At 32.0% G+C, this 65,315-nt stretch overlaps 2 protein-coding genes across 2 annotated transcripts; both read left to right on the top strand.

Moving 5' to 3' along the window:
* The first annotated feature begins 5,668 nt into the window (after positions 1–5,668).
* LOC131856436 (secreted RxLR effector protein 78-like) lies at positions 5,669–6,088 on the top strand. Its single transcript, XM_059208232.1, has one exon. It carries the CDS (start codon positions 5,669–5,671, stop codon positions 6,086–6,088), a length of 420 nt encoding a protein of 139 aa, XP_059064215.1.
* Positions 6,089–38,493: 32,405 nt separating this feature from the next.
* On the top strand, positions 38,494–55,381 carry LOC131064494 (LOB domain-containing protein 1). The gene is made up of 2 exons (XM_057998647.2): positions 38,494–38,714; positions 54,889–55,381. The coding sequence occupies exons 1-2, from the start codon at positions 38,553–38,555 to the stop codon at positions 55,213–55,215; spliced, it is 489 nt and encodes a 162-aa protein (XP_057854630.1). The 5' UTR covers positions 38,494–38,552; the 3' UTR covers positions 55,216–55,381.
* Positions 55,382–65,315: the final 9,934 nt, after the last annotated feature.

The raw sequence follows: 65,315 nt of genomic DNA, 5'->3' as shown, positions 1-65,315 counted from the left end.
GATGTTGTCGTAAATCTAAGGTACTTTGAAGATTATACCAACAAGAAAAAGCCATCTGTTGAACGCAGGTTCCCTCAGAACTTAACTACTAAACACACAATAATCTATATATAGTCTTTAAGATGAAAATCGATTAATATAAAGAAAAAAAATTAAATTAAAGTTGTATGATGTTTCATATTGTATGATATGAAATAAAAAATTGATGAAAAAATTCATCATACAATGGAATTCACAAATTATCAAGTTATATTACCAAAAAAATAGGTCAATGGAACCAAAAAAAAATATCACATGCAAGCCAACAAATTAATATGCGCCTTCACCTAGAAAAGTGGAACAGTGGCTGTTTAAAATATCAAATAAGATGCCGCTGTTATGCATCTGCAAATCTAGGAAGCCATACAATGTGAATCTAAAAACCAGGTAATTTCTATTGCTAATTTAAAAGCTGTTTGAACAATAATAAAAATGAGAACATGGATAGAAATTACTTGAAGCAGCTTGATGATATTTCTGGCTCCAAATACTTTCTGCACGATTGTGAATTTGAGAGGATCATCGGGAGGAAAATGTGGAGCGAAAATGCATTCTTCAGAGCATTTCTTGCGTTGCACTCTACAGGCCCCGCAGGATACATTTATTCTTCTTGCCATGTCTGGTGCTAATGGAACCCTACCATAACTATTTTATAATGCAGGCTAATCAGCCATTCAGACACATTTTAAATTCCTGATTAGAAAAAAGTTGTGTACTAGAATTTGAAAAAAGTTATGGGCTAATCAAAACATTTTCAAACTTCTGGACGGAAAAGCAGTTGTTAGGCATGCAAGATTCATTTTTCCAATTCAAACAAATGAAGTACGGGTTTATGTGGGAATATGAGACGGAAAAGGAATAAGAAAATAAGAGAAAACTATTGATATCAGTTGAGGGGGATGAGGCGATCGATTCCGTACTTGAGAAAATAATGCATCGCCTGCTATTGGTGTCAACATCATTATTATTTGATCCACACTCATTATTCGTTTGTTGTTAAAAGTATTTTTCATTTGTACATATTTGACCATATTTAGTAACTATTAATGTGTATTCACTACTTTGGAATCTTGGATAGATGCATCCGCATGTGAACATATCGTCATCTAGGCCGTCATCTAGTTTCCGTTTATACGGCTAAATAAACTAAAGTGTTTTTAAGGTTTAAATTTTATAATAATGAGATGTTGCTGCTATGCGATCATCCACACCACTTCTGAAAACAGATTTTATATCAATACAAAAGCTTATTACTAGCATTTCGATGGTTCTCTTTTATGTCCTTACGGCTTCTTTATGTTTATATGTGTCTAGATGTAATAGTTTGGAATTATGTTTTTCAGCTGTTTGGTATTCTACAGCTATATAGGGGAAAGGAACCAGTAGTTGAGCATGTACCAATTGTTGTGAGGGTTGTTGATATCTTTTGTTCCAAAAATTGAACAAATAAAACCTATTGTTTGAAACAAAAAATATCAATTTTTGTTAGGAAATGTACCAACAGTTGTTAGGAAATGTACCAATAGTTGTTAAAAAATGTACTATTATTGTAAAAAGTAACCAATCAGGTGATGCCATATCAGATGCACAACTATTAGGGCCTGAAACCTTAGTTATAAGCAGGGGACTTGCCACAACTCATTCATAATATTTTAATATTGTAATAATTGTATTTGAATTTGACAAATTTAAAAATTGATAAGTCAATTGACATAATATATAGACAATTGATGTTATATTGAATTGTAATACTCTAAATTTCACTCTTTCAACCCTTACTAATTTAGAATTTGTGTTATTATTGATTTTTTATATTTTATTTTTTTAGGTTTAATGGTTGAGTTTTAAAATATCATACTTCAATAAAATTATTTTTTACTTATTGAATTTTTATTCTTTTATATTATTTCTTTTGTATTTCATTTAATAAGACTTCACTTACATAATTTGAAAAAAAAAAAAAAACAATTGAATTAACATTTACAATTGATGATTTTTATAAAACATAGTTTAATAAATATAATTAGAGGTAAGTGGAAGTGAAAGTAAATTATTTTTTATGATTTTAATAAAAAAAAATTATTTTTCATTATAATAAACATGTAAAATTTATTCAATAATTAAAATAAATTTAAATTTTATTATTGAAAAAAATTATATTATTAATGATTTTAATTTTTATGTTTTATTTTATTTAAGATCAATTATTCAATTTTTGATAAGGGCGGTAAAAAGTTCTCTGCTCTGCGTTTTCGACGTTTCTCTGCATCAACCGTTTTTCATTCTGTGCGTTACGTGGCAACAAGGTGGTAGGCGACGGTGGGAAGACGACGGCAGTTTCCCACGAATGCCCATCGGATGGCATTAATGGCTCTCTGCCCACCCCTCCAAAACCTGATAATACCTCCATTAACAGACCAAAAACATTCGCAGAGGCAGTGTCGAAGGCTGGAGTGGCGGTTGATGCTAGTGCTAAGTTTATATCCTTGACACCTGATGGAGCGCCCAACTCCGGTAAGGGCCCTAGGGTTTCTAATAACCCATTCTCTATTATGCCTAATCCAGAAATGTTAGTTGAAATATTGAACGAAAAGAATAGGCTTAGAAATTGTGCAATTTTCTTCTCTGCTGTGGAGTTAGATAAATGTCCTCCTCGCAAATTCCTCGATGACTGGCTTCACAATTACTAGAGTTTGAAACTAGGTTTTCACATGTCGTTTTGTAGACAAATTCAGCGAGGTCTGTATGTAATCTTTTTTGTTTCACAGGAATCACAGGCCGAAGTTCTAAAAAAACAATATTGGAATGTTGGTTCCACCTCCTTCCGCACTCTGGCATGGTCACCTGAAGCCATTCATGAAGAAATCATCGCCCTCTCCGCCCTTAGGTGGGTCTTGGTTAAACATATCCCCCCCTTCCTATGGAGATTTATTCTGCAGCTCTTGGAACCCCTGGGTAGAGTCATCCGAATGGATGATACTGTGAGGTTGGTTCCCCATCTTGATGCCCGCATCCTCATAGCTATTAAACCGGGAATTGATATACCAGAAGCCCTAAATGTGAATATAGTTGACGAAAGGATAACATGCCCTATTGAAATACTTGGTGGGTTGAATGCCTGCTTTCTATGCCGAAGAGAAGGTCACAGACGTAAAGACTGTCCAATTATTAAAAAGAAATCGGTTACTACCTCTGATAAAACCACTAGTGATAACACCCCACAAGCTCCTCCTGTCCATACTGCTTCCGATTCTCAAACACCTCGGCCAGACACCCAAAATGCTCAAAATAACCTCCATTTCACACCCCTTTTCGTAGCCTCTGCCCCTCCACAGATCCCCAATTGTTCTGATACTCTGTCATTGCATAACACTGAAATAGCTGCGGGTAACTCGGATGGATTCCTAACCATTACCAAGAAAAGGAGAAGAAAAGTTAACAAAAACAAAGATGTTTCATCCCTGCAAGCTCCCCCCTGTTTAAACAGCCCCGTCTCTGTTTTCCCTCAAAAGTGCGATCCTACTGATAAAACTTGCACTAATTCTAAGACATCTGACTCACGTAAAGCTCTTAAAGAATTAGAAGATGATTGTATTATTGAAGTTATACCTGCATGTAATCCCACTATGGTCTCTTGTAGCATCAAGCAGGCCATGGAAGAAGACAAGCAGACACTGTTTGAGTCGGATTATGAGTACGATGGTATGGATGATCTTCCCATCTCGAAAAAAAGGGGAAGACCTGTGGGGTCAAAAAATAAAAACTCTGGTAATAAAAAGAAAGAGGATTCCTCCCCAAATAATGTGACTCCCATCCAGGGAGCGGCTATACAGGACCTTCCCCTGAACATTGTTTCTCAATGAATTGCGTTTCATGGAATATAAGGGGCCTAGAGTCCCCGGATAGGAAATTTGTTATAAAAAAATACATTGACTCCCAAATTAGCCTGGACTTCTTGATGCTCCAAGAGATCAAAGCGGTGGATTTCACCCTTTATAATAATCTGGCCTATATTTGGAAGGATGCTGTTAAATTTCACACTCTTCACACTAGAGGAAAAGGAGGAGTTGCTCTTCTTGTTCATCCTAAATGGAGTTCTTGCATTATTGATCATGGAGTATCACCATGCAATTGTGCTGTCTGGGTTACTATTAAGTATAATAATAACAGTTTTGGTATATGCTCTGCTTATGCTTCAAATGACTGGAAAGAAAGGATAACCCTTTAGGGCTGGATTGATAACCTTCCCGACTTACCTTGGATTGTGGGGGGGGATTTTAATATGATCGAATCACAGGCTGATAAGGAAGGAGGACTCCCTTTTACCTGGAAGGAAGGAGAAAAACTTCATTGGGATAGAATGAAAATTAACAAACTTCTATATGATCCCCTTGCTGGAAATAAGGACCTCTCTCTTGGAATTTGGCACACATGGTGCAATTTCCAGCAAGGGGCTAACAGAATCTATTCGAGGTTAGATAGGTTTTATGCCAACAAGAATCTTTTCTCTGTCCTCCCAGATAAATGGGGTAACACTGTTCTTGCCACATCTACCATTCTTTCTGATCACCACCCCATAAAAACCAGATTTATTTTTAACAACTCCCCGACTCACTATAAGGCTTCTGATTCTAAATTCATATTAAATACTAGTCTACTGGAAGATGAGGATGTCTTAGCTGCTGTTCATATCATTAGTCTGATTAATAAACGTCATTTTCCTCACCTTAATAATATTGAAAAATGGGACCTAAATGTTACTACTTGGCAAAATTTCCTTAAAACCATTGGCCAGAAAAGAGCCAAAGACTATAGACGCATTGAGAAGACCCTCTCTGCTAATCTTCAAGTTGCTGAATCTCACATTCAAGCCAACCCCTCTGACTATAATCTTATTGCCCAGGTCATTTATGCTAAGAATGCTCTTAGCCGACATCTTCAGGCCAAAGCCCGTGGTGCAAAAATTAGATCTCGAGTTAATTGGCTGCAGTTCGGTGACAGGGGTTCCAAATTCTTCTTCAATCTTTTGAAGCATAAACAGACTAATGAATCTATTGATAGAATTGTCATTGATAATCAGGACATCACCAACCCTGATTTGATAAAGGAAGCCTTTGCAAATTACTACCAGAATCTCTTTACTTCTGAGGATTCTGTGGAAGCTAATAACATTAGAAACCAATTTCTCTCCATTATTCCTAAAAAGATCACTGAACATGATGCTGTTATCCTTTCTGCTGAGATCACCTTGGGAGAAATCGAGAAGGCAATCCTCTCCCTCCAAAAAGACAAGGCCCCCGGGCCCGATGGCTTGCTTGCTGAATTCTATAAAACCAACATTGGATGGATCTGTCATGAACTTCTTAAAGTTTATCCTGATGCATTAGAAAGAGGTTCCTTAGGAAGAAACATCAATAGGGGTATCATCAAACTTATCCCCAAAGAGGTAGATAAAGCTCTTATTAAAAATTGGAGACCGATTACTCTTCTTAATGTGTCCTATAAAATCTTAGCCAAAATCCTTGCACTTAGGCTTCAGGATATTCTCCCTAAGATTATTAGTTCAACATAGACTGGATTCATTAAGGGAAGATACATTTTAGAAAATTTTATAACTAGTTGGGAGGCTATGAATTGGGCAAAGCTCTCCCAGCAAAATTGTGCCATGTTACTGTTAGACTTCGAGAAGGCCTACGATCGTGTAGAATGGAATTTCATCTCCATGACTCTCGAAGATTTTGGTTTTCCCACCAGATTTTGTAATCTTGTTAAAATGATGATGAATGATGTCTTTGCCCATATTGATATCAACGGATCCTTGTCTGATGCTTTCCTGCTTGGGAGATCCATCAAACAGGGTTGCCCTTTAGCCCCTGCCCTCTTCGTGATCTCCTCCGAAGCTTTCCACTATATTCTCAGAGATCACTCTATGTCCCCTGCTATTAGAGGTATCCGGCTCCCTAATAATGAGGAGCTCATCACCAGTCAGTTTGCTGATGACACCACTATTTTCTTTGAGGCCCGTGACAGTAATTTTGAAGCTCTCTAATGCAAACTTAAAACATTCTGTAGTATATCCGGAGAAAAGATCTCCTACTCAAAATCTGTTTGCCTTGGGTGGGATGAGACCCCTCCTGACTGGAGCATTAGGTTCCATTATCAATGGGGAGGTCCCCATTTGGTTGTTCGGTATCTTGGTATTCCTTTTTCTATTGACCCCTCTCTTAAGGCCATGTGGAATTGGATCAAGGACAAAATTAACATCAAACTCAATAAATGGCATAACCGGTCCCTTTCTCTTGCTGGCAGAGTACAGGTTTGCCAAAAGATTCTCTCATCTTATAACATATATTACTCTTCGGCCTGGATGTTTAACAACTACCAGATCTTAGAGATCCAAAAGGCTATTAGGAACTTCTTATGGTCCAATGGCAGAGGATTGAAAAAACTTCATGCTGTTAAGTGGCAATGGTGCCATACGGACAGCTTACTTGGGGGGTTGGGCTTGAAAGATCTTAGAACTCAGGGGGTTGCTCTTGCCGCCAAGTGGATCTTCCACTCTATGGAGGGGGATTCCCCATGGAAAATCCTCATTAGAAACAACATTGAATTGGGTTTCCCTAAACATGCTAAAACTTGGAAAGGCCTGCCCCTCTCTGATCTTATCATGGGGAACTTTCCCATTAAGGTCCATGGCTCTGCTGTCTTTTGCTCCATTTGGAAAGCTTGGGAACAAGTTAGAAAGTTTGTGTATAACAAGGACTTCCATGATAGTCAAACTCTGTATGGTGAAAGATCTATATGGTGGAATTTGCAACTCTCTGGTAAGCCCTTAGCCCTCTCACAAGGTTGCTCTGCTAAAATTTGGAATAAAAAAGGGATTTCCCAATTGATTGACTTATTTGAGCATAATCAACTTATACCCTGGAATGATCTTAAAATTAAATTCAACATTCCTGACTCACAAAAAAAAACCTACAATATGATTGTCAAAGCCACCAAAGATCTCCCTGTGACTTGCGATGTGGATTCCAATAGAGTCCTTCAGTGCAAGTGGCCTGGTGGTAGCATCTTTAGCAAACTTAAGGCAAAAAACATATATAATGTTATTAATCACAACGAATCCATTATTGATCATATTAATGCTCTCTGGTATACCTCCCTTGATAGCTGCTCCTGGAAGAAACTCCTTAATCACCTTTGGAAAGGACCCATTGAACCAAAAATCAAATATTTTACATGGCTGTTGTTGCTGAACAGACTCCCTGTCAGAAACTTGGAAGCTAAAACTGATTACTGCAACATCTGTAAGATGCCTGAAACCAGTAGGCATATTTTTTTCGATTGTACTTTTGCAAGAAGGATCTGGCAAATGTTTGATATATCTTATCCACTTGATTACACTATTATGAATATTGTAACTGGTCATATTTATGGGATTAAAAAGGATACTAATCTTTTTTGGTATATTTTATCTTCTAACATCCTTTGGCAGCTCTGGAAGTGCAGGAACGAGGAAAGGTATCAGGACAACCCCCGGTCCCTTACTGAGTTTTTCTGTAAACTCACATATTTTAAAATCCTTTTGCAGGTCCGTATCATGATGCTGATTGATAAGGACAAGCTTAGGAGATTCCTGAAGACCGGTCACGCCACTTTTGTCATATATGAGATGTAGCATGGTTACGAGTGGAGGAGGAACATGGAGGACATTAAAGCTTTTGAGAAGACCCTAAACAAAATGAACCAAGAAGTCAGAAAGACCAAGAATACCAAAGAAGAGGTGATGGCTATGCTAAGACAAATACAGGAAAGGAAGAAGGTTGTCTGGATTGAAGGGGAAAAGGGGTGGACACCCTGGGTTGATGCCATTGATGGCATCCTACTATAAGCTGTATTATTTTTGTTGCTGGCCCCTTTTTTGTCATGTATATTCTGGTTACTATCTCTTGATTTCTTGCCGGGAGGCCATGCCTCATACTCTCTTTTTGCTGCCTCTATGAGGCCCGGACTCATTTTTGTATAACTGTAACTTTTTGAAATCCTTATTATTAATACAAAAAAATTATTCAATTTTAAATTATCATACTTTCATCAAATTAATTTTACTTATTATACCCAAAAAAACCCATTCTTATGTATCTCATTTAAATTTAATTATTAAAAATAAAAAATAATTCTTTTATTGATTTTTTATTACTTTTCATTATCAAATATTTCTTAACATTGGAAAAAAAAAAATTCACTTGATTTTGATTGGTTTCTATTAAAAGGCTATTAAAAAGTTTATTCACTAATTAATTGTTTTTAAAAAATGCAACCTCACCTATAGTTCCAGCAGGAAGGAACTAATAAATTGCAAATAAGGTGCCTAACAATTTTATGGAGTTAATGAAGATTAAAGCTATTAGGGTTGGTTGTGGTCTTAACATTTGATTCGTATTAAAAATAAGCTATGATTTGTATAGTTGAAGTTGAGTTGATTCCTAGTTATTAGGGTTTATTAGGGTTGATATTGGCTTAAATTTTGATTCCTATCAAGCACAACTACCATCAATGTAGTTGAAGTTTAGTTGATTCTTGAAAACATATATTTGTTAAAGATTGATGAAGAATTTTTTTGTTATTAAAGGGCATATACAAATGGATTGATGAAGAATTTTTTTTATTGATAGATAGTTAATCTTCTAATTTATGATATGTTTTTTTTAAATTATTTAAAGTTTTGTAAATATCTTTGAGTTTATATAACAGATTACAATATAAAGGAAGATACATCTAAATCAACTGTCATCTTCTAATTAAACTGCCGACATAAGATTGTGTTGGCCGAGCAGAACATATTCACCAATCTACAGGCAAGTGGTCTACTAACTGCTTTGGTGAGTCTTTGGTTCAGAGGAATATAGGTATTCATCCACAACATACTCCCTTCCCTTTCCAGGGTTGCCCTGAAGCATCCTGAGAGATGTTTTTCTGACAGCAGCTTCCAAAGATGATATCTTAGTCCATATTTCTTATCACATGGCATTAAATGATTTCTTTTTGGTTCAGAGGAATATAGGTATCTCATCACGTGTCAAGGTTTAGATTTTGAGTTTTTAGTTATCTGTATTGAGGATCGTAAATAGATGCCATTATTCCATTCCTTGCCCTCCGTGAGCTTGTATTTGTTTCTTCTACCAACCTATTATACGAGAAGAGATGTGAAGATCCATCTTCCATTAGAGATAGAAATTAAGTTTTTCTTGTTAACATTGAGTTTATTTGAGAGTGCTGTATTGGTGCTCGAGTCTGTATAATCATTAATTTCAATCTCCTTTCATAGTATACAATTGAGATTTCTAAACTGCGTTTATACTTATGAGGTGTTGCTTAAGAGGATTCTTTTCAACTATGTTAGTGAGTTATACTACTTGACTGGATTTTCCCTCTTAAGTGGATTTCATGGGTTCTATTAATATTAAAGTTTTCTCTATTTTTGGTGGAAGTAAGTTTACAGATTAGAAGTTTGTAGGAAGAAATGTTTTTTTAGGAGATAAATTGTTACTTTAAAAAAGTGGTGGAGCTGCATTGTAATATTAAAGATATATTTTTTTAATTTGACAATACAATAAAATTATTAAAAAAGGTTAGTAGAAGAATATAAGGATGTGTCTAACATATTAAAAAAATTGTTAAATCTAGAATTGGTTGATTTTGCAAATACAACTGGTTATTTGTATTAAGTTTCTTTGAAAAAAATTAGATTAGTAGTAGAAATTAATTAAATGAAACAAAGTTCAAAGTATGAGTTAAGTTTTAAAAAATGATTCTAGTAATGATTTCATTAAATAGTTAGAAGCACTATTGATATTTGTTTCAGAAGAATATAGAGTCTTATGAAATAATCTATAAATCCAAATAATTTATCTATAATTATATTGCTATCATAGATATATAGTTAAATGAGAACAAAATTTATGAATGAAAAAGTACTTAAGTAATTATTGTTACCATAAAATTCATCTAAAGGACTATGGAAGGGTCTTCCTTCATGGAGGTGAGCCAAGGATGGTGATCAGAGTAAAGGACACATCCAAGCATTTGGGTCCAACCTAGACATGAAGCATTATGAAACCAATAGTGGGACAAATGAAATGATTGCAAATTAATTAGGAATTCAAGTTTGTCATAATTGTCTTCATTAAATTCATATATGTTAAAGCAACCTTTGTAAAAAATATTTACCATGCATACCAGATCATTGAGTACGACACATGTAGATTTGTCATTAATTCTAGTAGCAATGTACTCCTTTGTTGCAAACCATTGAGATAGTGAAGTTTGTGAGAGTGAACTAGAATAGCAATGGTAAGAAAATTAAATCTGAAATTATGTAATAGATATAGATTGAGAAATAGAAATAATAAGGTAGACCTCGAATGAGAACACAAAGAAGAACCTAGTATTGAAATCTAGAGAAAACTATACTATAATCATTGGACACTTGCATTTGAAGATGAAAAAGGCCAAGGAGATGGTCTGAGATGGAATTAGAAAGATCTAGACACTTATCTCCTAAAAAAATCTAGGTTAAACTAGCAAGACAGGAGAAATGGGTGCCCTAGTCTGAGAGTTTTCATTTGATCAAAGTTTGGAAATATCTATCACTATTTGTTCAACTAATCTACAAATTTATTTCTATCGGATCTACAATTGTAGACACACACAATATGGAAAAAGGATTGTGATATATAAGAGCTTGCCTAAGTCAAACCTAGTGCTAGTGTTCCCATTTCCACAAAAATTATGTGATAGGATGTGTGTCCTTGCAAGGACAAAGGCTAAACAAATGATGACTGCTCAAATGATAAAATATTACCTTAGGTATGAAACTCTCCCATGGAATCTCGCACAAGGGTTCTTGTGATGCTCATGAAGTCGTACAACATGTTAGTGCATGCTCACAATGTTGAAATGGCATTACATACTTGATCATAATTACTATAGTAGAATTGAATGCTTGAATACTTTGCTCCTTGAATTTTCTTAATTCATTATATAACTGCTTGCTCAAGAGTATAAGTTTCTTATTTAGATATCAAGTGAAATAACTTTTCAAGATAGGCTAACAAACCAAGGTTGATTTCTGCAAATTGTAAGGTCGACTTTCATTTCTTAGAAGTTGAGTACATTTTATCGAGATAGGGTTGCTCAACACCCTAATCCTATAAAAATGTGTTATCAAAAGCCTAGTAATAGGTGACTAAACCTAGTTTTCTAAAATAATCTTGAAAATAGGTACATACGAGCATGAAATAGGAATGCACAACAAAACTCGTTCTAAATCTAGTGTGAAATTGTATTTTGTGATAAAAATAGAGAAATGTAATTATATCATCATCAAATTTAATATGAAAATTTCATACTGGATTATTTAAATTATTTATTTATAATATTTTTAAATAATTTATAAATCTGATTCTTATATCTCCATACAAGACAATGTCTATCAAGAACCCTCAATACATATAGGATCATGATTATATTTTTTAACTATTTATTATTAGTTACATTTCTAAATTATTTATAAATTAATATTTTTAATATTAAATAAATACTTATTTTTATGCCTAAAGGCATAACCTACAATGGCACCAAATAGAGGCCACCAGCTTTGTCCATGTTGCCATATCAGTGGTAATGGTGATGATGATAATAATAAGGGAAATGCTCCATCAATTCTTACTAGAACAACTTCTATGCCTTTCAATCCCTTTTTACTAGCTACCCTCTTTGTCTCTTCATTCTCATTTTTCTCTGCATTTTTTTTTGATCAATTAACAAATGAATATGGAGATGATATATCGCTTCTAAGTTTTTATCTTTTATATGGTTTGACTATGTTAATGCTATTGTACCTCAGATTATCTAGATTTTCATAGAGCTTTTTGTCTTGCCATTTATCAAATAAGGGCACTTTTTCAAGTTTTGTATTAAGGGTTTGCATATTAATAATAAAATTTGTTTTCAAAATTATTTGCTTTGCTCAAGTGTTCTTATCAATGGCTATAGAAGTGATCTGATGTTAGGATCTATGACTATTGCATGTGTATGATTAAATATTACAACAATTAAATTGATGGTCTTAAAAACATAATTGAAATGCTTAAATGTTCATAACAATAATAAAGCGATGAATTAACAAAGAGAGAAAGAAGAGAGAAGACAAGAACATGAGTTTATAACGGAGTTCACCAATATTGCTATGTCTCTGGGGCCCTCTCCAATAGAGTGATTGATCCTTGATTATGCTCCAACAACAGTTACAAGGTCTTCAACTTGGACAAGTTACAAGTCTCTTGATTATAATGAGTACAAATTCATTCTCCTTCAAATGCAATAGCAAGACATTAGCCTTCCAACTTGCATAGAGGTGAACACTCAAAATCCATACAAACTTCTCTCACAAATTACCACTAACTCAAACTCCTAAGCTACCCCCTTATATACACATTTTTTGCCAAATTTGGTTCATAACCATATGATTTTTGAAAATCTACCCTATCTCCCATTTACAACAATAAATATTTAAAATCCCCCTTAAACAACATTAAAATCTTATAAAAATAATTGTAGCCCGTTTAAAATATACCGTGATAATATTTTTGGGTTTATATTTTGATTTTATGTTTTATTTTGGAGGGGCTCGGGACAAGCTTGAGCCCTCCAATCTCAGCCTTATCCTAGCAAGATTCTTTAAATAACATTTTTGCTACTTATATGTTGAATATATCACATGACGTAATGGTTTAGAGCCATATGGGGGAGCTATGAGGTCGGGGATTCAATTCCCACAGATCTCCTCTTAGCAATTATTGTTATTTGTTAAAACAACCTACCTCCAAAATGAGTTAGCGGAGATCTCGTGGTAGAATGGTGGAGAGTAAAGCTTGTACATGGGGGGTCACCGGTTCGTCTCCCCCAACAAACACGTTTTTTTGTTGCTGATATATATCGGACTATTATGGAGCATATCCTCCTGGATCAATCCTCCCCACTGGAGAGCTTTTGGACCACCAAAAGCTTGATTACTTGGAAACTAAGTGAGGATACAACTCTCTCACTCTTTCAACCTCCATCCATTATGCTTCTCCAGGATGCATCCCTTTACGTCCAACCTTAAGGTACTAAATAGTACCTCTTTATCAAGATCTAACATTTCTGTCAAGAATGACATCCTCTGGAAGCTCTGATATATACTCAGGTGAAAGGTCATCAACAGAAGGAACCTGAACATCAACCTCTTAATCCAATATCATTGGAGGCTCGTACAACTTCATATTTTCTACATTTACAACTGAGTAAATTTGCATATATTGAGGAAGAATAAGGCGAAAGACATTGGTAACGATATTTTCCAATATCTTATAGGGGCCATATCTGATAGGCTTAAGCTTCTTACCTTCACCTTGCATCCTTTCCTTGCTGATATGTAACCAAACACAGTCGCCAACCTAAAAATGATGACCTATGCGATGCTTTTCATGTCAAGCCTTGTATTTGGCTTGGCTCTTCTCCAACTAAGCTTCTACTTCCCAATGAGCTACTTGGAGCCTTCTCTACCTCATGACGTCCATCTTCAACATCATCTTTTCCAAAGACAAAGTCCATTGGTGTTCTTGGCACATACCCAAAACACTTCTGAAAAGGAGATCTTTTTGTAGAAGAGTGTTTTCCATGATTGTAAGCATGTTGCACATAGTGTAGACTCTCGTCCTATAGCTTGGGATGTTTGTTGCAGTAGCCTTGAAGCAAGTGTACAACTATTCTATTTACCACTTTTGTTTGTCCATTGGTCTGAGGATGGAAAGTTGTACTTTTCTTTAGATTTGTGTCCATGAGATCCCACAATGTGGACCAAAATTCTCCTAGGAATCAAGAATCTCAATCTGATACAATGTAAGTAGGGATCCCAAAATGGACCCATACATATTGGAAGTACAAATGAGTTGTGAGTTCAGCTATGATCTATTTCTTACAAGGCATTAGAACACACATTTTTCTAAATCTATCAACTACTACAAATAGATAGTCATGTCCCTTTTTAGATATGGGAAGTCCTCCAATAAAATCCATCAAAACACTTTCCCAAGGTCGAGATAGGACAAGAAGAGGTGTGTACAACCCCAACTTCCTATTACTAGGTTTATTGGTTGCACACACTATACATCCTTTGATATATTTAGTTACAATTTCCTCCATGTGAGGCCAATAACAATATTTATACAACTGAGTCATTGTTTTGCTAATACCAAAGTGTCCAACAATCAATTATGTGTGAGCTTCTTTAACTACTTGTGCCTACAATTAGAGCTGTATAAATATCCTTAAAGTTTTCATCCATCACATATTGTTCCTGAAAACTTTCATGAACCATGCAACTTCCCTAAAGGATAACCAAAGCATTCATGATAGGAGGCCTAGAAAGCATATCTTCTACCTTATTATGAACACCCTTCTTTTACTTAATTACTAAGTGAAATTGTTGAAGGAATCCCATCCACCTAAAGTGCGTACTTTGCTGCAATTGTGATTGTGAATGTAGATATTGTAGTGGTTGGTGATCAGTGTGGATGATTGTTTCTTTGCCCATTAGATAGTACTTCCATTTTTTAACTCTCTGAACTAGTGCAATAAAGCTCCTTATCATAAGTAGGATAGTTAGTTATTGCAAATGTGAAAGTTTCAGAGTGATAACATACTGGCTTACCTTCTTCCATTAGAACTGCTCCCATGGAAAACCCACTTGCATCAGTTTCAATCTTAAATGCTTTCTGTAAATATGGTATAGTCAGAATAGGTGTGGTGCTCAACTTCTCCTTCAAAGTGTTGAAGTTCTTCTACTGAGGTCCTTCCTAGAAATTTGTCTTTGTACTTATCAATGCATGCAATGACGATGCTATATAGGAGAAGTTCGAAATAAACATTCTCCAATACTGAACAACAACTAAGAAACATATGACTTTAGTTACTGCTCTTGGCTTAGGACATTTTACAATTATTTCAACCTTCTCAGGGTCAACTTTCAACTGACCATTTCCTATGACATAGCCTAAGTACACTAGAGATGTCTTTGCAAACTCGCATTTTGACATCTTTACATAGATTTTTTCTTTTCTCAAAACATCAAAACTTTCTTTACATGACTTACATGATCATCCCAAGACTTACTGAATAGAAGGATATCATCTAGATAGACTATTACAAATCCTTTCATTCTGAAATACATCATTCATTACATGCATGAAAGTTGCTAGTGCATTGCACAACCCAAAAGGCATTACCAACCATTCGTATAGTCCTTGCTTAGTCTTGAATGTAGTTTTCCAAATGTCATTTTATGCAATCTTAATCTGATGATAAGCACTTCGTAAATCCAACATAGTAAAATAATTTGCATGCTTTAGCTGATCAAGTAAATCATCAATACGAGGAAGAGGATACGTATTCTTTACCATGATCTTATTTAGGGATCGGTAGTAGATACACATCATCCAGGACCTATCCTTCTTTGGCACTAGGACAATTGGCAAGCCACATGGAGAAGTTCTTGGTCGAATTAATCCTTTCTCAACTAGCTCTTGAACTTGTTTCTTGATCTCCTCATTCTGTAGATCAAATAAGCAATACATGTCGATATTAGGAAGAGGCACATCCTACTGCAAATGTATCTCATGTTGGATCTCTCTCTTGGGGGGCAATCCCTTTGGTTCCTGAAAAAGGTCATCATATGTAGATACAATTTTGACAAATTCGTCCTTATGTTCTGGTTTACACCCCTTAAATGCCTTGAGTTTATCATCATCCTTGGATTTTACAAGAATAAGTACAAAGGTTTTACTTAGATTTACTAATATTTTCATTTCACCAACATTTACTAATGCAAGATTAGTTGTAACTTTATGCAATCTAACTATGTACTCTTTACCATCTTTGAACAAATGATACTTATTCTCCCCCCTATAAAAGATTGCTTGTCTATCAAAAATATATGGACTTCCTAACACAAGCGCACAAATATCTAGAGGTACAACATCTACTTCTACTTCATCAATGAAATTAGCAGTAATGGCAAAATGTAATTTGCACTGTTTTGTCACCTACAATTGTGAATCATTACATACCCATCCAAGTGGATAGGGCTTAGGATGATGAGTAGTAGTTAGATTCAATTTATTTATAACCTCTTTAGAAATTAAGTTGACTTGTGAGCTAGTATCAAATAGAGTATCAATCTTACTGTTTTTAGTTATCACACGAATGTGAAAAACTTCATTCCTTTGTTTATCCATATTAGGAAGAGAATTTTCTTTACTTGTACTTGCATTAGAAACAATTGCATCTGATGAGAGAGTTTTACCTTTCATTGTACCTTGGATCCCAGTAGCAACTATTGGAGTTTCATCTCAAGAATCAGATCCAAGATCTTGATGGCTCACCGAAGTAGTCTTCTTCGGACCTTTGTTACCTCCGTATCACTTTGGCCTTACTTCTGGATGTAACTTCCTACATTTGGCATCTTCATGGCCCTCTTTCTTACAATGAGAGTACGTAGGCTTAACATCCCCTTTCTTTTCTGTAGCTGTCTTCTTCCCTTTACCTTTATCCTTTGATTTTCCCTCTAGTGGTTTCTTGGATGATTTATTAGCAAATTTTTCACTAAAACTGTTTGCATTAGAAACAATTGCATCTGATGAGAGAGTTTTACCTTTCATTGCACCTTGGATCCCAGTAGAAACTATTGAAGTTTCATCTCCATAATTAGATCCAAGATCTTGTTGGATCACCATAGTAGTCTTCTTAGGACCTTTGTAACCTTTGTATCGCTTCGGCCTTAGTTTCGGATGTAACTTCCAACATTTATCATCTTCATGCCCTTCTTTCTTACAATGAGAGTACTTAGGCTTAACATCTTCTTTCTTTACTATAGTCATCTTCTTCCCTTTACCTTTGTCCTTTGATTTTCCCTCTAGTGGTTTCTTGGATGATTTCTTAGCAAATTTTTCACTAAAATACTTACCCCTAGAATCAATATGAGTAGCTTGGACACATACCTGATCAAGATTACTAGGATTCAACATGAGGATAGTGTGTCAGAGGTTGGAATGTAAACCACCTATATATTTAAGCAAGGTATCTTGGGTATACAAAGGTACATTCAATGTTATTGCCCGTTTTCTAAACTCATGGGTGTACTCTTGCACTGATTGGCCTTTTACTTGCCTAAAGGTTTTCCAACTCATAGTTAGTTGTTGCATGTGTCCTAAAGGATATAATTTCTCTTTTAGTGCAGCAACAAACTCCATCCTAACTCTACCATGATGGGCAAGCTCGTCTTGGGTCCTAGTCTCCCACCAAGTGAGAGCAGTACCTCCTAAATGGAGAGTAGCCAACTATATCCTAGAGGCATCTTCTAGCAGGCCTTGTATCCTATAGTAAACCTCTACTTGTTTATCTAGACATCAAGTTTTTCAGCACTTAGTTCTCCATTATATTTAGGCAATTCAAATTTTACATCAAGTTTGATTACAAGCTTATGTGTGGCCTTAAAAGGATTAACATAAGATGGAGAAGAAGGGGGAGAAGGAGGATTTTTTAGTGGGGAATCACCACCTCCTAATCTTTTGCCTTTATCCTTTGGTTTCGATGTGCCTACTTTCTCCCGTATCTATCATTCTTTTCTTTCCTGGAAAAGAACTTCAACCATCGACTTCATATCAAGAAATATCTTTTGTAAGGCTTCCCCATCGAGCTTGGTTTGGCCTTCTTCACCTGCCATCTTTGAACATGTGAAAATCCTTATTTTTCCAATCTATGGGTTGTATTTTGTGAGTGTGCCTTCACCTCATTGGCTCTTGGCTCTCGTTATCATTCACCTTTTCAAACACTACTCACAACAAGCTTTGATACCACTTGAACTGATGTTAGGATCTATGACTGTTGCCCTTGTATGATTAACTATTACAATGATTAGATTGAAGGTCTTAAAAACGTAATTGAAATGCTTAAATGATCATAACAATAATAGAGAGATGAATTAACAAAGAGAGAAAGAAGAGAGAAGACAAGAACACAAGTTGATAATGGAGTTCACCAATATGGCTACGTCTTCGGGCCCCTCTCCAACAGAGTGAGCGATCCTTGATTATGCTCCAACAATAGTTACAAGTCTCTTGATTACAATGAGTACAAAGTCCTTCTCCTTCAAATGCAATAGCAAGACATTAGCCTTCGAACTTGCATAGAGATGAACACTCAAAATCCATAAAAACTTCTCACAAATTATGACTAACTCAAACTCCTAAGCTACCCCGTTTTATACACAATTTTTGCCAAATTTAGTTCATAACCAAATGATTTTTGAAAATCTACCCTATCTCCCATTTACAACAATAAATTTTCAAAATCCCCCTTAAACAACATTAAAATCTTTTAAAAATAATTTTAGCCGGTTTAATTTTGGAGGGGCTCGGGCCTCACTCAAGCTATTCTAGATCCAAAACAGACCTTTTGTACAGCATGTTAGTGACAAGTTAGTCAATTGCAACCGTTAATTCCAAAATTGACGGCGTAAAATGCGCGACTACTCCGTACTGTCTTTTTGAAACCAGAATAGACGCGTCCATCGGCCCGAGCTCTCCAATCTCGGCCTTATCCTATCTTAAATAAAATGTTTGCTACTTATATGTCGAATATATCACGTGACGTAATGGTTTAGAGCCATCTGCGAGAGCTAGGAAGCCGGGTGTTCGCTCCCTACAGATCTCCTCTTAGCTGTTTTTTTGTTTTTTTTGTAAAAACCATCTGCCTCGAAAATGAGTCAGCGGAGATCTCGAGGTAGAATGGTGGAGAGTAAACCTTGTACATTTTTTTGTTGCCAGTATATATTGAACGATTACGGAGCATATCCTCCTGGATCAAGAAGGTAAACTATTGGTGCTGGCATTTACAGTATTGAGTTATTGGTATTTGAACTCTATTTTGGACATGACAGAAGCCACAATGATGGAGATAACAATGTAGGAAATGATAATGGTAGCTATGCAAGGAATTTTTTTTTTATAAATGTACTACTCGGCTTGCAGCCAACAATGCCTCTTTCCGATTTTATTTTAGATTTATGAAGATTTATGCAGCCTTGCACAGCCCACAGTATTTTCATATTAGTTTGCAATGAATTTTTAACATCCAATTATGAATCTCTTTACAGCCTAATAGCAATGGACATTATTGACATAGTAATCTGCAACGAACTTTTATACTTAATTATCTATAAATTTTATTGATATTTTGATAGATTTTATCGAATCAAACTATAATATAGTATATTATGTTTTATTTCTTCTACATATATATCTAATATGAAAATTATTAATGAAGTTTTAATTAAGTCATAATGTTCTTATTTTTTATATTTTGATCATTCTAAATCTCATTGTAGAATAAATCTATTCTAAAATTAATTGTTAATTCAATTATTTATTAAAAAAGTAGAATTTATTTTAATTTTAGAAATTAATAGAGTAGAAATGTATATTTAGAAAACATAGAAAGATTCTATTTATATTTAGATTTTAGTTTTAAATTTATTCTAAAATAGAAATGTATATCTAGAAAATATAGAAGGAATCTATTTATATCTAGATTTTAGATTTAAATTTATTTTAAAATTGATTTGTTTAAAAATTCAAAAAAAATAGAATATAGCTTGATTTTAGAATTTAAAATGATTTCCATGCCAAAAGGGAAAATAGAATAGAATTGTTACAATAAATAATTTAGAAAATTTCTTTTATAAATCTAGAGAGTTGTATATCTATTCTAAACTTGAATTTATTTTAATTTTAGAAAATGAAATGATTTGAATGCAAAAAAGAAAAAGTAGAATAGAAATGTTTCTTACATGTCTAGATTAATTTATTTGATTTTTTTAATTTCACAACTAAAACCATACTCTAAACATTTAAGTTATATAACTTCTAATTTTTAGTTTATTAAAAAACTAATTGTCGATTCATTTAACAATATAAAAAAAAATCAATTTATTTATTTAAAACTCTTCAATTGTGTTAAATATGAATACATAAATTAAAATGAACTAGCAATTGAAATTTTGTGTGCAATGGGTACGCCAAAGAGGGAGGGATATCAATTAGGAAAAAAATTTGGTCTTTTTTTTACATTTGTGTAGTGCATGAGCTCATTAGTAGGCCATTTAAAAAATGAGATTCTTTGTGATTTCTTCCACTTCAAATAAACTTCAAATCAATTATGCATCTACTTAACTTAATTGCATGTAAACACAACTACAACAAAATCTATGAGAGAGAGAGAGAGAGAGAGAGAGAGAGAGAGAGAGAGAGAGAGAGAGAGAGAGAGAGAGAGAGAGAGAGAGAGAGAGAGAGAGAGAGAGAGAGAGAGAGAGAGAGAGAGAGAGAGAGAGAGAGAGAGAGAGAGAGAGAGAGAATTATTTGGTCAAATATATTTATTAATAAAACATGTATTGATATAGAATTTGTTATTTTGATTGTTATTAAAAAAAATTAAGAAAATATTAAATGTTCCAAATTATATCAAATATTAAATGTTTCAAATATAATATTATTAAAATATAATAATATTATTTGAATTAAAATAAAGTTTAGGGTATTTATTTCATAAAAAATATTGAAATAAAGAACAAAAATATCATAATAAATGTGCATAGTAATCAACATTTGGTTTAATACATTATATGAATGCACTATCTTACAATAGTAGCCCTAATTATAGCCTAACCTTAACCCTAAACCTTAACTGTTAACCCCAATCCCTCTAATTTAATGCTAAACATTATTTAACCCTAAAATTAACTCTAACCATACAATTAAACTTTAATCTAACCTTAATTGAACCTTAACCTCAATGTAAACCTATGAACCCTAACTATATTTCAAACTTTACCATAATAAATCACTAACCCTAAACCATAACCTAACCTTGAACTTAAACATAACCCTAATTGAATTTAAACCCTTACCTAACCCTAAGAGTAAGTCTAACTATAGAATTAAAACCTACCTACAACTTCAACTTTAATCTAATCCTAATTGAACCCTAACCCTAAATAAACTTTTATCCTAATTTAATTGTACCCCTATTGTAATTGAATCATAAGGCTAATTCTTACCCTAATTCAAATCTTATATAAACTCCCACTATAGTTAAAAACCTTACCATAACAAAATGGTAACCTTGACAATATCCCTAATCTAGACCTAATTGAACCCTAAACCATAACCTAATCCTAAACTTCAACCTTAATCTAACTATAATTGAAACCTAACCATAACCTAGCTCTAAATTTAAATATAAACCTACAATTAAGCCCTAACTACAAATTTAACCCTAATCTAACCATAACTTAATCTTAGCCTAGGCTTAATCCTAACCCTAATTAAACTCTAATAGTAATTAAACTCTAATCTTAAGCTAACTCATACCATAAATATAATTATACCCTTACCATAATCAAACCCTAATCATAATTAAACCCTAACTCCAATTAACAATAACCTTAACCCTTACTCTAATTCCTCTAATTAAATGCTAACCCTAGCCTAACCCTAAAGTTAACTCTAACCATAGAATTAAACACTCCCTACAACTTCAACCTTAATATAACCCTAATATAAACCCTAACCCTCATTGAATCCTAATCCTAATTTAATAGTAGCTCTCACCCTCACCATACCTTATCCTAACCATAACCCTAATTAAACCTTAACTTTGACCTTAAAATCAAGCTTTATTATATAATCCTAATCCTCACACCATTCTCTAACCTTAAACCCTGACCCTATTTGAATACTAATGCTATCTCTAACTGTAATTAAACCTTGAATAAATTTTAATACTAACCCTAATCCTAACCCTAATCAAGATGTAAATCCTAAACCTAACAATAAACATACTTATACACATAAACCAAATGCTAAAAATAACCCTAATCCTAAAAATGATGTAAACCCTAACTATGATCCTAATCCTAATTTTAAACCCTATCTCAAACCCTAAACCTAACCCTAACCATAATATTAGGCCCTAACTCTATCCATAACCCTAACAAGAATGTCAATCATGGTGTAAATCCCAACCATAACCCTAACCCTAACCATGATGTAAACACTAACATTAATCCTAACACTAATGCTTAATCCTAATGCTAACCATGATGTAAACCATAACCTTAGCTATAATCATAATGTTAACCCTAACCTTCTAACCTAAACCATGATGTAAATCGTAAACTTTACCATAGTCCTAACCATAACTAAACCATTATGCTAATAATAATCCTAACCCCAACCCTAACCTTAACATAATATGATAATAACCCTAAACCCTTACCCTAAAAATAGGGAATGCTATACAACCCTTAGAATGCACCAAACTTCTATTACAATGTATTAATAATATATGAAGGTTATTAAAATCTTTGTGCATCCTAAGGGTTGGATAGACATTTCACTAAAAATAACAGGTGTACACTCTAACCCTATCCATAATCCTAACCATGATGTAAACCCTAATCCTAACCATGATATAAATCCTAGCCCTAAACCTAACTATAAAACAAACAATAAAAGCTAACCCAAGCAATAATCCTAACCTTGACCTTAATCTTCAACACTAACCCTAATGATAATCCTAATCTTAACCCTAACTATGATGAAAATCCTAACCCTAACAAAAATCATGATATAAACACTCTAGCATTAATCTTAACACTAACCCTTAACCCTAACACTAACCATTATGTAATCCTAACCCTAACCATGATTTAAACCCCAAACCTAGCCATAATTCTAACAATAACTATAACCCTAAGCCTAACCATAACCCTAACCCTAACTCCAACCCCAACCATGATGTAAACCATAATCCTAACCATAACTCTAAAGCCTAACCCTATCCTAACTGTAACCCTAAACCCTAACCCTAACAATAATCCTTATACCCAACCTTAAAACCTAATCATAGTCATAACCTAGCCCTAACCCTAACCCTAACTATAATCCTTACCCTAACCTTAAGCTTAAACCTAACCCTAACCATGATGTTATTAATGACCCTAACCTTAGCTATGATGTACACCCTAACTAGAGCCATTATCCTAACTATGACCCTAACCCTAAGCTTAACCATAATCCTAAAGCTAACCTTAACTCCAACCATGATGTAAACAATAAACCAAACCATAACCCAAACCAAAACCCTAATCATAATCCTAACCCTAACCCTAACCCTAATCCTAACATTAACCTAACCATAACCATAACCCTAAACCCTAACCCTAAAAAAATCTTCCCTTAAACTTAACCCTAACCCAAATTGAACTTTAATCATAATCTATTCCTAGCCTTAATCTAGCCCAAGACCTAGCCCAAGACCTAATCATACATGAACTTTAATACTAATTTAACCCTAACCTTAATGTAATTCAACTATAACCATAATTATAACCCTAACTTTGATGTAAACCCTAAATGTAATTATAACCCTGACACTTAACGCCAACCATAATCTTTATCTCAATAGTAAACTTTAACCCTAACCATAATCCTAATGATAATTGTAAACACTAACCCTAACCATATTCCTAAACAAAAACCAAATCCTAACCTTGATGCTAACCCTAACCATGATATACACCCTAACCCTAAACCCTAACCCTAATCATAACTATAACCATGATGTAAACCATAAGCCTGACCATAATACTAACCTTAACCTTGATCCAAACCATAACCATAAATTAAATCCTAATCTTAACCATACCCCAAATTATAATTTTAACCCTAACCCTAAAACTGTAATTATGCTTACTCTAACCTTTATTTTGATGTAAACCCTAAAAATATAATTTTGACCCTGACACTAATCCATAACCCTAACCATAAATTTAACCCTAGAATTAAACCATAACCATAACCCTAATCCTAACCCTAATCCTAACTATAATCCTAAACCCTAACCCTAACCATTATCATAAATCTAACCCTCAACCCTAACCCTAATATAACCCTAACCCGAACCATGATGCAAACCTTAAGCTTGACCATAACACTAATCTTAAACCTGACGCTAACCATAATTATAATACTAGCCATTAAATAAAGTTTTATATTATCATTAAATAAAGTTTAATTTATCTTAGATTATTATATATATTATTAAAAATAGTCTAAATAGATATATAAAATTTTATATATGTTCACGTTATAATATAATTTATTTTAATAAAAAGATACTATACAATTATATATTAATTTATTTTATGTTTTCATGTTGTGTTGCCCAATTGCCACTAGCATACATACCTTAAATTTTAATTTAATATATATTAAATACTCTACTATAGATTAAATATTCTACAAAGTCAATCTTTTTGATCATTAATATTTAACATATATATATATATAAACACAATTTCAAGTTTTTAATATCAAAATCAAAATCAACCAATCAATTTCTGTAAAAATTTGTATTTGAATATAACTCAATTTTAACTATAATGATTGTAATTGTATATGATATGAATGCCACCTAATATTTATTGAGTTAATAAAATTGATATACATGACTCACTAAAATCTATTGATTTCAAACTATTTTTAAACCTAACAATAAATTAATACTTATCCTCCACAAATTCCTTTTGGCTTCGTGATTCTCCAAGACTTGATTCCATGAATTCATTAAAAACCTTTTTCCCAAATGTTACTATCAAATATAAAACCTAAATGCCAAATTAGATTGTTTTCATTTATTTAACCGTACTAGTAGAGAGTGGATTATGATGTCCTCACGTATGTCAGTCTATCGAATAGTGTGAACACACGTTATGAATTAATATAAATACCGTAATTGTTTACAAATGAAAAAAACTTTTGACCACAAACATTGTGAATATGTATCAAATAATGATAAATATTGACTCCACTGTCAGGTCGAGCCTTGTTTTCTCAAATACGGAATCAAACACCGCAATTCATCTCTAAAATTCTGATTTTACTGGTTTTTGGCCTTATAATTCTGCAAAAACTCAGAGCAGCTGAGGCAACATTCAATTTTTATTTATTTTTTATATCAATTGATTGTTCAGTGTGGAAAGAGATATTTGGTGCAAAATTATTAGAGGATGACATTGTAGTCTTACCTTCAACACATGGCATTATATGGTTGGTCTAATCTTCAAAGCACCTTAGGCTCACCACATCATCATCTTGGAATTCTAATTACTTCCACAGACACAAGGATTTCTTATTGTCTAATTTATTTGTGCTCTGTGATTCTCTTAGTAATTGCTCCCCACATACACACAAGAATTTATTTAAGGCTTTAGATTCGCTTTTGGATTTCACATGAGAATGCCTCTGGACAGTCCTATGGATGTGAAATCTCATTGAGGCCACATTGATTTGAGATTTTAGTTTTGACTGAGAGAGACATTATCTAAATTGAATGGAATTCAGGCTTTTCTGAAATGGAAATAAAATCAATCTTGTAAAGTCATTTTCTCTAAAATCAATATTAGCTATTCGTTGGCATGCACCCAAATTTGTAAAATCATTTTCTCTGGCTTGATTCATTTTCTTTTAGCACTAGATCATTAAATAATTTAAGAAATCTAATTGTATGGGGTCTTTCAAATCTCTTTATCAATCTTAATATTGTGTTCGTATCATTATGAATAATTGTAATTGTATAATTGGTGTGTGGCTGAGCTTTATTTATGTTTTTGGTAATTGGAGATAATATCTCATGATATATGTTTTATGGAGTGTCAAGCATGTTATCTTATGCTTCTACGAGTTTAAAGAGTTCATGTAACACAACTCATTATTTGATGATAACTTGTGTCCGTTTTTTTTTGTTGCGAGTGTGTTTGTTATTGATTTTTCTTTTTATTATATGGCTCCCATACTTTTTAATGATGCTAGTTTTCTAGAAATCATTAGATGGTGATCTTGATTTGAGGCTTATTTAATATTAATGAGTTTATTTAGGACCTATAGACAATTGATTGGTATCTTGTTATGTCACCAATTGCACAACTTCTTTTCTTTTCTTATTTACATACATAAGTTTGTGATAACATAAGTTTGTGATAACATGTGATTCAAGGGTTTGATGGTGTATATATGCAAGTTCATTCTAACTATCAACCATTGGTCTTAGTGCTAATTTGTGCCCTCGGTTTTCTATGTAATCTATATATTTGTGATGTTCATTCTATTGTTTCCTCAGTTACTAATTCTACTATTTTATTTCCTCTGTACCATTTTTTTTTCTATTGATGTTGTTCTGAATCATGGTTTTCCTACAATCCCACTTATTTCAGTGTGCTCAAGTGGCACTTCGAAGGCGTTTCATCTTTGTCCTCTCCTAGTCTGGAAGATAGCTATGTTTGGATAGTTGTTCATAAAAGGAACAAACATGAAAAAATACATAAGATAGTTTCTAATGTTGCCTAGTCCTTATTTATGTTACCTTTTAAGTAAATTTTCTATTCAATTTGTCATAGTGTTTGGGCATGGCTAAAAATCCACTTATTTGAATAAAAAACTATTGATCTATGTGTTTATGTCAAAGATAATATGGTTCATGGGAACCTCTTGTATGCAATAGCTCATTTTTGTCACAAATTATATCAATAATTGCATATGTGTAAGATAAAAATGGTGCACAAAAGACCTTTGTGCACAATATCATATGAAAAATATTTAGAGTTGTGTCATTAGTTCATGTATGTTGTGTCAACATGTATGGTGGTTCCTCTATACAATTTTTTTTTTTTTTTTGGCATTTTATATCAATTATGTTCCCACTATTGTGGAGGATTGTTGTGGTTGTGTGATCTCTTATGCAAATTGATATTGTCATCTATGTGGTAGACACATTTGACCTTGTGGTAATGGTGAATTTGGTATGAAGTTGAATGATTGCATTGATTTCTCATCTTATTTGAGATAGAGAACCCTTGAGGTATTTTTATGTTTATGATTTTGTGTCCCTAAGGATCCTTGGATCTCATTCATGATCAATAAATTTATGTTAGATAATATCAAAAGGGGCTTGATCCCATTTATATAGAAACCATCAAGGAAAAATGCGTATAGTTCACAAGAAGTGAGATTAGGAAAACAAAAACCTTAACCCAAAAAAGTGAAAAGGAAGGACTACTTGGGAACTAGAAAAGACCTATAGGTCGTTAACAGATCTTAAGCCCTTAATGACTTGCCATAACTTCTGCAGTAACCCTAAACTATTTTTGAATGACACCTCCCCTAGAGAAAAAGAGAAACCAACCACCATGAACATGTGAGAAGAGACGAGACGAGTCTCTTAAGTATGCCCAGTCATTTTGAAGATAGATTGATGAGGGTTGATTTGATAAACTAGACTAGCTTCCCACTACCTCTATTTTTCTCCCCTCTTACATAATTCTTGTTGCAAGACATGGATGTTGGTACTCATATTCTTGATTGAATCTTTATATTAGTTAATGATGTCCTAGATATTATTCATTAGATTCCCCTAGTTTTGTTTCTATTTCACCACCTCCTCAACTCTAGAGACTATCTACAATCCCCTCAATTAATATCATTCTTGATGTCTGGAACCTCATTATCATTATTCTCCTAATTGTTAAAAGTGGTAGCCAATTTCTTCATATCCTCCTATATTCCTTCATATATATACTCCTCTATCCAATCATGCAATTTCTTAAACACCATGGATTCAAGGATTTATATTTTGTGCTTAGAAAAATGGATATAGGCCAATTGTCATTTAGATATTTTAATGTTGTTGTTAAAGGCGTTAAAAATTTCCTTAATTTTTCTTGGATCCTAATGCAAACAAGGAATTTGGATCGATTATGTTGAAACACAAGGACACATTTGAGTTTTGGGAAATAACCTTGAGCTTGGACAAGGAGGGTTATCCAGCTAAAGGTTGGGATAAGGAGAAACATCCCAACTAGAAGGGAGTGATTCAAAACTAAATGGGTTGAGGAAGTTAGAATTAATCTCAAAGATAGAGACATGGAAGACCTTAAGTGGGTATAGGAATACAAATGTTTTACCTTTGGACTTAGGAGGGATGATGTTTGCCATGATAGATTTTCCCTTAGGAGAATTTTATCCTCAACCAAAGAGGGAGTTTGGATACTAGGGGAGAGATCTATGGTTCTTGATTAAAAAAGTTGGCTATAGGGACCACTAATGAAGAGCCACAAAAGGAATTAAAATTAGTATTTGGGCTTATATTTTGTGCAAGGATAGTAGGGTGGATAATTTTGGATTAAACTAAGAAAGCCTAAAGATTAAACCTTTATTATAGAGGAGAAATTTTACTAGAAGTTTCAAATATTTTAACAAAATCTTCCAAAGAGTGGAAAATACAAAATTTGAATATAAGCTTGACATTATGCCTTAAGTGATTGAACATATCAAAAGGAAAGGCATGGAACCACTTATAATTTCCTTTAAGGGTAACACATCTTGTTTAGACTTTTCCTATATTAGCACAAACATTAGGAAGGTCCTCCCTATTATAACTAACTTAGAGATGATTTAATATTTCCTTGTCTACCAAAATATCTTCATGGTGTCTCTTTAGTCACCTTTGGTTTTATTTGCTAGCCATATGCATACATTAAGAAGCCTAGTCAGATCTGCAATGGTTTCCTTTAAAACCTGGAAGGAAAAACCTTCCATAGTCACCATAAAATCTTTCAAATACTTGAAAAACTCCACATAAAGAACATAGTAAAATTATTTCATTTCTTCAATATAGGGAGAAAACTTTTCCACTACTAGGATCTCCCACATTTTTTTTCTTTTCAGAAACACTCAATCTTTAGGCTCAATCTATACAAGGTCCTTGCCCATTTTGGAAACACCAATAATACTATATAGAAGGAGAGGGATAAAATAGTAGCCCTAATATATTAAATACTAAGGAAAATAAAATATATATGAGAGAAAATTATGAATAAAAAGGGCTCTAATATGTTAGAAACAAAAAAATGTCTTCTTCAATAACATACCAAAAAATTGATACAAGCATAGGAAAGTCAGCATCATTAAAATGTAGGTGAGGGAGTCAAATCCTATAGCCCAAATATTAAAATGTAGGTGAGGGAGTCAAATCCTATAGCCCAAATAAAGTGCCCTAATATTTTAATCTTTGATTCACCCATGTTTCCAAATTGGCCAATGAATTTTCCATTTGATTCCCTTCTTTGAACAAGTGACAAACCTTGTGATTCTATATACAAGTGAAATTATAATGAGCCATTGTAATTATATTTTTGATAGTCCAACTAAGCTTGTCCTTGATTATCAATATTTTTACAATTTTTAAATAATGCCCATTAAAATTAGTTTTGTGAATTCATTTTTCCTTTTCTAAAATACTCACATGATAAGTCATTGTTTGCCTAGCATAGTTTGATGTTTAAATCCCTAATTTGAAAGCGAGGGAAAATAGGAAATTAACTTTATGATGGATCACAATACCACCCAGTCCTACATGCCATGTATTATCATAGGAAGACCCACCAAAATTGAGCTTAATCCAACTAGGGGCAAGAGGACCATAAGGTAGTAACTAAGGCTAAGACCTTGGTGATTCCCACATTGTAGAAAAGATCTAAGATATACTAAATTCAAGCAATTTTGGCTTCCAAATTTATAAAATTTCTTGAAGGCTTCTTTAGAAAATCTCCTTTGATATTATCTATGATGAAGATAATTATGGAATTAGTAAGAAGTTTCCAAGGATGTTTCTTGTCTATAAAGGCTCTATTACTCTATAAATTTTAGACCCCAACCAATGTGAAAAAAATTCCATACACAAAAGTTCCAAAATGAGACAATAAGAGAAGGGATTAGACCATGTTTCATAATTTCTCTTTATATTATTTTAATGCAAGAGAAATCAACTAATAATTTATATCTTATATTCCATGTAAAATTATACTGAATTAGAAGATGATTAACACTTTTTACATCATGTTCACATAGAACACACCTATTAAGTAGTTGAATGCATCTTCTATTGATGTTAGCCATTGTGAGAATCTTATAGTGAAAACCTCTCCACAAGAAGAAACTCACCTTTGGAATTTTATTATGCTTTCATAGGTTTAGTCAATTAAAAGAAGGAGAGCCATTTTTGTTCACGTTAATTAAAACAAAACTTCAACAAATATTCACCAAAGCAAGAATTAGGCCAAATGAGGTTACCTTGGACGTGGATCCTATAAAATCTTATATTATAAAGAGTAATAAGGATATTTTTAGTAGAGACATGAAGATATGGGTCAAACCAATAAGGATCCATTCTCTAGGACAAGAGAAGACGAATAAATCCTAACAATCATTGATGAAGTGCCTTGACCTTCCCTAAGACTAGGTACATAAAATATAGATATGGTGGAACTCTAGGGAAATATAAGAAATCCACGGGTTTAACTAGAAGAGAAGTCTCTCACTATTTCCTATCTTTCATTGATATCCCAAATCAAGGATATCCTTAGCGTTTTAAACATTATTTAGGACATTATATCCCCTTGAAAGTTGTATAGCATGAATAAAGGAGACATCTTCATGGTGGTTCACGTGTTTGAATCTCATTTTGGCCTAATTGAAATCCTACTTAGAAGATCCCAATATCACCATTTAAAATAGATTTTTCTTAAGCTACTTAGAAGAGCCCCATTCCAAGCAACCAATATCACCAGGTATCACTAGGTAATCAAAATCTTCCTAGACTTCACTGCTTGAATGGCTCCATAAGATGTTTTTTATAGGATGTACATTTATGTGCTATGAAAATAGGATTTAATAAGATAGAGTTTTCTTATGCTACTTAGAAGAGCCCCGTTCCAAGCAACCAACATCCTATGGATCCATTCAAGAAGTGTAGTCTAGGAAGAGTTATCAACAACACATTGTGTGAGGGGAATTCCTAAATAAGAGTAGGGGAGAGTTTCCACCTTCTGTTTTAGAATATTTTAAGTTCTAACCTAATGTATTGTGGGGATGTTTAGAAAGAAGATGGTACTTTTAATAAATTTAATGCATTGATATGAGAGTTTGGCATAAATCAAAAGGATTCTTATCAATTCCTTGGCCTCTAATAGGTTTCTTCTTCTATTACGAGAATAACATCTAATTTTTTTTCTTGTAGGTTTAATAGATTGATGTAAAAAATTCATTCATTCTACTCAACACACCAAAGGATACTCTATCAACTAACCTATATCATTGGCAGGGGTGGGGGGGGTTCATTTAATTATTGATTAGGAATGTTTCTTCTTGGAAAATTATAGAACTATATGTACAACTAATGACTATATGTATACCATCAAAGAAAAATTTGATAACAAGGAGCCACCTACCACAAACATTAAACATTCAAGTATGATTTCATATTTTGCATTTGTGTTTTCCATGTTACTGTATTAACATTCATAGTACATGTCCAAAGAGAATTGAATCATCACCTTTATGTGAAAATACATGATATTGATTCATACCTAAGGTATAATCATTTAATTTTATCATTTAAATTATTATTTATCCTCTATCTTTAGAAGGAGAAACTCTCTTCTACATCAATCATAGATGTCGTAGATGTGGGAAAACAAACATGAGGTTTGACTTAGGTTTTCCCTTATACAACACAACCATTCTTGCCAATTTCAGTGTGTCTAGGTTCATATACAACAATAGAGAGTGTTATATACAAGTAGAGAAAATAATTTGATAGACATTTTTAGAATTTAAATAAGTGAAATTATCTAGAATAGGGTGCCCAATGCCCATGTTTGACATTTTTTGGCTATTTTTTTGGATTAAAAGCTATAAGAGCTCCTAACTACATTTCTACTCCTTTCTATTAGATTAGAGGGCCTTAGAGTAGGTAACCCAACACACCAGTCTAGCACTTTTAGGCCAAGTTTATAGATCTAGATTCCTTTTTATGTCTTATTTCTAGATCTGATTTGGTGTATTTTTTTATATTTTCTAACTTACTCTTATTGTTAAAAATCATCTTTTTTCTATAAATATACCTAGATATTAATTACACACTTCAAAATATTAATTCTATTGCAATAAAGTAACCTAAACCCAAGTGTTCAGATCTCCTATTAAGACTAGAGATAAACCTATTTGTGTCCCAATTCTGTCTAATGGAGATATGAGGTCTATGTTTGCATCCATATGCCTAGGATCTCATTTCCACATATATCAATTAGAATAAATAATTTCTTTATAAAAATTAAAATATTTTCATCGACAGAGAAATGAGAAAAATTACCAATTTTCTATTTTCCCATTTTTTATAAGAAAAAATATACCCTAAAATCATACTATATTTGATTGTAATTAGGGTTGATACAAGGCCAATAGTCAAAAATAATCATGGTGAAGGAAAAAGGTCTAGCAAAAAAGGCTTGCAAGAAATAATGATTCCAATTCTAAAATTTTTGAGTTAAGGGAAGAAACTAGAAAAGGTTCTTAAAATAATAAAAAAACCCATATAATGAGCAAATAGGGTCTTGGACCATGATCCTACAATTAAGATTTGGAAAAGAATTACACCATGAAAAGTGCAATTTAGGCTCCAAAATAACATACTAGATGACGAAAAATTCTTTTTTTAAACCAATATTAGGGATTGCAATTAACATCTCTAGTTCACACTAGGATACATGGTTAAATGTGAAAAGATACGATAGTATCTAAGATGGGATTTATAGTTATGGAAGGTGGTGTTTGGACACCACTTATAACCTTTCTTCAAAGGTTTAGAAGCTGTAATATTGTTTTGTGAGCCATATTTGCAGGAATATCCTCTATAGAAATTTCAAAAGCCTTATTGTCCTAATTAAAAAGATTAAAATTAATCTTAGTCTTAATTTGTTACATAATACTTCAAAAAATTTGAAGAATAAATATTGGGTACATTGGATATATTTCTTGAGGTTTCCATGTACTTTTAATCATAATATTTTCCTTGACGTAAACTACATCCTTCTTAATGAGAAGGGTTTAGAAATAAATCACCTTTTAGAAAGACTTATTAATTAGGTAGCAAGAGGAAAAACAATGTCAAAGAAATAACATTCAACTCTTATTTGAAACATAATTGTGTACTTAAATATTTATTTAACTTTTTGTCTTAATAAAATAAAAAGGTTCTTTATTTGATACAAATCCTAAAATGCTAAACAAATATGTATATTTTTCATTTTTGTTTCTTGTTTTTTTCAATATAAATATATATAAATTGTTATTTGCAATTAAAAAGAAATTTAATTTTAATAATTATATTTTTAAGTGTTATAAAATTATTAAATAATTTAAATCTTCAAATGTAATATAATTTTGTCAAGTTTACTTCTAAGGGAGGTCTTTTCTTTTACTTGAAGAGTTGATTATAAACCTTTATAATATTGATAATCATATATTTTTTATTTTTATATCTAATCAATAATTTATTTATAATTTAATAATAATAATTATTTTTCTATAATTTTAAATTAGGAGAATTGTTTCTATAATCAACTAAATACTAACAAAATTCATTAGTGAAATAAAATTATCTTCTCATTTTAACTAGTCACTATCATTTATACTTTCAACAGTAATGCATAGTAACTGCAACAATCAATATTTGTTTCTCTTTATCTAAAACTATCAATTTTATTTTTAATTTCTCTACTCACAAGTCACAAGGTCGTCAATATTTAAAAGTGATTATAATAAAAACAATAAAATTTAACAACACTACTAAGGTCTCAATATCAAATTCAAAGTGAACCAATCCATTTGTATATGCCCTTTAATAACAAAAAAATTCTTCATCAATCTTTGACAAATATATGTTTTCAAGAATCAACTAAACTTCAACTACATTGATAGTAGTTGTGCTTGATAGGAATCAAAATTTAAGCCAATATCAACCCTAATAAACCCTAATAACTAGGAATCAACTCAACTTCAACTATACAGATCATAGCTTATTTTTAATATGAATCAAACGTTAAGACCACAACCAACCCTAATAGCTTTAATCTTCGTTAACTCAATAAAATTGTTAGGCATGCTAGAACTATAGGCGAGGTTGCATTTTTTAAAAACAATTAATTAGTGAATAAACTTTTTAATAGCCTTTTAATAGAAACCAATCAAAATCAAGTGAATTTTTTTTTTCCAATGTTAAGAAATATTTGATAATGAAAAGTAATAAAAAATCAATAAAAGAATTATTTTTTAATTTTAATAATTAAATTTAAATGAGATACATAAGAATGGGTTTTTTTGGGTATAATAAGTAAAATTAATTTGATGAAAGTATGATAATTTAAAATTGAATAATTGATCTTAAATAAAATAAAACATAAAAATTAAAATCATTAATAATATAATTTTTTTCAATAATAAAATTTAAATTTATTTTAATTATTGAATAAATTTTACATGTTTATTATAATGAAAAATAAAAAAATTATTAAAATCAAAAAAATAATTTACTTTCACTTCCACTTACCTCTAATTATATTTATTAAACTATGTTTTATAAAAATCATCAATTGTAAATGTTAATTCAATTGTTTTTTTTTTTTTTAAATTATGTAAGTGAAGTCTTATTAAATGAAATACACAAGAAATAATATAAAAGAATAAAAATTCAATAAGTAAAAAATAATTTTATTGAAGTATGATATTTTAAAACTCAACCATTAAACCTAAAAAAATAAAATATAAAAAATCAATAATAACACAAATTCTAAATTAGTAAGGGTTGAAAGAGTGAAATTTAGAGTATTACAATTCAATATAACATCAATTGTCTATATATTATGTCAATTGACTTATCAATTTTTAAATTTGTCAAATTCAAATACAATTATTACAATATTAAAATATTATGAATGAGTTGTGGCAAGTCCCCTGCTTATAACTAAGGTTTCAGGCCCTAATAGTTGTGCATCTGATATGGCATCACCTGATTGGTTACTTTTTACAATAATAGTACATTTTTTAACAACTATTGGTACATTTCCTAACAACTGTTGGTACATTTCCTAACAAAAATTGATATTTTTTGTTTCAAACAATAGGTTTTATTTGTTCAATTTTTGGAACAAAAGATATCAACAACCCTCACAACAATTGGTACATGCTCAACTACTGGTTCCTTTCCCCTATATAGCTGTAGAATACCAAACAGCTGAAAAACATAATTCCAAACTATTACATCTAGACACATATAAACATAAAGAAGCCGTAAGGACATAAAAGAGAACCATCGAAATGCTAGTAATAAGCTTTTGTATTGATATAAAATCTGTTTTCAGAAGTGGTGTGGATGATCGCATAGCAGCAACATCTCCTTACTATTATAAAATTTAAACCTTAAAAACACTTTTAGTTTATTTAGCCGTATAAACGGAAACTAGATGACGATATCTTCACATGCGGATGCATCTATCCAAGATTCCAAAGTAGTGAATACTCATTAATAGTTACTAAATATGGTCAAATATGTACAAATGAAAAATACTTTTAACAACAAACGAATAATGAGTGTGGATCAAATAATGATGATGTTGACACCAATAGCAGGCGATGCATTATTTTCTCAAGTACGGAATCGACCGCCTCATTCCCCTCAACTGATATGAATAGTTTTCTCTTATTTTCCTATTCCTTTTCCGTCTCATATTCCCACATAAACCCGTACTTCATTTGTTTGAATTGAAAAAATGAATCTTGCATGCCTAACAACTGCTTTTCCGTCCAGAAGTTTGAAAATGTTTTTATTAGCCCGTAACTTTTTTCAAATTCTAGTACACAACTTTTTTCTAATCAGGAATTTAAAATGTGTCTGAATGGTTGATTAGCCTGCATTATAAAATAGTTATGCTAGGGTTCCATTAGCACCAGACATGGCAAGAAGAATAAATGTATCCTGCGGGGCCTGTAGAGTGCAACGCAAAAAATGCTGTGAAGAATGCATTTTCGCTCCACATTTTCCTCCCGATGATCCTCTCAAATTCACAATCGTGCACAAAGTTTTTGGAGCCAGAAATATCATCAAGCTGCTTCAAGTAATTTCTATCCATGTTCTCATTTTTATTATTGTTCAAACAGCTTTTAAATTAGCAATAGAAATTACCTGGTTTTTAGATTCACATTGTATGGCTTCCTAGATTTGCAGATGCATAACAGCGGCATCTTATTTGATATTTTAAACAGCCACTGTTCCACTTTTTTAGGTGAAGGCGCATATTAATTTGTTGGCTTTCATGTGATATTTTTTTTTGGTTCCATTGACCTATTTTTTTGGTAATATAACTTGATAATTTGTGAATTCCATTGTATGATGAATTTTTTCATCAATTTTTTATTTCATATCATACAATATGAAACATCATACAACTTTAATTTAATTTTTTTTCTTTATATTAATGGATTTTAATCTTAAAGACTATATATAGATTATTGTGTGTTTAGTAGTTAAGTTCTGAGGGAACCTGCGTTCAACAGATGGCTTTTTCTTGTTGGTATAATCTTCAAAGTACCTTAGATTTACGACAACATCCTGTTCTAGTGTTACTTATTTCCACGGACATAAAGGCTTCTTAATGTCTAAGTTACTTTGTTCCTTCGGTTTACCACACTCCATGGTGATTAAAAATAAACTGCCTTTTAGAAACACTTGTTTATTAGGTAGCAAGAGGAAATACGATGTCAAAGAAATTATGTTCAACTCTTATTGTAAACATAATTGCTTGCTTAAATATTTATTTAACTTTTTGTCTTCATCAAATAAAAGGTTCGTTATGTGAGACAAATCCAAAAATGCCAAACAAATTTGTATATTTTTAATTTTTGTTTCTTGTTTCTTTATATGGATTGAGGGAAGGGTCGGTGAAATAAGAAAATCATTGTTCATAAATTGATTTTTTTCTACTATAGACTTTTAAAAAATTTAATTGGGGATATTTCAATGGACAACACTAAGAATTTTATTGTTATAAAAATAGATAAACTAATTTTCACATCTAATTGTTTCAATGAGATATTCAATTGAAATATTTAATCTACATAAGAGTTGTTATTTTTTTCACATTTTTAAATATATTTTTCATATAAATATATATAAATTGTTATTTACAATTGAATTTTTATTTTATTTTAAGAAGTATATTTTTAAGTGTTATAAAATTATTAAATTATTCAAATCTTCTTCAATCTTCAAACCTAATATAATCTTATCAAATTTACTTCCAGGGGATGTCTTTTATCTTGAGATTATTTTATTTTATTTACACTTTTGCTTTTCTTTTAGGTGAGGGGTTGATTTTAAATCTTTAATTGCTCTACTCACAAGTCACTAGGTCATCAATATTTAAAAATTTTATTATAAAACAAAATCAACTTTAACAACACTATTAAGGTCTTAATATCCAAATTCAAAAGATTTGTGTTCATCAATCTTTAACAAATATATGCTTTCAAGAATCAACTAAACTTCAACTATATTAGTAGGAATTGTGCCTAATAGGAATCAAAATTGATGTCAATATCAACCCTAATCAACTCAACTTATACTATACTAGTCATAGTTTGTTCTTAATATGAATCAAACTTGTGCCCCATAACCAACCCTAATAGCTATAATCTTCATTTTTTCATTAAAATTGTGAGACACCTTATTTGCATTTTATTTTTCTATTACAAACTATTATCCCACATGCTTATAAATTTATATGTTATAACTAATCTATTTACTAACCAACAAATACAATTATTACAATATTAAAATACTTTTAATTATTTGAAATTGAAAATCTTATTAAATATTATTATAAAATTCATACCTTAAAAACTCTCTAGTTTATTTAGCCGTATAAACAAAAAGTAGATGACGACATCTTCACGTGCGGATGCATCTATCCAAAACAGTGAATGCACAATAGTAATTATTAAATATGGTAAAACATGTACAGATGAAAAATACTTTTGGCCCCAAACAAATAATGACTGTGGATCAAATAATGATGATGTTGACACCCGTGTCGGCGAGGCATTGTTTTCTCAAGTACGGAATCGATTGCCGCCTCCCACTCAACTTGCCTGGATAGTTTTCTCTTATTTTCCTATTCGTTTTTCTTCTCATATTTCCACATAAACCGGGCATTTCCATGTGTTTCAATTGAAAAAATGGGTCTTGCACGTCCAACAGGTACTTTTCTCTGCAGTAGTTTGAAAATCTTTATTAGCCGATAAACAACTTCTTTCTGATTGTAGTCCACACCATTTTTCTAATCAGGAGTTTAACAAGCGTAGGAATGGTTTATTAGTCCACACATTAGGGTTCCATTAGCACCAGACATGGCAAGAAGAATAAATGTATCCTGCGGAGCCTGTAGAGCGCAACGCAAGAAATGCTCACAAGAATGTACTTTGGCTCCACATTTTCCTCCCGATGATCCTCTCAAATTCACCATCGTGCAGAAAGTATTTGGAGCCAAAAATATCATCAAGTTGCTTCAAGTAATTTCTATCCATGTTCTCATTTTAGTTATTGTTCAAACAGCTTTTGAATTAGCAACAGAACTCACCTGCTTTTGAAAGGTACCATCTGTTTCTCTAAAATTTATTTCCTTGCGCATGACTTAAAATTTACATGGTATGATACCTGTGATTCACATAGTATGGCATCCAAGATTTGCAGATACATAACAACAGCATCTTAATTGATTTTTTAAACGGCGGCTGCTGAATTTTTTTAAGCTGAATGTGGTTATGAAGCGTGTTGGCTTGACTCTGTTTGTTTGTCTAATTTGTGTTGATGCTTTGATGATTTTTTAATTCGATTGTATGATTTAAATTTTTAATCAACATTTCGAATCATATTACATAATCCACCATAAAATATGTTCATAGTAAAAATTTCGCACAGCTTCATTCCTATAAATCTTAAAAGCTCTATATATCTTATGAGGAGTTTAGTAGTTTAGTTTATGGAGCGTTTAGTAGTTATAGTTCTGATAGAACCTGCGTTCAACAGATGGTCTTATCTGGTTGGTTTAATTTTCAAAGTACGTTAGATTTACGAGACGTCCTGTTCTAGTGCTACTTATTTCCACAGACATAAGGGCTTCTTAATGTCTAAGTTACTTTGTTGGGCTTTCTTACTACTTGCTTCCCAAGGTATCACATACGCACAAGAATTTAGTTCGGGCTTATATAAATAGACACGGTTTTGGATAGAGAACGACTCTGTATAGTCCTAAGAATGTGAAGTCTCATTAAGGCAAGATTTATTTGAAATTTTTGTTTTATTGAAATAGTCACCTAATTATCTGACCCTCCTCTCCTTCTGTAAATGCCTGGCAACCAGGGAACATTGGCCTGATTTTTCATTACTAAATCGATGGTCTGGAATGTCCTTGATTTATTACTCACAACTTAACTTAATTGAATGGGATTCAGGCTTTACAGAAATTGAAATCAAATCAATTTTGAGCAGAAAGATTGCAAAGAAACTTCCACTATTGAGAAGTTAAAGTGATCTACGTAACCAAGAGTAAAGAGTATCTGAAACTAATTTATCTAGGACATGATGTGAAGGTTGGAGTAAAGCCTTTTAAATTTACGAAGGAAAACAAGAAAAAACTCGACTAAGTCTAGATTTTTGAGGAATACCTATGGGACCTTATTGTCTTTCTTTCTATATTAAGATCTATCATCATGAATGCTATATTAAGTGGACACTCATGTCTAAGCTTAATAGGATCTCATCTTATGCATATCCAGATGCAATATTCTTAGTTCATTCATATATTTTCTAGTAGTTAGCCTTTTGATAGGAAGCCATTGCAATTTGGGTTGTGATCCCTCTAGCAATGAGCCTTTGTAATTCCATATAACTATTTATATTATCTTGAGAGTTAACCCTCTACGTGGTTTTTCCCATTTGGGTTTGTCACATATTAAAATTCTAGTTTGTCTCTTCTAGATGTGTATGTTTTGCATTTCATTTCTATTACATATATCATTTCATGCTAAGGTTAGTTGAGATCAAATTAAGTTTCAGAATTTCAGAGTGTTTTGTTCAGGGAATACTAATTCACCCACACACCCCCCCCTCCCTCTCTCTCCCACCACCCTCTTCTCAGTATTCTGGTCTATTCAACATAATAGGTCTAGGGTCTCTAGGCTTACTCGAGGATATGATCATCTCATTCTTTCGCTTTTGATAAGATAGAAAAATGTTGCTACTTCAAGGCTTAATAGGATCAAGTTGTTTAGGAAAAAAGTAATCAAGGGGTGAAATTTCCATGATTTTCCATGGATTGGTAAAGGCTATGATTAATTGTTATGATAGTGCACCATTATAAGAGAATTTCAAGCAATTATGAATGACAAAAGGCATAGGTTCAAAGAACCAAGGATATCCCAACATCACACAAATTTGATTTAGTGTAGGAATGATAGAAAAAGTCACATCTAAGCTCTTAGTACCAACCTTGACCAGAAGGGAAATAGAACCAATAGTAGGGCAAGACAAACCATCATACACCTTGGCCATAACATCAGATTTATCATATGTTACTTGTTCCTTGATGAAATTGTAAAATATAAAGATATTCTTTAGTGATCATGTTCACCATACATACTAGATTAATGAGTACTCCTTGTGAGAGTTTTTCATTGATCTTTGCAGTAATATATAATGGGCCATCAGGTGCAATAATAGTCTCACTAGGAAAAAAAGTAATGCATAAGTCTTTAGGAGGTATAGGTTTATCCATAAGATTAACAATATTACCAGACTCCATACCAAGGTCATTAGGAGAAAATTCAAGAGACTCAAACTCAACAACATTGGTAGAGTGAGAAGGCAAAGAATTGGTGAAGATTTAGAGATTTTGATTAGGAGGAACAATTGATATTTTTCCATTGTCATTCAAACCAACTACAGATATAGTGTTATTGTCAATGAAGTCTTGAATATTATTCCTCGAAGTATAAAAATTCTTAACATCATGGCCGGCTTGATAGTGATATTGACAAATAGCTGTAGGATCATGATAGGGTGGCGATGGAAGAGTTAGTTGATCTAATGAGAGGAAGTTTTAACACATTAGCTTTTATCAACCTTGACTTTATACTATGTAAAGACTCAAAAAGAGGAGTGAATTATTTTTTAAAGTATTTAGATAAAGGAGGCACACTTCATGTCATGGCTACCACTAATGTATAGATGTTGTCATTATCTTGATGTATCCTTTAATACTTTTATACTTGGAAAAACATTGTTGAGAAGTCCCATTATTATCAACTAGAGTAATTGAAGGAGTGATTCAAATTGACTCACTTGAAGTTGATTGTTATGAAGCACTGCACACAATTGCATATTGAAAGTAAACTCAGGAAATAGAATTTTATCTCTAATATCTTTTTGGAAATCAGATAAAAACGTTCTTTCAACATCATGGTCAGGCATCAGATAAGAAATTTGAGAATACCAATATTTATATCTAGCAATAAAATCAGTCACTTTTTCTTTAACTCTTTGCTTACAATAAATCAAATCAGTCCAAGTAATCTTAGAACCAATATTATTTTAAAATTGTTTATCAAAAGCATTAGCCAATTTTTGGAAAAAAGTGATAGAATAAGGAGACAAACAATAATGCTATTCAAAATATTTATTGCCAAGGTTTCTAGTAAACAATTTAGCCATAAGTCTTTGGTCATGTGCAAAATCACTACATAAAGTTTGAAATGTTTTCACGTGAGTCAAGGGTGTTGCAAAGTTGATCAAAATGAGTTGCTTATGTGTTGTCATTGATGTCAACATGATTTGGTTGTCATTAGTGACTAATTGATATGTGTTGTTTATTTTTCTATGACGTTATGCTGAGAAATTTGTTTCGCATGTCTTCTATGTTGTATATCTATTATTGAGGCTTACATGTGTTGTTAAGGTATGTCTAGAGATGTTATATTTTTAGATTTGGTTCTCCATATTTCTATGACAAGGAAGTTGTGTTTACTAGTGCATTTGATAGTGATTCACTTTCTTTCTATATGAAATACATGTTGTGCATTTCTTCACATTATGGTTTGTCGCATTACAGTTTCAGATTTAAGTTAAAATTTCCTTACCTTCGTTGGCACATTTTCTTTGGCTTTAGAAGTGTGATTTCAAGTTTGATGGTGTTTAGTTTAGGTTTGGTTGACCTCAGATGTTTACACTTAACATTGTTTCTCTGATGACTATGTACTTTTGCATATTGTGCTTGATAATTATTTTGGTCTTGATTAAGATGTGTTGTGGTCCACTTTACACTTTTTCCACCTCGAGAATGTTTAGTGCCAACCTTATTTCAATTATGTTTGGTTAAGTTTCTTAGCTAACCTTGGGAGACTTTCCATATGTGAGGATGATATAGATAAGCGATAACTTGTAGAGGATGATGTGGGTGTTGTGTATGTGAACGAAAGTGAAATGTGATGAAGGTGTATAAAAGAGGATCTATCATCCTAATTATTTGATGACTAGTGTGTTGAGTTGGTCATAAGTGTTGAGTAGTGTAAGATTTCATGTGTTAGCTACTAGAAGTAGTGAATTGAAGGTATCTACAGATCTTACGGTTGTAAAAATGCATCAGTGGTAGATTATTTCTCTTTTATTCATCTTGATTTAGGCAATGAGCCCACTAGCAGTGAGCCTCTCTTTCTTTCTCTTGAGTAGTGATCCATGTAATAGTGAGCCTTGCTTTATAAAAATCACCTTAATTGTTGTCACCCTAACATGTGTTCATATATTTAGAATATCTTCTCTATGGTTGTTCACCCAATAAGGTTTTCCATGTAAAATATAATGTCTCATTGTGTATGGCATTCTTTGGTGTTTCATGTTCATATCTTTCTATAGATTATGTGTTAAAGTTAAGTTGTTGTAGATCTGATTTGAGAAATATATTTAAGATTTTATACAACTAATTCACACCCCCTCTTAGTTGTATTGTGAGTTAGAATATTAAACAATTAGTATCAAAGTCATAGTTCCTTGGAGAAGAGCTTAACTTCTTGAGGAGATCCTAATGGAATACAAATTGAAAATCCCTATGTTTGTTGGATTTGACTATGGTTTTTCAGAAAATGAATATGTAAGGTTTCCTAATTTTTCTTGGCTATGAAGCATGAAAGCCTGTTATAAAGAAGTATGTTGAACTGAAAACTAGGGTGAACACTCCGAATGAGATCAAGGATTTTGAAGACAGTGAAAAATGAAGGTATGTTATCTTTAGTGCTCTTTCTAAGACTAATCTAATCAAGTTTGTATCTTTAGGACCTGCTTATGAAGTTTGGGATAAATTAGTAAGTAATTATGAAGGAGAAATGATACTATTAATGAAACTAAGTTGGAGAATGCTAAAACTAAATATGAATGCATGCAGAGGGAAGAAGAAGACAATATAACTAGCTACCTATAGAAGATATCTATGATGTTGTGAATGAGATTAAAGGTCTTGGAGGTAACTTACGGAAAGATGAAGTTGTGAAAAAGGTACTCAAAACTCTTACTAAACCTTATAGCTCTAAATTTTTAGCAATAGGAAAATCATAGAATCAAAGTAAGTACATGAGAGAATGCTTCTATAGCTCTTTATTGCTTTTGAGATGAGAGAATTGGGTACTACTAGTGCAAGAACAAAAATATTTAGGGCTACTAGATCAGCAAAAGATAAGGAACTTGTTGAAGAGAACTTTGATGAGATTGAGGTGAACTTTGTGAGGATGAAGAAAAGAGTCAGAAAGTACAAAGGTAATTTATTCTTTAAGTGTTTCAGCTTTGGAAAGATAGATCATTATGCTTCTAGATGTCCTAATAGAATTGCAACTCAAAAGAATAACGAATTCAAAGGAAAATTCAATAAGAAGGCCTACTATGTTAAATAAGATGCAAACATTACTCATTATGAATTTTATAATGAAGAACATAGTGAATGTTTATTTTTGGCTCTAAAAGAAGAATCTCATTCTACTAACCTTGATAAAGTTGTGAAGGAAAAAACTCTCGAAGATGCTACTAAAGAAGAAAGTACTATTGTATTAGATAAAGATGAATGAGTTATTGATAGGAGATGTCCAAATCATATGACTAGTGACAAGAGTAAGTTTGTAAAGATTTGAAAATTTAATGGAGGAGTTGTTAGATTTGGAGATGATCAAACAACTAGCATAGTTGGAATTGGTTTAATCAGATTTGATAGCATACATAATATTGGTGATTTTTTATATGTTAAAGGATTAAATTATAACCAATTGAGTGTTGTTAAAATGCATGGAAATGAATATAATGTTTTTTTAGGATGATGTGTGTGAGATCGGGAAAAGGTCTGGAACTGTGATTGCAGCAAGAAAGAAGACATATGGAAATATATATTAGTTGAAGACTACTTATGGATTCTACTTGATGAAACAAATTATTGAGAGTTGGCTATGGCATAAGAGGATGTGTCACATTAATTTTGAGAATCTGGTGATGATTAGCTCAATTCAAGTTGTGAGAGATTTATCAAAGATCACAAAATCTACTAATGATATATGCAAAGAATGTCAAGTTGAAAAATAAACAAAGAGAACTTTCAAAGTTAGGGAACAACCTTCTATTGGACTGCTGGAGTTAGTGCACACTGATCTTTGTGGTCTAACCAAAGCTAGAAGTCAATAATGTCATGGGTATTTCATGCTCTTAACTGATGATTTCTCTAAAATGACTTTTGTTACTTTCTTAAGAGAAAAATATGAAGCTCTCGAAAATTTTAAGAAATTCAAGGTCATGGTTGAAAATGAGAGACAAAAAAATCAAATGTTTTAGGTCTGATAGAGGTGGAGAGTTTACTACTGATGAATTCAATAACTTATGAAAATCATAGGATGAGAAGACTCTTGTTTTTTACTAGGACACCATAGCAGAATGGTGTAGCTAAATGGATAAATAGAACAATTCAAGAGGCTACTAGAAAAATGAAGAATGAATGAAGTCTACAAGAAATCTACTAGAAGGAAGCAATATACACTACAGTATACACTCTTAATAGAGTATAGATTTGGAGGAATCATGGGAAGACATATTATTAACTTTGGTATGGAAGGACTCTATCTATAAAATATTTCAAAGTATTTAGAAGTAAATGATATTTCAAGAAGAATAAAATTTAGGAAAGTTTTACACAAGAGATTATAAAGATGGTTTTCCTAGCTACTCTACTAAACAAAATATTATAGATGTTACAATAAAATATTGAGAAGAATTGTTGATAGTCCAAATGTAAAATTTGATGAAGACACTTCAAACGACACGGTTCTAGAGTTCGGATATGAATCTGATAAGTCTATGAGAAAATCTAGAAGAAGAAAAGGATGAAGAAATTAAGGTATAGGGTGATAAGGAAGATACTCCAAAAATTGCTCCAAAGATACTGATATATGTGTAGAAGAATCATTCAGAGAAACAGGTTATTTGAGACAAGAAAAAAGGTGTTATCACAAGAAGTAAGGCTAATGATGAATAGGTAAACTTATGCTTAATTTTTAAAATCAAACCAAAAATAGTAAAGGATTCTTGCACTGATTATCATTGGATGAAAGCTATGAAAGAATAATTGGAATAGATTGAGAAAAATGAGACTTTCCCAAGAACTTGTCCTAGGATTGGTTGACAAGAATGTGATAGGAACTAAATGGGTATTTCAGAATAAATTGGATGAGGATGGTCACATAGTGAGAAAAAAAGCAAGAATTGTATGTAAAGGCTATTGCTTGATTGAAGGAATGTATTTTGACAAAACTTATGCTCCTATAGCAAGAATGGAAGCTATCCAAATGTTTTTGGCTTTTGCACCATGTAAGGATTTCGAGGTCTATCAGATGGATGTGAAGTTTGTATTCCTAAATAGAGAACTGAAAGAGGAAGTATACATAAAATAACTAGAAGTATTTAATCTATTAGAAACTCCAGATATAGTTTGTAAATTGAAGAATGTGTCGTACGGACCGAAGCAAGCTCCAAAATCTTGGTATTCAAGGATTGATAGGTATTTGCTAAAGCAAGGCTTTCAAAAAGGTTCTACTAACAACAATCTTTGTTTTAAGGTTGTATAACATGACATCTTGATTGTAGTTGTTTATGTGGATGATATAATCTTTGGAGGAAATGGTGGTATGTGCAAGAAGTTTTATGATGAAATGCAAGAAGAGTTTGAAATTTCTATGATTGAAGAGATGAATTTATTTCTTGGTTTACAAGTTAATCAGAAATAAGATGGTGTATTTATTTCATAATCTAAGTATGTCAAAGAAATGTTGAAGAACTTTGGAATGGAAAATGCTACACTTGCATGTACTCCTATGGCTACTAGTAGTAAGTTGAGAAAATATGTTCAGTTAAAAAAGATTGATCAAAGCATATACAGATCAATGATTGGGAATTATTGCACTTGATTGCTACTAGACCAGATATCCTGTAGGTTGTTTGTCTTGTGCTAGATTTTAGCAAGATTGGTCAGAGAGACATGTTGTTGCAATGAAAATAATTTCTCGATACTTGAAAGGAACAAAAGACTATGGTTTATGGTACCCTAAAATATGGTGTAGACATGGTCTGATATGTCCTCAAAGAGAACAAACTAGAGAATGCAAAAGGATTAACACAATGAAAGCAAAAATAAAACATAGATAAAATGTAAAATTAGATATCCACATCATCATATTATCATCATAGAACGTATGGTTACATGTAGGATAAAATGACTAGTTTCATACTACATGTCAGATTACAATCCATCTTAAACTCCAAGAGGCTTTTCAATTACAATTCCACTGACTAGATACTCATAACCTTTGAATTGCTTCCTAAGAATCACATATAACAATATATATACCCTCCAGAACACATCTAGGTCTTCAACAACATATTACATTTACCAAGAAAGGAAAAAAAAAATTTGCAAATAGGTTAGCCTCAAGAATGAAAGGAAAATCCTATGGAAAAGAGAAACCAAGAAGCACGGATCGAATGGAAGGTCAGCCAAGGACTTAAGAACATCAAGCAAGGCACCAAATGGATCCTCCAACCAAGAAATTTCTCAGTATGAGAAGGAAACACCAACATAGACAATAAGCTCAAAAATTGATCCGGGAACCAAGAACAACCAATATGGAAGTGATGACTCACCGAAAAAGATTCCAAATGAACTTAAAATCTAGGATAATACACAAGAAAAAACCTGGAAACCAAAAATATGATCCGTAATGAAAAAGAACCAACTACCGGAACACACTAAAAGAAACATAGAAAAATTCTACAAGAACTAAATAAGAGAAAAACTAAGGAAATATTTTTAGTTGATGCAATATTTCTCATAGACTAGGGATGCTCCTGCATCAGACACCCCAAGTAGAAAGAGATGTTCCATGAGAGGCAAGTCATGAACATCTAAAAGGATTTGGGATATAAATCTCATGCTCATTTCCGATCCAAACATCTTCTTTGTCTGCAAACCTCTTCCTTACCTCCTCTGGAACCTCAACTAGATTCTCTAACTCCTAATTATCTTTACTTCTCTTCCCTTGCTTCAGACTTATACACTATTTTAATTAATACTCTCTTTCTTCAGCAAAATATTTCATCTATTTTTCCACCATAACCTTATTTCCATTTCGTTCCTTTTGAGTTTCAGAGTTATCTACTAGACCCTTCTGCAAATCCATGCCACCCTCTGACACAACCTCTACAACTAGTTTCTCAGCACTGCACATTCTCTCAAGGATCAAATTCCTCACTTCCTTCTCTTCCTCCCTCAAAGAAGCCAATGTTAAATTTTGTCCATCCTTCTCAATAGTGATTAGGTTTCTTCTACAATCATAGATAGGTCCTTTGTCAAACTGCCAAGGTCTTCCCAACAAAACATGATAATCACTCATAGACAAAACATTGCATAAGAACTCATCCCTAAAAGGTCCAATATTAAAATTCACCAAACACAACTCTTTTACTTATAACTTCTCATTATCTTGCAACTAATTTAGATGGTAATGGCAAGGGTACTTAAGTCTCTTCAATCCAAGCCTCTCTATCATCTCCCCACACACAAAATTATCAATACTTCCACTATACACAATAACTTTACAACACTTACCACCAAATTTATACATAGTCCATAAAAGATCCTTCCTCTGATTAGATATGGTATCTTCACTCCTCCGCTCCATCAAGACTCTTTTAAATATAAAGGATTCTCCCTGCTTCAGTTCCAACACATTCTCACTAATAAGTCTAACTTCCTAATCCTCATTTGCCACATAAATCCTTTCCATCCCTTGCTTGAAATCAAAAGATCTATATCTAGTTTCTACACACTTGAAACATCTGGCCAAGAATTATCTACTGCTACTCCCTTTTCTATGTGTCTTCTGGTCCAGTTCTTTAATCCACTTAGGTTTTTTTTCTTCTTCAACATTCTGCTTCTCTACACTTCCACTCATCTACCCTTTATATCTCTCGTTTACTCTAGGGTTATTTTGTTATCTTCTTTTCAAATTCTCCTCAACCTTCAAAGCATATTGGTAAGCCTCTTCAATTATGAATATCTTTAGCATACTCCTCTCATTCCAAATGTTAAATGTAAGTCTCCTTGAATGAACTTAGCCTTAAATCTCGGTACCATATGTCTCCATAAAGTGATCTTCATCTCACCATTCTCAACTCTATCTCTCTACAACTCCTCCCATCATAAATCCACATACCCTTTCAACTTAGTCTATGCCAACTAGACTCTTTGTGGGTCCTTAATATCCTCAATCTCAAATTAGTCTTCCAACTTTCTGATCCAATCAATTAGATCTTCCAGATTTAGTGTCCTAGAAAATTTCAGAATATCCACCTTATGAAATTTGATCACTCATGCCACCACTCTCATAAATCTTTTTTCTCTTTCATCTTTCAATCATTCAACTTCCTCGACCTCAAGCTCTTCTCTAGCCTTTTCATATTCATCCTTAGATTTTGGATTCCTCTGCAAACCATCTAATGCATTTTGAATCTTTTTCCTCATCTCATTCTTGAAATCCCTCATCATCTGGTTTACCCTATGGGGGTTCATCATTCTAGGTGGCATCTCCTCCTTTTCTCTAGTGCAATTGCCTCAACTCATAGATTTGATTACCAATTTCAGTTTCCTCACACTTGACAATCTATGAAACACAACTCACAACCTACCTCTACTCGACGATCTGTTCACCCAAAGGAATGCCTCAAGGTTCATGCAACGAACTCTAATACCACTTGGTACAACCATGGTCTGGTGGATCCTCAAATAGAACAAACCAGATCATGCAACAAAAGTAACACAATAGAAGCAATAACAAAACATAGATAAAATACAAAATCAGATATTTGCATCATCATATTAACATCATAGAACATCTAGTAATCATCAAGTTACATGCGGGCTAACATACCCAGTTTCAGACTACATGCCAGATTACAATCCATTCGGACCTCCAAGAGGTATCCAAATTACAATTCCAGAGACGAGATACTCATAACCTTAGAACTACTTCCTAAGGATGACATATAATAATATATACCCTCAGGAGCACATCTGGGTCCAAAAAAGGAAAATGAAATGTGCAAATAGGTCAGCCCCAAGAATGAAAGGAAAATCCTCCGAAAAAGAGTAACCAAGAAGCACAGATCAAACGAAAGGTTGGCCAAGGACTCAAGAACATCGAGAAAGGTACCAAATGGATCCACCATCCAAGAAATCATTTTTCATGAGATGTAATCACCAATATAGACAATAAGCTCAAAAATTACTTTGGGAATCAAGAATAGCCAATGCGGAAGTGATGACTCATCGGAAAATAATCCAAATGAACTAAAAATCTAGAATAATACACAAGAACAAGCCTATAAATAAAAAAATCTTATCCGTAACAAAAAAGAACCAGCTACCAAAACACACTAAAAGAAACACATAAAACTACTACAAGAAATGAACACGAACAAAACTAAGGAAATATTTTTTGTTGATGCAAGATTACTCATAGAGTAGTGATGCTCCTTCATCAAAATATCTTATTTGACTCTTATTGCCTACATAGATGCAGATTAGGTTTGTTGTGTGGACATGAAAAGTACTAGTGGGGGTGCATTTTTTCTTGGACTCTGATTGTTTGCTTAGTCAAGTAAGAAACAAGATTCATTATCTCTATCTTGGTCAAGTATATTGTTGTTGCTAATTTTCATACTCAGGTATTATGGATGAAACAAACTTCGAAGGACATTGGAATATTGGGTGATGAACCTATTTCTATCTTTTGTAACAATACCAGTATAATTAATATTTCTTAAAATATTTTATTACATTCATGAATGAAACACATTTCAATTCAGTAACACTTCTTGATGGATAATTTTTTTGGAGAATGAAGTAATGTTTTATTATTTGCCTACAAAGGAATAGATTTATGATATCTTTACTAAAGCTCTTGCCAAAGATATTTTTTAATATCTTCAAGAGAAATTGGGGGTTATTGTATCTCCTTTTCTAAACTAAATGCATATAGAGATGCATTATTCCATTAAATTTCATGAATACTACTATTCTAAAATAATGATTTGATACTTCTTCTTAGGGGGATCTTGGTGTAGTTGCAACTTTCTAAAGAGTTGAACATAATGAGGTAACAATGTTTTTATCAAGGCCTTTGTCCTTTATGGAAAAGGAGGAGAGAATGAGAATATAATATATTAGGAAAAAGGGGAGAGAATGTAAAAATGCATATGTTTCTTGATTATGGTATGAGGGTTATTATTGTTGTTCTTGATGTTTTGCCATCAATGAAAAAGGGGGAGATTGTTGCAAAGTTGAATAGAATGAAATACTTATGTATTTTCATTGATATTAACATGTTTTGGTTATCATTAATGACTGATTAGTATAAGTTTTGTTGAGTTTTTTTGTGTAGTTATGCTAAGAGATTTGCTTTGCATATCTTATATGTTGTATATTTATCTTGCAGTTTCTAGCTATGTTGTTAAGCTATGCATAGAGATGTTATATTCTAGATTTGGTGCTCTAGAGTTTTGTGACAAAAAAGTTGTGTCTATCAATATGTTTGACAATGTTTCATAGTGTTTCCATATGAAATGCATGCTCCACTTTTCTCTATATTATGATTTCTGGCATTGTTGTTTTGGGGTTAAGTTGATAATGACCTTAGCTTCATTCTATTCAGTTGGCATGTGTTGTTGGGCTTCAGAAGCATAATTTCAGGTATGATAGTGTTTACTCTAGCTTGGGTAGACCTCAGGTGTTTAATCTTCACATTGTTGCTTTGATGATTATGGAATTTTTCATAATGTGTTTGGTAATTATTTTCATCCTGATTAAGATGTGATGTTGTCTAGTTTACATTCTTTCCCACCACAATAATATTTAGTGCTGATCTTATTTAAACTGTGTTTGGTTAAGTTGCTCAGTTGATATTGGGAAAATTTTCATATGTGAGGATGATATAAATAATAGATAACTTATAGAGGATTATGTGGGTGTTGTGTATGTGAAAGAGAGTGAAATACAATGAAGGTATACAAAAGAGGATCTATCTTCCTGATTGTTTGATGACTAGTGTGTTGAGTAGTGTGATATTTCATGTGTTAGCTACTAGAAGCAGTGAGCCGAAGGTATCTATAAATATTATGATTGCAAAAGTATAAGTAATGAATTCTTTCTCTTTTATTCTTCTTCATTCTAGTACTGAGCCTTCTAACAGTGAATTTAACCACTAAATTCATGTAATTCAATTAAAAATGAGATCTATGAGTAAGTTTGAATTTTAAAATGCATAAACAATCAAATCAGAGAAAATAAATCAAAATTATGCAACCCACAAGTTTAATTATAACTTAGGGTTTCATGAATTTAACCTCTAAATTTATGAAATTCAATTGAAAATAAAGCTTATGAGAACAAGCTTGAATTTGAAAGTGCATACAAATTAGATTTGAGACCACAAATAAAAAATTAAACTGTAAGAAGTCAGGTTCACATAAAATGTATAGGGTGGAAAAGTTAGGGTTAAGGTTGGATTAAGATAATAAAATCACTAAATGACCTAATTAAACATTACATTTGGAAGGAGAAGGAGCTAATATATCTAGCCTCCAAAGAATGAGATTTTAATCGGTTTTACAGACTTTGGGTGGGGCCTTTGTCATTCTAAAATTGAATTCATTTGATTGTTTGATAATTAGGGAAAAATAGGTGATAATTGAAGTATTTTGACAGAAATAGTAAGCTATAAATGTTGCATGGATCCACTGACCTAGATCTAGGCAAACTAAGCTATCTACAATATATTCTCAAAAGTTTGACTTGATTTTTTGAGACTTGGTAATATTAATTTGGCATGGTCCTTTGAACTTTCCACCATCAAAAGTTGAACCTATCCATCATTGTGAACTCTATTGATTCTTCCAAGTACAACTCCATACCTATTCTAGCAAAAGAAAGAAAGGGAAATATGTTGGGAATAGGGATTCATCTTAGGTCAAACCTTGATTTTGGAGCTTACCATGAATTTGAATTGTTAAATGCAATAGAAGACTATAGTAAAAACTTTCCTTTTTAGGCAAATTCTGAAAATTCTTGAAACACTAATGACATAGCTCAATGAATTTTTGTTTGACCTTCACAAAGGAATTAGGATTTCATGTATATTTTCTTGATAAAACATGGATCATAGATGTCATCTTTAATGTTTGAAACTTGGCTTCACTTCTTTTCCAATGCTTGATGAAAAATTGGTTACTTGCTCACTTGAATTTCCTCAATTGTAATTGAGATCTTGGATGAGGTTCGATTTCAAATGAGAGGGGTAGACCTAATTTTGTAGTTGCTTGTCAAAAAATGAATTGAATTTTTGACATAGGATCTAGGTCCTTGCCCAAATTATGTGACCATTATGAGGCCCCAAATTGGGCCCTTTTTGAGAGGTCATGCCTAGCACCATGGTCCTGGAAATTGATGTTTCAGGTTTTAGGCAGACTATGAAGGTGGTGAAAAAGAATATTTGTTAGATTATGTGAGAAAAATTAGCACTTCAGTTAAGCCTTGGAAGCTAAAGTGTCAAAGTGAGGTCCAAGAGGACAAAATTATAGGCGAGTACAATTTGTGATGCTACATCTCTTAATAGAATTTAACTCTCTTTGTAGGAATATTTTTGGGGAGAGATACAAAGACTACTAAAAATATGTAGTCTAATCAGCTGGGGTTTTGTTTCTATGCCTCAAAAAAGTAGTTGCCTTGGCCTTCAGTAGTTTGAGTTTTGTAATAGCTACTAAATCATATTAGATGTAGTGCAATATACATGATCAAAATTGAGTTAAATTTCTTGGTGGTATGGATTGTTTGTCCCATATTCATCATTTTGCAAATTTGGTTGAAGAAGTGCTAGAACTTTCAAGGCTATTAGAACTTTGTTGAATATATTTGATATAATATTTTTGATCAAATTAATAAAAAAATTCTAGTTAAGTATTATTAAGATGAAGTTATATCTCTTTTACATTTACAATTCTTGAGACAATTGAGATTTGTGAGGTTGGATTGGATAATGAAGGTTTTATTCATTTATTTTCCCCTTTAGCTATGGCGATTGGTTGTAATCATAAAATGAAGGCTCAGGCATTTTGACAAAAATGTGAGATAGATTCCCTCTACATTTCAAATAAAAGGAAGCTTGATTAATTTTATTGGAGATTAGGATCTCTAGCAAAACAAATTCTTCACCTTGTTCCAAATTTTGTGTTCATATTTTTAGAGAAGAGATATTGTTGTAGATTGTTTAATAGAATGGGCCGTTTATGTAAATGCAATTAGAATGTCATGGAATCTAAAAATTTGTCTATCATTAATTCCAAATAATTTTTGTGGATTCTTAATAATGCTTTGATCTTTCCTTTTGTTTTTCCTTCAAATTGCCTATTTTGTTGGGATCTTGATTTTCTCTTGAAAATAGTAGAGTATTGGAAAATGTTGTTGAATTTTAATTCTCATTCTTCAGATTTTTTTGATATCTTTTTCTATTTGAAAATCGTGTTGTTTTAATAAGTTCTTAACTTTTAGTTGATACATTTATTACAAATATTAAGTTTTCACAATCCATGTCATAGGAATCAGCTGTTTCTGAATTAGACTCTGTGAATTTTTTTTGTGTCAACGTTTCTCATCACACTTGGTGGTCCATCAGATTGCAAGAAAGGATAAAAAATGATGGATCTTGCAGTGTGATCCAAAAATGTTAATGCCAAAAAATTTCACACAATCTAATTCAGAAATAACTGATTCCTAATACATTTATACTTTCTGATGTTTTTTACAATTTATTATTTTCAATATCTGAACAGTTAATGGTAATTGCATATCTCATTTTCCTTTAAAAGTGTTAAATATTTGTCATATTTAATTATTTAAAATTGAAATCTAATTGTCTAGTGAACTTGATGATGTTTAAATAGGGCTATTTTTACAAGCATATGATAAACAATTTTATCTTTCTAAGAGAGAGTGAATGTGCTGATAATGTCATTTATAATTTTAGGTGAAGCAAAATTGAATAAAATGTGCTGTTGCTTCAGGAGGTGGAAGCTGACAAAAGAGGAGATGCGTTAAATAGCATGCTGTATGAAGCGAGTGCAAGGGTGAACGATCCCATTTATGGCTGTGCAGCTGAAGTTTATCAACTGCAGAAGGAAATTGCTGAGCTGGAATCCCAATTGGCAACCACAAAGGCAGAGCTAAACCAAATGCGGTCTGAGTATGGTAAGCTTGTATTTCTCATGGGCACTGGTTCTCTCGATGATCAACTTGTTTATCCAATAGATGCCACATCACCACCAGGAGAATATATCATCTATGAGGAAGTGGATCCCTTTCTGTCATGTGGTCCGTTATGGGAAGCATAGAATTATAAGAGTCAGTTGCTTGAGGTACCCTTCGAACATATATTCCTTACCGTTTGAAGGATTACATAGTCTATTCCAAGCAGCGATATTCTAACCATTGAAATAAAATATGGATAAGAGGTTTACATTACAGTATGTAAAATTATGGAGTTAAATAAAATATGGACAAGAGTACTATTTTACAGTATGTGAAATTCTACCTTCTTCTCATAATTCAATTCTTTATTATTAAGATTACGTTTATAAGTTCATAATTATTTAAATATATATTCTAATTAAGATATATTGCTTATTTATTGATAGATAGTTAACTTTCTAATTAATGATATGTTTTGTTATAATTTGTTTGAAATTATATTACTATAAACCTTTTGGTTTTTATATAATGGATTATAACGTAAAGAGGAAGCATATATCTAAATCAACAGTCATCTTGTGATTAAACTGCCGGCATAAGATTGCGCTCGCCGGGCATTCAACCTTTCAATCTACGGGCCAATTCTCTACTAACTGCTCTGTATATGTAGGTATAAATATAATTGTCTGCTGTGGCTTTTCCTTCAATCTTCAATCTACTCTTAGCAAATACAGGAACTTACCAGATCTGATGTTATATCATTCATTGACAAAAAGTGTGGAACATAGTTTATTTTCTTTATATATGAAGTAAAGTTATAATTCATCCAGGAGATGCTCTCTTCCCTTTAGTAGGTTGCCACGAAGTCAAGGTTTTACCCATAAGCACCTGAGAGATATTTGCCTTACAGGAGCTTCCCAAAATGACTATCTTAGTACATATTTGTTATTGCAGGGTTTAAATTGATTTCTTTTTGGTTCAAGGAGTATATGTATCAGTGATCAGAAGCAAATTTGAAATATTGAAAAAAAATATTTTTCATATTTTTTCTAGTTTTTCTGCATGTTAGTAACTAGTGTTTTTGAAGGTCTTCGGGGTATTTTGAGTCCTTGAAATTTTGGCGGGTCATTTAGAATATTGCTGTAGGCAGTTCTTTTAGGACTTCGCTTCCAACTTTTAGAGACCTTTCCAATGAGTTAAACGGCTCGCGATTTCAAATCTTGAATAGAAAATTATGTTTAGTTAAAATTAAGATAAAATTTCAAAAGATTTTGGTGACCCTTTCTTTATTTCAGCTTATGTCAAGGTTTCGATTTTGAGGTTTCGATTGACTATATTGAAGATTTTAAATGTTTGGAGGATTTGTTGTTACATACGGCTGGATTCTCTCACTACTTACTATTGAGAGATGTCCTCCTTTAATTCTTTGCCCTGGGCTTGCTTTTTGTTTCTTCCACTTACAAGAAGAGATGTGAAGGTCCATCTTCCATTACAGAGAGAAATTAAGGTTTTCTGTTTAACCTTGAGATTATTTTAGAGTAGAATTTATTTATTAGGGAGTGCCGTATTGCTGCTTGAGTCTTTATAATGATCATTTTCAAACTCCTTTCATGCGGCTGGATTCTCTCACTACTTACTATTGAGAGATGTCCTCCTTTGATTCTTTGCCCTGGGCTTGCTTTTTGTTTCTTCCACCTACAAGAAGAGATGTGAAGGTCCATCTTCCATTACAGAGAGAAATTAAGGTTTTCTGTTTAACCTTGAGATTATTTTAGAGTAGAATTTATTTATTAGGGAGTGCCGTATTGCTGCTTGAGTCTTTATAATGATCATTTTCAAACTCCTTTCATGATAGTAAAGTGGGATTTTTTTCAAAACTCGTTTCATGCTATAAAATTGAATTTTCTTTTTCAAAACTCCTTTCACAGTATTAAATGGAAATTTATTTATTTTTGGAGTTTTAAAGGGTTGGACGTTAAGAAGAATCTTTTCAACTACACTCTTGATTTATATTAGCTGACTATATTTTCCATCTCTTGTAGATTTCATTTAAGTTATGGATTTTAATAATATTAAAGTTTTTTCTATCTTTGATCTGAGGTAAGTTTTCAGATCAAAACTTTGTAGCAAGAAACGATATAATATTAATGTTTTTTCTATCTTTGATCGAAGTAAGTTTTCAGATCAAAAGTTTGTAGCAAGAAATGTTTAGAGAAATAAATTGTTAATGAAAAAGCAATTGAGGTGCATCTCAATATTAAAGATATATATTTTTGAATTAGATTATACAATGAAATTATTAAACAATAATAATAGAATAATATAAGAACGTGTTTAAAATAAGGAAAATTGTTGAATCTACAACATGCTGATTTCAAAAATAATACTACTTACTTGCATCAATTTTTTTATTAAAATATTTTGTTTTAATTAAAATGAATAGTAGTAGATGAATATTTTTTTTAATTTGTTAATTTTCTATTTAATAAAAATATTTTCTATAAGATTAATTGAGAATTCAACTTTCAAAGTATGAACTAAGTTTAGAAAGATAAATGTATGTCAAAATCACTTCCTATGAGACATCTTTATAAAAAAAATACTTTTTTCTCTAATTTGTATTGGTATCATAGATCTATAATGAAATGAGAACATAATCAAAAGAATACTTTGAGTGCTTATTATTACCATTCAATTTATTGTGAAATTATAATTTTAAGTAAGTGACATGCTAATATATGATATTATATTATGATTTTAAATTGTTCAGTTAGAAGTAATTAGTAAAACTAATGCTTAATCTCTATAAAATCAATTCTTATAGAAAATAGCTACAACAAAATGATTAATAATTACATCTCAAATAAATTTAAGAATTTTTTTTTTCATTTTTTGAATCTACAAACTCAAATTCTTTCTTACTTAATATACCAAAATTATGTGTTTCTATCACATTTATTTTGAAAATACACCACATATTATCAAATTACAATATTAATGTATAATATTATTATTGAGAATGTGATTCTATTATTACTCACCAAACATACCAATTGGAATCTTAAATGAATGCATATAATATTTTTGGTTGTGATTAATTTTGTTTTACAAGGTAGATAACATTTACTTTTAGTCAAAAGATAAAATGTTCCACTCAATTGAATTAAATTATTTTATTGACAAATATCTATAAAAACTACTATCTTCAAATAATGGTGGTAGTTAATTATGAGATCTCTTTTTCCAAAGTGAAATTAAATTTGAAGAGAAATTGAAAGATAAGGATATTGCGATCTCTTTATTATGAAATGATATTAATAAAGAATATTTATCAAAATCTATTTGATAGAGATAAAAATTATAATTATTAAATAATAGTTATAGGTAACATTTAAAGGAGTGTAATTATTTTGAGAGCAACCTTTAAATATAATATAAATCACATATGTCATATTTGGCTAGACATGGAGAGTATAGGAAGAAGGTGGTTTTCATAGAATATGTGCATTGGAGAAGGGACACATAAATTGTGTATATCTAGGGTATGATTATTTTTTGTGTTGTGCATGTTTTATATGTGTTTTGAATAAGAACTATATCTAATCATAGTGTGTGATAGCTATGAAAGTCAAGATAATGGAAAATGGAAAATTTATTAGGGTAAGAGTGACTATTAATAATACATTGGTTTAAATTAGTACCAAAATTATTATTATTATTATTATTATTAAAATATTTTAAGAATTAAATGCATATATTAGGCTCATTTTAAGAAAAAAATTATTAACATGTTATTTATTTTAATTCAGTAAATTATATTATTGAATGTCAATTTATATGAATGATGATGATTATGATGTATTTAAGTCTTAAGTTAATTAATATTGGCAAATAATAATTTCTGTGTATGTATATCAAAGTTATGGCTATACTTTATAAATTTTACAAGTAAAGAATAACATTAATAAATATATTATTATATAAAATTTATTCTATTATATTGAATTGATCAAATTTTATATCATAAATTAAAGAAACATTACCTTTTTGAATTATAACCAAATTCAATTTTTAGAAAAGATAAATGTATACTTTTAAAATATTAGATTGCAATTTTCCTATAACATTGATGAAAAAGTGAAGGATCTATAATGAAGAGAGGTAAAGTAAGAGGCAAAAAGGTGATTGTAATGGAGTGAAAATAGGGTTCATTAGTTTATGCATGCACACTAAGAACTAGACTTATTTTACAATTTTGATTTTCCAATATTATGGAATGGATATTTGAGATCTTAGTTTGTATCCATTGGCTTAGGATCTCATTTCCATGCTTATCAGTTAGAATAAATAGTTTTATTTTTTAAAAGTGAATTGTTTTCATCAATAGAGCAATGAGAGATATTATTAAACTTCTATCTTTTGAGATTTTTTTATTTCCTTCTTGTTTTCTTAATAAAATCCTAGATCTAATGTCATTTTTCTTTTGTTTGCTGGTGCAGATTTGGAAAAAATGGTGACCATTTAATACATTGAAAATTAAAATCTCCATTTTATTATTTATAAAGATTTATGTTTTGATATTTATCATTTTTTTAAAAAAAATTTTTGGTTTTTTTAAAATAAATGAAAAATGGTTGTCGCAGCTTGAGACCTACAACCCCCCATTTAAGAGCATGTCATAGTCCCCATGGGGCTGCGACATCCCCTCACATGGGGAGTCACAAATCTGAGAGCAGTGACCCCCCATGTAAGTGGGTGTCGCAATCCCCAGGGGGGTTGCGACACAACTTTATATGGGGTTTTGCGATTTTGAGAGGACAGTTGCGACCCCCCATGTAATGGGGTGTCGTAGCAGTAAGAGCTACAACCCCCCATGTAAATGGGTTTCGTAGCTCTAAGAGTTGTGACCTCCCCTTACATGGGGCATTGTAGACCCAGTTCTCTGAGCTGCCACGCAGGGGGGCTGCAACCTCTTAATTTTTTAATTTTTAATTTATTTTTATTATTGGAAATATTTTAATTTTTCTATATAAAATAATATATAAGTGTTATATATAAATATATATTATTCTATATAACAATCACTATATATATGTTAAATAGTTTATGTAATTATATTATATTAAAATGAATATAGTTTAGTCATAAAAAAAATAATATATATAATTTATTTGGGAGTTTGATAGTATAAACATTCATATGGAAATAAATGTAACTTCACATTCAACTTTTTTTTTTGAACTCTAAATGTAATAATAGTGGACATTTTAGTAACAATATTGCAATATTTTGAACTAAAATGGATTTAAGCAACATTTCATATCTAGATGACATCCAAACTTATGAATAATAGTCATTATCTCTAAACAATTTTGACACAAATGACTAAATATACTACTAATAGACATAAATCAATTGATATTTAAATGACAATTAATGATTACAATGACTAAATAAATGACTACCATGACTAAGTAAATGACCAGTTAACAAGAATTAATGACTAAATTAACCATTAAATATATTAGTATACTACCAAATTGATAACTTAAATATATTAGTATACTACAAAATTGATGACTAAAATATATTAGTTTCTGTTGATTTTCCGATGAAAACCAGTTCAATTTTGCATGGCATTGTCCGACGATGCTTGGTCAAGGTTTTGACGAATTTACATTTGTTGCTTTTTTGATGAATTTTTTGTGACCAAATTTGTAAGGGTGTTTCGTTGGTAATTTGACAAAATTTAATCAAAATTTCAACAAACATTCATCGGAAATTGGTGCCAAATATAGTAGTGGTAGAAATATCCCCTATAGTAGTTTCAAAAGTCTTATAGTCTTAATTACGAAGAGGAAGATTATCCTTAGTCTCATTATGTTACATAATAATAAAAAGTTTTAGAGAATAAATATTGGTTACATTGGAAAAATTTCTTATGAAACCACAAGGTGCTCACCCATGTCAAATGTGCTAAGGGGTTACTTTGACATTGTAAAAGAGGGAAGCATCAAATGTCGTATTGGTTAAAGAAAATTAAATCCATAATAAAGAAGCGATTTCAAAGAATCCAATGCTTAATAGCCTCTTGAGCCTTCCATATACTTTAAGCTACAAAATTTTCTTTGATGTGAAGAGCATCCTTCATGGTGAGAAGGTTTTGAAAACAAATCCCCTTGTTGAAAGACATTAATTTGGTAGCAAGAGGGAATCCAATGTTAAAGAATTCACGTTTAGCTCTTATTCAAACATAATTGCACACTTTAAAATATTTATGAAACTTTACATGTTCACAAAATAAAATGTTGTTTATGTGAGACAAATCATAAAATACCAAACAAATATGAATATAAATATTTTTTTTGTTTCTTCTTTATTTATATGGGTTGAGAGAAGGGTCGATGAGCTAAGAAAGTCATTGTCCATAAATTAAAATTGTTTATTATATATATTTTTTAAAATTCAATTGGGGACATTTCCGTTTGATTGTATAAATGGATCGACCTAGACAATTTTCCACTATAAGAAAAAGTGCTACTACTTATCAAATTGCCATTAGTTTTTATATTCAAATTCATACTATATACTCTAGTCGGTTAACACTACCGAATCATGTAGTCGGTATACACAGACAAGTCAGTATGCACAGTCTAGTCGGTTATAGAGGAAAGCAGTCACAAAATGTAGTATACACCGAGCTATCTATCAAGTATCTTTTTATGACTACCGAGCAGCAAAGATGACACACCAAGTTGATATACACTGAGTGAAACGTGTTACCAGATACATTGAACCAGGACATGCATATGAAAATGTGTTACAAGATCGAGGCACATCTAATCGTTATTACATTGGAAATTGCACTAGAAGATTATGTATGATTTTGAGATCAATCTAACCAATGAAATGTTTTGTATAATTATTCATTTGAGGAATCTTGTTTGTAAGATCGAAGCAATGAATTGGATCACCGTCTTAAGAGATCTATTTATATAGCATGAGTTAAGGGTGTATATACATGTGAAAAGAAGACTGTTATAGAGACATAGAGGTCACTGAGAAGGTTTTTAGAGAATAGTCGAAGAATAGAGTAAACAGAAGGGTTTACTAAGTTACTATATGGGTTACTGAGGTATGCTATAAGCAAGGTAATCTATTCTGAGCACATAGAATCTGCTATAACATTTCAGATGTAAAGTTGCAGATATTTGTAATGATTTTATTGTAATATTGTGAAGTTGAAAGACAAACCTTTAACAGGGTAAAAGACTCTAATCGAGTCTATAAATTGCAAAGTCTCTAACTAGGTGCAGCATTCCGAATAAATGTTGTAAAATTCTTTAGCAATGTAGATCTAACAGATCTTGTTACTCCTAATAGGGTAAGCTATTAGAAATAGCTAAAATGTAGCTCTAACTGAGCACTCTTTATTATTGCAGTAGTGAAGTTGTGGGTGCCATCCCCACTGTAGTTTTTCTCTCTAACCAAGATTTTATGCATAACCAAAATATATGTGTTATGGAGTGAATCATGTATGATTGTTATCTATTTGTTTTAACTTTATTTTATGTTACTGCACTATTTTGTTTATTCATAACAGTAAAGTTATTATTCAAGAAAATTTTTGAAGTACTGATTCACCCCTCCCCTCTTAGTACATTAGATTTCCATATTGGGCCTAACAATTGGTATTAGAGCTTGAATCTTGGAAAAGGGTTTAACTACCTAAAGAGAAAGATCTTATCAATGGAAGGCTACAAACAATCTTAGAGGATTGTATATCTGCAAGAAGAGTTGGATCATGCTAATCAAGTGATTGCAGACATGCAAAAGCAAATGCAAAAATCTCTGAAAGTAAGAAGAAGATTATCTGATGATTTATAGGATTCTCAAGAGTTAGTGGAACAAATTGAGACATCATTTGAGAATAGTACAGCTGAAGAGACTGAAGAAATGATTGGAGTATTGAAAGAAAAGAACAAAGCATTAGCTAATCAACTAAAAGAAATGAAAAGAGAACATGAACATTTTAGCACACAAATGACTGAAAATCTAGATGCATTACAGCTGAGGATAAAGCAAGAGATCTAGAAAGAGAGAAACAACAACTTGAAGTCTTAGTATCTGATAAAAATGATGAAATCATAAGGTTGACTAGGATTCAACAAAATTTGACAAATCAACTAGGTTATGCACATCATGAAGCAATTCTGAAGAATGATGAAAATCAAGCATTGAAACTTGAAGTATCAAGATTGACTGATGAACTTGAAATAGAGAAGAAATCCAAAGAAACACTGAAGAAGAGTTATGAAGCATAAAAGATGTTGGATGAACAAATGAATACAAGAAGACCCAACAAAGATGCAGGACTCGGTTACAAAGGAAAAGACTCTACCGAGAAAGGAATTCATACTACTGAGAGAGGAGAATCATCAAAGCAAGCTGGAAAAAGGAATAACATCAAAAGAAAGAAGCCTATTTGCTACTACTGTGGAAATCAAGGTCACACTGCTAACATATGCCAAATCAAAAAAGGTAAGCAACCAAATATCACTAAGTCCAATGACTATTGTTACAATTGCAATAAATATGGTCACACATCTAATCAATGTAGGAAAAAGTCTATTAACAACTATCAGAAGGAAAAATTCAAAGGGTTTTTTAGAAACTGCAATAGATATGGACATAGTATTGAGAAGTGTTGGCTTAAGAAAAAGAACTACATGTGGTCTACACACTGAGAAAACACTAGAGGTTACTAAACTCAAACAGATCCTTACCGACAATATGCAGTAGTACCATGGGATTACAATACAAGGATATGGTGTGAATGTTGTGGAAGATATGGACATATTAGTGCCAACTATTTTGTAAGGTTTGGAATGAACAACCAAAGATCATGGAGAAATCCTGGTATGGCATGTTTTCATTGTCACAAAGCTGGACATTTAGCTGGAGACTATAGAGATCAACCTATAAAAGACACTGAAGAAATAAAAGAAAAATTAAAGATGATTTGGAAAATGAAGGAAATTGTGTCAAATGAAGAAAGCACCTTACCTACCGAGTTAGGTGCATCTATTCTGAATTAATCAGCAAATAAGGGAATGCATTCTCTGAAGGTTAAAATCATAATAGTTCCTATTCTATTATGTACTAAAATCAAAATCTGCATAGTTAAGATGCTTCAGTAAGTTTGAAATTCTATTAAAAGTACTTTATAGGAAACCTGTCAAGTCAGTGAATACAGGAAGCCTGTCAAGTCGGTAAATGAAGGAAATTTGGTTACTCGGTTAAAATGAAAAAAAGAGAGTAAATTGGTTAAAGGTGAACCGAGTGCATTTAATGTTTTGACCTAACCCGCACGGAGCTCAATAAGGTATTTTGTGTACTTAAAGGTATTTTTGCAGTCATTTACATTCACCAAGTTTTTGAAAGAGTAGAGCAGAGCGAATCAAGGTGATCAAACCTCATTCAAAGAAAATCCAAGGTATTTACATCAAATCTCATCACATTGTTAAGCTGGTTTACCGATCTTATCAAATTGTTATTATCTGCTAAGTGTGAAGTGTCTATCATTTGTAAGCCATCAAACCCTAAGGATAGTTTGCTATGTTTTAACTGAAATCAATAATGGCACCCAAGATCCAAGATCCCATAGTTGTCAAGAATGTAGAGAAGCCCTCACTGAAATACACTTTGACTCCTAAAGTCGCCTCTAAACCTAATGACAAAATTGCCTTTTCACTCATCCCGGATCGAGTCTTCTTAGTCAAAGATGTTAGATTCTTCACCAAATGCCATGTTGAAGAACTTAGTCATGTTGAGATAAGAGACACCTATGATGAACTATGTACCAATTATGTATTAAACAACAAGTATGAACACATCAGAATCAAAGGATTGATTGAAGCCCTAACCTATCCTCGTGTGTTCAAGCTCTAATGGGTCAAGTTTGTTTTGAGTAGAGTTCATGATGATTTCATGTGGCTAGAAGAGCAACCATTCAAAATCACCAAGGAAATCATTCATGTGATCACCGGTTATCCTATCTATGATCATGCACGAGCACCGAAGATGATATCACAGAAGGAATTAATCAATTTAACTGGAGTTGAATCTGATTACAAAGGATTAAAACTGAACAATGTCATTGATGCAGAACTTAAGTTTTCCATTAGAGTAATTGGTTACTATTTCTTCCAATCTACAAGGGAAAATAGTGTACCCTGTGCCA

This window comes from Cryptomeria japonica, chromosome 7 (genome assembly GCF_030272615.1).
Source record: "Cryptomeria japonica chromosome 7, Sugi_1.0, whole genome shotgun sequence".
In the NCBI taxonomy this organism is placed as follows: Eukaryota; Viridiplantae; Streptophyta; class Pinopsida; order Cupressales; family Cupressaceae; genus Cryptomeria; species Cryptomeria japonica.
This window is presented reverse-complemented; position numbering and strand designations above follow the sequence as displayed.

Excerpts from the sequence above, each read along its gene's own strand:
- LOC131856436 (XM_059208232.1), top strand. The coding sequence starts at position 5,669 with ATGAATTGGGCAAAGCTCTCCCAGCAAAATTGTGCCATGTTACTGTTA.
- LOC131064494 (XM_057998647.2), top strand. The coding sequence starts at position 38,553 with ATGGCAAGAAGAATAAATGTATCCTGCGGAGCCTGTAGAGCGCAACGC. Across the intron at positions 38,715-54,888 it reads ATATCATCAAGTTGCTTCAA|GAGGTGGAAGCTGACAAAAG; the intron begins GTAATTTCTATC and ends CTGTTGCTTCAG.